A 71,673-nucleotide genomic window follows, 5' to 3' on the forward strand; every position below is an offset into this window, starting at 1 on the left:
AGGGGCTGGGTACATGGGGGCACTTGGTCTGGAGATTCACACCGAATGCCTGGTGTGAGGAGGTTTCTTTGCTTGGGACCATAGAAGCACGAGGAGCCATCAGAAGCCAGAAGAGGTTGTTCGTGTCTGTGGCCCTGGCCAGGATGGATTTCCAGCCTCTGTAAACCTAAGCCGTATCGTGAGAGTGGCCTCAAAGTGTTATCCCTCGTGGTGAGGAGGCTGTGCTTTTGGGCCCTTCAAGGGAGGATCAGAGAGACTTAGCCACAGGGTGACACAACAGAACTCCCCTGGGAGTTCTCCATGGGAACTGCGAGGGGCCCCGTGTTCCGGTATTCTTTGCAAATGCAAGGAGAGCCCCGAGTCTGGAGGTTCAGATATCTTGCAGCGAGCCACCTGTACCAGGCCGCCATAAATAATGGTGAGGTATGTTCCCCAGTGAAGGAGCAGGGTGCAATGCAAGAAAGATTCCGGCCATCACTACCTGGCCACAGCCCAGGTGCCATCAGGAACTGAAGGTCTTTGTCAAGGAAACCCGTCATTGCAAAGCTCCTTAAACTCTCTTTGGGCGGTGGGGGGGTCTCCGGGTGTCTACCTGGGTGGTACCCCCTATAAGAAAAGGGGACCACATGGGGCATGAATGTGACAAGAGGAGAAGCACACCCTTCCTCCAAATTGACCCCTTTAGAGATCCCAGGATGAGACACAAGGGCCCCGGGAGCCTCTCTGGGTCTGGTTCCTGGTGTGCATTTGCCAGACTCTTCGGCCTCAGAGCGCTGCTGGGGCGTGAAGAAGTGCTGTAGAAGTCATGATTTTCTCAGCGTCAAGAGCCCAATCGGGATCTGGAAGTGGTGGCGTGGCCTCGGAGTTCCAGGTACTCGAGAGGCTGAGGTGGGAGGATGGCTTGAGCCGAGTTCAAGGCTGTAGTGATCTATGTTTGCACCACTGCACTCCAGCCTGGGTGACAGAGCAAGATCTTATATCAAAAAAACAAAACCGAATCAGGCAATGCGTATATAAATGTTTTCTAAATCTTACAGCTCCATGTTGTGAAGTAAGAGTGCTATTACCAATTTTGTTTTTGCTGCCTAACTGTGGCGGCTGCTTCTATTAGTAACCGAGTTCTATTATTAAATGAAAACACTCAAAGGGGCCCAAGACAGCTGACTCGCCCCGGGGTGGAGAAGCAAGACCTGCCCAAAGGGCCATGCCAGTGCACTAGAGCGCGTGGCGTCTGTGAGAAATGAGGAGGTTCTGCCTTGGAGAATGAGTTTCTGCCAGGATACAACGATGGGAGACAATTCTTGGGTCTGTCAGGAGCCACTGAAGTTCTCCCCTGTACCTGTCAACTCTTGGGAGGAAACTGGCATTATGTACATTTGAAAGAAATAAGAAGGAAAAAAGCCCTCCTTCTTTTAATAAGAACTTTTGGCTTGCTGCATTTCCTCCAGGCGTCATTCTCTGGCTGTAGAAGCATTTTTTCACCCCACCCTCCAGGGCTCAGGCCCTGGGAAGTGAGGTCTGTCTTAATAAAGAACACTGGAGCCCGGCATGGCTGGAGATGTCAATGACGGCCCTCAAGGAGGCCCTGCTCACCTCAGTGACACTCTCATTGGCTGCTCCACTCTCTGTGTGTGTCTGGTTTTCTCCTCTTTCTGTGCTGTGTTTGGGGAGGGTCTATTTATGGGGAGTTAATATCACCTCAGATGATTAAAGAAGAGGTGGCAGCCATGCACACTGATACACACCTGTAATCCCAATCATTTGGGAGGCTGAGGCCGGAGGATGCTTGAGCCCAGGAGTTTGAGACCAGCCTGGGCAACATAATGAGACCTCGTCTCTACAAAGAATAAGAACATTAGCTGGCTGTGGTCGTGCAAGATTGTACTCCCAGCTACTGGGGTGGTTGAGGTGGGAGGATCTCTTGAGCCCAGGAGTTTGAGGCTGCAGTGAGCTACAATCATGCTACTATACTCCATCCTAGGTGACAGAAAAAAGAAAAGAAGGGGGAAAAAAAACCCTTCTTTTTATAAGAGTCTTTGGCTTACTGCTTTTTCTCTAGGCGTCCTTTCCTGGCTCTGGACACATTGTTTGACTCCAAGCTCCATGGCTCAGGCCCTGGGAAATGGGGTCTGTCTTAATAAAGGACAGTAGAGCCTGGCCTTGCATGGGGAGGGGAACGACAGCTTCTCTATTCTGTGTGTCTGTCAGATTCTCTGCTCTTTCTGTGTCCTGTTTTGGGAGTCTGCTTATGAGGGGTTAAAATTGTCCTGGGTTACAGTAGGGAAGACAAGTACGTCCCATTCCCTTGCTACTGTGGACTGATAAGACGGTGTGCAGAGGAGGAGTCGCAGGGAATGGTATGCAGAGAGCACAAACTCACTCAAGCCCCTCACACCCCACAAGCACGCTGGCTTATTTATTCTCTCTGACTGATCTGACGTTTGTCTTGCTTGTCCACCCTCTGGACTGGATAGTAAGGGGAAACAAACGCACTGGATTTTCGTCTAATCTGGTGTCATCTGATGCCGTCACGTAACCGGTCCATTTGTATAAATGCTCAATCTGTCTTGGTGAAAATGATGAGTCTCTTGGATTGCCACCCCACCTCCCTACTCTTGTCTAAGATGGGGAAGGGGCATATATGGCTTTTGAGTCTCCATGGTGATGGGGGAAGGGGGCCTATGACATTGTATGTTGACTGCAGTGTCCTCGGTGGTTTCTGAGGGAAGGCTCACTCTTGTCCCCAGGTCCTGCTGGCAATGCTGCCCTGCTCACCCATGTGTGAGGCTGGCATAACTTGCATTCTTGTCTCTCCCATCTTGATCAGGACCTTGTGCTCCCTGGCTGACTTGACCCCAGCCCACCTGTGGTGGCATCTGCAGACCCTTCTGAGTCTGGGCCTCATGCTCTCCCCAACCCCTGACCAGTGCTGTCCACTCCACAGCCTCCACAGCCTCAGCCCTAGCTCCTATCTGGCTTATGCTTGCTTCATGGTAGCACCGCTGGGTTTTGAATCAGCCACTTCCACATTCCCCTCTCAGAGAATGTAGAGCGCTGAGGTCTCCCAAAACAGCAGGAACCAAGATCAGCTCTACAAAGTGAAATTCCTCAACTCCAGACATCCCTCTGCCCAAAGAGGCTTCTGGGCCATTCTGCAAAACGAGCTCCAAATTTGCATGAGGTAAAACCCTCTTTTACTCGAAGCGTCTCTCCACTCCCTTGTCACACCTTCCTCCTCTGAGATGTCTGACTCTGTCACTGCCTCTGGGGACCTCCTACCCCCTGTGACCAGAACAGGACACTTTCTTTGGCTTGTCTTTCATGTTCACCTCAGACTTGCCCTATTATATCCAGGTCAAGAAGGTCACAGTTGGGAATTTGTACTTGGTTCAGAACAACAGTAGAATATGTTTCCAAGGGCCTGAGTCATGGAGCTTGGATTCAGAAAAATGTGTCCAGAGCCAGGAAAGGACGCCTAGGGAAAAAGCAGTAAGCCAAAGGTTTACTGCTTCTTACTTTTAAGAAGAAGGGAAGATTTTTCCCTCGTTTCTCTCTCTCTCTTTTTTTTTTTTTTTTTGAGACACCCTTTCGTTCCGTCACCAAGGCTGGACTATAGTGGCACGATCGTAGCTCACTGCAGCCTCAAAATCCTGGTTTCAAGAGATCCTCCCACCTCAGCCACCCCAAAATACAGATTAGGGACAAAAGCCCTATTGAAGCGAGTTGAGGAGGCCGTGGCCTCAGAACTCCAGGCAGTTTTTGTTGAAGGGCAGCACATTCTGTGCCAGCAGCTGCTGAAGGACATGTGGGGAGAGGGTGGGTTTTTCCTCCTTTGCTTGTGGAATGCTCCAACGTAGAGGGGGCAGTTGATGACTTTGAAGAGAGGAGGGATCATTGCAGGAGCAAAGCCCCTGAGAAGGTGGGAGGTATGGGATCCTGAGCTGAGGTGAGGAGCTGGCTTCAGTTAGGAGCACTGTATGCAGAAGGGCGGCAGAGAATGCCAGGGCAGGCACGGGTAGACCGGGCTTGGGAAGCTCTAAGAGTTCCCAGTGGATTGCTTCTGTCTTCTCGATGAATCCTTAGGGTAGGCCACTGAAATGGAAGAGGGTTCCTAGCATACTTGGGGAGTATGTTAGCAATGGATATAGGATGACAGTGAAAGTGAGAAGCAATCTCTCTTGGTCATGGAGAAAGACTTGCAGCGCTCAGTTGCTCAGACAGGCATGGGGCCCGTGCATTCCTACACATCGTAGAGGGGTGCGGTCTTTCTTGAGGCCCAGGGCATGACCGCTGGCAGAAGAGACTTAGGTGGGCAGGAGGAGACCCCTGAGGACATAGGGGTTCTGGCGGTGGCCTGGTCAGCCCCGGGGGAGGTGGGGGGGGGGGGGCGCTGAGATCGCCAGAGAGGATTTATAGAGTAAGGAATGCGGGGGGTATAGGGGGTGTGTCACGTGGGAAGTGTGTGCAAAGGCTGGCCTGGGCACTTTGGGAGGCCGATGCGTGGGGTCACAAGGTTAGGAGTTCGACACCAGCCTGGCCAATATGGTGAAACACCGCCTCTACGAAAGATACAAAAATTAGCTGGGCATGGTGGCGGGTGCCTGTAGTCCCAGCTATGCATGAGGCTGAGGCAAGAGAATCGCTTGAATCTGGGGAGCGGAGGTTGCAGTGAGCCGAGATCGCGCCACTGCACACCAGCCTGGGTGACAGAGCGAGACTCCATCTCAAAGAAAAAAAAAGCCTGGCTTGGTAGAAGGAGAATGGCCTGGGGACTGACACGGGTCTCGAACGTGGAGTGGCTGGGGCAGTCGCATCCCTCAGCCGTCAGCTCCCAACAGTAGGGAAGGAAACCCTGGCGGACCCCGGGAAGGAGACAGGAGCCGACCTCCCCGGGCGTCGAAGCGCAGGCCCAGAGCCCGTCAATCCTACGGCCGCAACGCCCCACGGGGTACGTTTTCCGGCGCTACAGGAACTTCCTGCGCGGTTGCTGTGGTTGCGAGGGCGGGACAAGTGGGGGTTACCGACGCCGCAAGGAGTTCCTGCTCGGCTGCTGTGGTTGCGGGGAGGGGACTAGCGCGGTTGCTGTGGTTGCGAGGGCGTGACTGGGGGGGGGTTCCGGCGCCGCAGGAACTTCCGGCGCGGTTGCTGTGATTGCGAGTGCGGGATTAGGAGAAGCTTTTGTGCAGGGGTGGGTCCCTCTTCCTTGTTCGCCGGAGCCATTGCAGCCTGTACCCTTCCCTTTCCGGGGTCGTAGTTCTCCTCCCGCTAGCCCGCCCCAGCCAGGCCCGAGGCCGAAAAGCAGAGATGGAATTTCCTCTGCAGTTGGAGGCGTTCGGTTTTTGTGGCCGGCAGGTGGCAATGTTGCGCCATGGAGCGGCCTTGCTCGCCTCCCGCCCCCCCCTTCGCGAGCGAAAAAACGTCGCCAAACCTTTTCCGAGACAAGAGGCTTTTTTTTTTCCCCTTTCCTGGGGTCTGCGCCCGTAGGTCCCGGAGGCTGAGATTCCGCCTTCTGAGGGGCCCCCTCGCTAAAACGCAGAGCCTGTGGGCAAAGCCTTTTTGGTTTTCAAGTCGGCCTGTCTCCCGCGAGGCTGCCCGCTTCCTTTAGCAACCGTCATTGTGCTGCGCTGAATGCTCTCGTCCTTTTTTTTTTTTTTTTTTTTGAGACAGAGTCTTGCTCTGTTGCCCAGGCTGGAGTGCAGTGGCGCGATCTCCGCTTACTGCAAGCTCCGCCTCCCCGGGTTCACGCCATTCTCCTGTCTCAGCCTCCCGAATAGCTGGGACTACAGGCGCCGGCGACCGCGTCCGGCTAATTTTTTGTGTTTTTAGTAGAGACGGGGTTTCGCTGTCTTAGCCAGGATGGTCTCGATCTCCTGACCTCGGGATCCCCCCGCGTCGGCCTCCCAAAGTGCTGGGATTACAGGCGTGAGCCACCGGGCCGGGCCTGGTATCATCCTTCTTTTCCCCCCACCGTCCTGGCGCCTGTGGATCTTCATCAATGTATTTTTTTTTTTTTTTGAGACGGAGTCTCGCTTTGTTGCCCAGGTTGGGGTGCAGTGTTGCGAGGTTCACTGCAACCTCTGCCTCCTGGGTTGAAGCGATTCTCCTGCCTCAGCCTCTTGAGTAGCTGAAATTACAGGCAGGCGCCACCACACCCGGCTAATTTTTGTATTTTTAAAAAGTACAGACGAGGTTTCACCATGTTGGCCAGGCCAGTCTCAAACTCCTGACCTCAGGTGATCCGCCCGCCTCAGCCTCCCAAAGTGCTGGGATTACAAGCGTGAGCCACCGCGCCTGGCCCATCAATGTATTCTTTCATTAGGGACTGTGTTCAGCCTCACTGGAGAACACTGGGAGGCGAGATAACGCAGAATAAAGAAAACGAATCTTAGCCACCGTCCCATCACGCAGCGGTGACCATTCATTATGCTTTGTGATATTTCCTTAAGAAGGTTTTTCATCCATAAAGGTGCATTTTCCTTATACTGAGATTCCTACTTCCGTCACGACTTCAACATCCTTCTTTTTAAACTCGGTTTCACATTTTTGAAAAAAATTCTTTTTGTAACTTTCATGGTGTTGATTGAAATAATAATGCAAACGTTTTCTGGAACGTTGAAAGTTCCTGTAAAACTTGAGTGCACAATTCATTAACTCTATCCAAAGACAGCTGTCACTGTTATGAGGTCAGGAGCTGTGGTATGTGTGTTTTCCAGTCTTTTGTCCTCAGCACCTGGAAAACTACTTAGAATTTACTAGGTGCCTAATAAACATTGTGAATTAAACTGATATTTACATTTCCAGTCAATTTTCCTTATATATGTAGAGTTAATCTTTTCATAGCCCTGGATTATAATATAGCACCGGTTTTCTATATGATTTTTTCGTTTCACATTTTGTAGTGAGCATTTGCCTTTGTCGTTAACATTTCTTAAATGTTTGTCTTGCATCGGTCAGGTCAATTCACTTACAGAAGATAATTTTACTTGTTTATGATATTTAGGAAAGAATTCAGGGCTTTGCATGTAAAACACTCTCCTTAATTCCATACAAATCTCACTGAAGCCGGCCAGCGCAGTGGCTCAGAGCGCCTGTAATCCCAGCACTTTGGGAGGCCAAGGCGGGCAGATCACCTGAGGTCGGGAGTTTCAGACCAGCCTAGCTAACATGTTGAAACCCCATCTCTACTAAAAATACAAAATTAGCTGGGCGTGGAGGTGCAGGACTGTAATCCCAGCTACTCAGGAGGCTGAGGCAGGAGAATCGCTTGAACCCAGGAGGTGGAGGTTGCAGTGAGCCAAGATCACACCACTGCACTCCTGCCTGGGCAAGAGTGAGACTCCGTCTCCAAAAATAATAATCTCACTGAAGCTTAATTAAGTTGTAGCCTAGAATTGCCTTGATAGAAACGGATCTTTTATTCTGTTTTAATCAGCTTTCAATATATTGGCTGTCTTCCACAGGACACTGCCCTAGATCAAGTCAATTCATAGAAGTGAGATTCTGGATGGCATGCTAAGGTTATCTGGCCCAGTGGTAAGAAGCAACAGTCAGTTTAGCTTGCTGCATTGATATAGTCATGTAATGACGTACTGGGGGCATAAAGAAAAATGCACTAAATATGAACTTAGGGGCCTAATTCCCAACATGTCATTGGAGTCAGGGACACCATCACTTGACTGGAAGCACCATATGTGAGCCAAGGCTCATCTGACTGCAGTGGTCTTTCTCCATGTCTAGCTAATACTTGTGAAGCTGCTTTAGGCATGCCTCAAATAACTGAAAAAAATCACATACTTCTTTCCAAAAAGGGGGAGGGGGCTCACTGTAAACAGTACTGTACACAAATAATCGGAGTTAATTTATGCAGACAGCTTCTTTACCATAAAGCTGCGGTTTGATTTGGACAAGAAGTTCTTCACTAATATTCACTTCCTCTCACAGGGCCTCATGCAGGGCCTTGGGCCAGGCCTCAAGAGAAGTTCCTTTCTATTAATAGTTCCTGCCCTGCCAGCCTTACCTACTTGACTGAGTCACTTTGCTTCTCTGGGCTTGCAGCAGCATCCAGGGAGGGGTGTGGTGAGAGTGCCCCTGTTCCCAGCACAACAGCTCCTCTTTTTTCTCTTATGCATTGGATTTTTTTTTTCAAGAAACGTGCTTTTAACAAAAACTGAAATCCACTGGTCTACATGATTTCTAAGATTTCCTCTGTGCTTAGTCACCCACACATGAAAGGAAGGAAGATTGGACAGAAATAAAGTTATGAAAATGAGTAAGTACAGCCATCCATAGGAGTAGCAGCCACTACCAAGCAATTGCTCTGCTTAGGTCTCCAGCACTGTCAAGTTACTCTACTGGCCCTTGTCTTAATCAAAAGACTATTTGAAGATAAACTTTTATCTTTTGTTAAAGCTAATATATTTCTGCTGCCTCATTAAATAGATTAGCCTGTTTCCTAACTAAATAGTTATATAAGGGCTGGGCACGGTGGCTCATGCCTGTAATCCTGGCAATTTGGGAGGCCGAGGCAGGTGGATCACATGGTCAGGAGTTCAAGACCAGCCTGGCCAAGATGGTGAAACCCCGTCTCAACTAAAACTACAAATAATTAGCCAGGCGCCGTGGCAGGCACCTGTAATCCCAGCTACTTGGGAGGCTGAAGCAGGAGAATCGCTTGAACTCGGGCGGCAGAGGTTGCAGTGAACCGAGATCGCACCACTGCACTCCAGCCTGGGTGACAGAGACTCTGTCTCAAAATAATAATAATAATAGGCATATAAGAGCATAGACTGTAGCATCACTGAAAACCAAACCCTATAGAAATTTGAGTCCTTTTTTTCAATTTAGTTTTTCAATATCTTTTCCAAATAGCAAAACACAGTGTTTCCTATATTTGTTTCCCAGTGGCATCTTAGGTTGTATTATTTTGGCACAGACACCCTTCGTTTGTATTTTAAAGATGTAGGGACCCCGTCTCTACAAAAAAGTTTTTTAAAATTAGCCAGATGTGGTTCCAGCTACTCAGGAGGCTGAAGTGGGAGGATTGCTTGAGCCCAGTAGTTTAAGGCTACAGTGAGCTGTGATCACACCATGGCACTCCAGCTTGGGCAACAGAGTGAGACCTTGTCTCGAAAAAAAAGATGTAAAGAAAGTCTTTACTCTCCCTAAAATTATGATTCCAGAGACTGTATTCTTATCTATTTCAAATCATGTGGATAAGATTTATTGAGCATATACTATGTGTTGGGTACTATACTGAGTCCTTTACATGTACTATTAGTCTCATTGATCATAGAAACCTTTGGAGTTTGTTATTGGTTACTATAATTATTCCTGTTTAACAGATGAGAAAACTGCTACTTAAAGAGACATCAATGCTCAGGTGTGTGATGCTAAAGATGTTTGTATAATGTGAACCCTATGATGACTCAAGGGACAGATTTCCTCATTTTTTTTTTTTTTTTGAGACGGAGTCTTACTCCGTCACCCAGGCTGGAGTGCAGTGGGGCGATCTCAGCTTACTGCAACCTCCGCCTCCTGGGTTCAAGCATTTCTCCTGCCTCAACCTCCCGAGTACTGGGATTACAGGCGCACGCTACCACGCCCAGCTAATCTTTTGTATTTTAGTAGAGACGGGGGACATGAGCCACTGCACCTGGCCTTTTTTTTTTTTTTTTTTTGGATACAGGGTCTCTATCACCCAGGCTGGAGTGCAGTGGTGCAGTAATGGTTCACTGCAGCCTCGACCTCCTGAGCTCAAGAGATCCTCCTACCTCAGCCTCCCAAGTAGCTGGAATCATACCTGGCTTTTTTTTTTTTTTTTTTTTTTGAGATGGAGTCTCACTCTGTCAGCAGGCTGCAGTGCAGTGACACGATCTCGGCTCACTGCAATCTCCGCCTCCCGGGTTCAAGCGATTCTACTCCGTCAGCCTCCCGAGTAGCTAGGATTACAGGTGCATGCCACCACACCCAGCTCATTTTTTCGTATTTTTAGTAGAGACAGGTTTTCACCATATTGGCCAGGATAGTCTCGATCTCCTAACCTTGTGATCCACCTGCCTCAGCCTCCCAAAGTGCTGGGATTACAGGCAGAGCCACTGCGCCTGGCCATACCTGGCTAATTTTTAAAAATTAAAAACAAATCCCAGCACTTTGGGAGGCCAAGGTGGGAGCATCACTTGAGGTCAGGAGTTCGAGACCAGCTGGGCCAACATGGTGAAACCCCATATCTACTAAAAATACAAAAGTTGGCCAGGCATGGTGGCACATGCCTGTAGTCCCAACTACTCCGGAGGCTGAGGCAGGAGAATTGCTTGAACCCAGGAGGCAGAGGTTGCAGTGAGCCGAGATTGCACCACTGCACTCCAGCCTGGGCAACAGAGTGAGACCCTATCTCAAAATAAATAATTTTTCCAGTCCCTCCTCTTAGACAAGATGAACTCCTTTCATTGCCAGCATATTCTTTTTTGGAGAGAAAACAAAATTATAAGGATATATCATATTCAGGAATTGAGCCAAGAAGGCCTCCATAATGGATCTGAGGAGCAGTTTGTTATTTGGTCTTCTGTTCCTTAGTCGTAGCATGGATCATCCATTTGATGGGAGAGTGCTGCTGGTCTTAACTAGATGTGATTGGATAGACTTCATGAGGAGTATTCCTATGAGAATAAAAAGACAAATTATCACTATATCTTGGAAAAGCAGTGCATCCCCAGGACTATATCCCTGTTGGGAATATTCAAGGGAAAAGGTCATATTCTCAGCCACCCAATGATAACCCAGAGGTCCCAGAGATCAGGACTAGGTGGCAATTCATCAAAAAGACATCAGAAAGGTGTTGGGGGATATATGTACAGCAGTCATCATTGACAACTGCACAAACGCATCCATCTCCTAGATCTGCCCGGATGATGGCTAATGCCAGTTGATGATGGACAACAGCCTCTGGAGTTCTTGCATTTCTTGAGTGATTATGTTAATATTTTTCGTGATATCACTGGTGACTTGGTTGGCTTCATGAATGAGAGCATGGAAAACTCGGGCATTGGGTTGAGCTTCTTCAGTAACCCACAGAGCTGGTTTGCCAGAAAAGCCCGCAACCTGAGACCTGTCTCTGTTGGGGGCGAACACATCTAAAACCATTCCAAGTCTTTTAGCTTCTTCAGACAGTTCCTGTTCATCTCCTGGAGAGAATGGCTGTTTTGCAGAGGGATGTTCTCACTCCTGACAATGGATTGTTCTGTCCAGGAGTGACAGTTTTACTCTACTTCTAAAAAAGTGATAAGTTGTCAAAACTCTATCCAAATGTATAATTAGAAAGGGAGAAAGAGATGGGTAAGATAACACGACTATCCAATTGGCTGGTTAAAAAAAAAAAAGGCAGTGAACCCACAACAAAGTATGAATCGCTTGGGTATTCTCCGGGGGGGAAAAAAACAATTGTCACAATTTATCATGTAACTTTCCTAGGTGCGGCTGGTGTTGGGGCTAAACTCAAGATACCCACTGCCTTCATTTGGGCTAATAACCTGGCCGGTTTCCTTTGCAGTAGCTTAGGCTCACAAATTTATGATTACAAACAAACACTTCCTTTGGATAAAAACAAGTTCATCTCCTTTGGTGCGTATCCTGGGTAGGGTGTGTTCATTTTGGAGAGTTGTCAGAGGTCCAGTTTGTATGGGAATGTGCCTCAAATGGCAGCCGTACTGGTGGAGAGATTTCTTCCAGGGTAGGAAATGGAGGAGTTGTAAAATACAATTGACAGGAAAAGGTGAGCAGAGCCAATAGGTGACATTAACTTCATAAGCCTGAGCAAGAAAATGAGAAAGATTTGAGGTATTGAGTAAGGGCAGAGGAGAAAGGGAGCAGGAAATGGGGAGAACAAGGAGAGGAAACAGAAATAGCAGAGTGAGGATACAAGTTGGTAGCGATAGTATAATTTTTGGCTAACAGGAAACACCTTACAAAGTTTCTTAGTTATAATTTCAGTAAAATGAGTAAGTAGAGATTCCCCAGATAGGAAGTACAAATTCTAATGTTCTTAAAAGTCATAGTAAGAGCTGTTGCCTTAGAGCAAGGGAATTAAGGAAATTAAATGTGTTGTGATGCAGGGAGTTGTATAAAGTCCATCTGTAAATCTTCAAAAGGTCCCAGGAGCTGTGGTTCCTGTCCATGTCCTACATTTACAGTTTGTCCAGGATTATAAAGTGTTGCAGGTGGAACATACCCTGGGGACATCATCTGCTACTCAAATAAAATTCCCCACCAGTGTTGGCCCAGAGTAGTTTTCAAGTTTGTTTACTGTGATGGATCATAGCCTACACATTTTTCATCAAGCTCCAATTCAGACTGGAGAGGCCAAACAGTCTTGGTATCTCCATTGCCCATCTGATAGGAGGGAACATTGGGTTTCTTCCAATATCTTATTTTACTGTGGTAAAATATACATAACATAAAATTTACTATTTTAACCATTTTTAAGTATACAGTTCAGTTCCATTGAATACATTCATATTGTTCTGCAGGCACCACCACCATCCATCTCCAGAACTCTTTTCATCTTGCAAAACTGAAACTGTGTCCCCACTGAACCATAGCTCCATATTCCCCTCTCCTTCCAGCCCCTGGCAACTACCATTCTACTCCCTGTCTCTATGAATATGACTACTATAAATACCTCATATAAGTGAAATTATATAATGTTTGTCTTTATGACTGTCTTATTTCACTTAGTATGTCTTCAAGGTTTTTTAATGTTGTAGCATGTGTCAGAATGCCATTCCTTTTTTAAGGCTGAATAATACTCCATTGTATTTATATACCACATTTTGTGTATCTATTCATTTGTTAATGGACACTTGGGTTGCTTCCACATTTTGGCTATTGAGAATAATGCTGCTATGAAAATGGGTGTACAAATATCTGGTCATGTCCCTGACTGCAGTTCTTTTGGGTATATACCAAGAAGTGGGATTGCTGGATTATATGGTAATTCTATGTTTAATTTTTTGAGGTACTGCCATTCTCCCTTATCTCTTTTATAGAATCGAATGCTTGTGACTGCAGTTTTCCCAAGGTTTCATAGAAGTGGTCTGGAGGCTCTTCAAGGAGAACTACAAACCACTGCTGAAGGAAATAAGAGAGGACACAAATGGAAAAACATTCCATGCTCATGGATAGGAAGAATCAATATCATGAAAATGGCCTTACGGCCCAAAGTAATTTATAGATTCAATGCTATCCTCATCAAGCTACCACTGACTTTCTTCACAGAATTGGAAAAAAACTACTTTCAACTTCATATGGAATCAAAACAGAGCCCGCATAGCCAAGACAATCCTGGGCAAGAAGAACAAAGCTGGAGGCATCAGGCTACCTGACTTGAAACTTTACTACAAGGCTACAGTAACCAAAACAGCATGGTACTGGTACCAGAACAGAGATATAGACCAATGGAACAGAACGGAGGCCTCAGAAATAATACCACACATCTACCACCTCTGATCTTTGACAAACCTGACACGCACAAGCGATAGGGAAAACATTCCCTGTTTAATAAATGATGTTGGGAAAACTGGCTAGCCATATGCAGAAAACTGAAACTGGACCCCTTCCTTACACCTTATACAAAAATTAACACAAGATAGATCAAAGACTTGAACGTAAGACCTAGGACCATAAAAATCCTAGAAGAAAATCTGGGCAATACCATTTAGGATGTAGGCATGGGCAAAGACTTCATGTCTAAAACATCAAAAGCGATGGCAACAGAAGCCAAAATTGACAAATGGGATCTAATTAAACTAAAGAGCTTCTGCACAGCAAAAGAAACTACCATCAGAGTGAACAGGCAACCTACAGAATGGGACAAAATTTCTGCAATCTACCCATCTGACAAAGGGCTAATATCCAGGATCTACAAAGAACTTAAATTTACAAGAAAAAAACAACCCCATAAAAAAATGGGCAAAGGGTATGAGCTGATACTTCTCAAAAGAAGACATTTATGCAGCCAACAGACATGAAAAAATGCTCATCATCACTGGTCATTAGAGAAATGCAAATCAAAACCACAATGAGATACCATCTCACACCAGTTAGAATAGCGATCATTAAAAAGTCAGGAAACAACAGATGCTGGAGAGGATGTGGAGAAACAGGAACGCTTTTACACTGTTGGTGGGAGTGTAAATTAGTTCAACCATTGTGGAAGACAGTGTGGCGATTCTTCAAGGATCTAGAGCTAGAAATACCATTTGACCCAGCAATCCCATTACTGGGCATATACCCGAAGGATTATAAATCATTCTACTATAAAGACACGTGCACACATGTTTATTGCGGCACTATACACAATAGCAAAGACTTGGAACAACCCAAATGTCCATCAATGATAGTCTTGATTAAGAAAACGTGGCTCATATACACCATGGAATACTATGCAGCCATCAAAAGGATGAGTTTGTGTCCTTTGCAGGGACATGGATGAAGCTGGAAACCATCATTCTCAGCAAACTATCACAAGATCAGAAAACCAAACACCGCATATTCTCACTCATAAGTGGGAGCTGAAGAATGAGAACACATGGACACAGGGAGGGGAACATCACACACCAGGGCCTGTGGGTGGTGGGGGGATAGAGGAGGGATAACTTTAGGAGAAATACCTAATGTAGGTGATGAGTTCATCACCTACCATGGCATGTGTATACCAATGTAACAAACCTGCACGTTCTGCACATATAACCCAGAACTTAAATTATAATAAATAATAAGTGGTCTGGAGGAACCAAACCATCATTAGTTTCACAGGTTTATTTCCTAGTAGGAGCTTTGACTACACTTACAGCCAATTCCTGGAGCAAGTTTTCTAGTAAAGCTCGACCTTGCTCACCATGTTTAATATAAGTACCAGCAGCAGGTAGGAAACCCTGTTGTTTCCGTAGAATACCAAAATTATAAACCACAGTATTGGCACACATGCTTGTCTAGCTGTGTTGTATTTGTAGAGGCCCTTGTGTTTCCCTTAGGTGAAGCTGAGGGCCATAAGACTGTGCGTGCAGTTTTCTCCTCATTTATCATACTTTCTTCAAAATACTGAGCTAAGTGTTGTAACTCGTGGATGGGTATGACCTGCCCACCTATTTTCTGCTTCTGAACAGCAGCTGATATTTTAGGCTTAGGGCCATTAACAAAAAAGGTGGAGAACTCCCTTGTGGTATCAGCATTAATGCCCAACCTCTAGCATTCCTGATGGTAGTATCTAATTGGTCTCTATAGTTAGAGACAGATTCATCCTACCTTTGTCAACAGGATTGGATTGTTCTCTAGTAATTGTAAGGGGGTTAACTTCAGGGATAGCCTTTAAAAGACACTATCCTATTTCTGGGGCTTTTGCATATGCAGAGCAGGTGTTATTTCTAGGAGCGTTACCTAAATCCTCATTTATGGTGGCCTTGTCAAACCAGGCTCAGGGATCTCCTGGTCTTACTAAAAGGTGTGCTAAACGATGTAGGTCAAGGAACTCAGGGTGGCCAGGTGCAGTGGCTCACGCCTGTAATCCCAGCATTTTGGGAGGCCGAGGCAGGTGGATCACCTGAGGTCAGGAATTCGAGACCAGCCTGGTCAACATGGTAAAATCCTGTCTCTACTAAAAATACAAAAATTAGCTGGGCGTGATGGTGGGCGCCTGTAATCCCAGGTACTCGGGAGGCTGAGGCAGGAGAATTGCTTGAACCCAGGAGGCAGAGGTTGCGGTGAGCCGAGATTGCGCCATTGCACTCCAGCCTGGGCAACAAGAGCGAAACTCCATAAATAATAATAATCAGAGATAGTGAAAAATATATATGTACAAAAATATTCTTTACATTTTATGGAGGGAATATCTTTGAGGAATGTATCAATATGCTTTCCTCCTACACATTTCCTTGCATGAATTTCCCTAGTGATTAGTAGAGCGCATTTTCTACCAGAAGGCAAAAATGGGAAATGAAAGAACATATAGCAGCTATAACTAAATTTCAAGACTAGATTTTACTACATGCGCTCTAAAAAAAATCTGGCTTAAAAATCTGGTTGGGCGCCGTGGCTCATGCCTGTAATCCTAACACTTCGGGAGGTTGAGGCAGGTGGATCGTTTGATGCCAGGAGTTCGAGACCAGCCTGGCCAACGTTGTGAAACCCTGTCTCTACTAAAAAGACAAAAATCAGCCAGGCGTGGTGGCCCATGCCTGTAATCCCAGCTACTCAGGAGGGTAAGGCACAAGAATCGCTTGAACCTGGGAGGCAGAGGTGCAGTGAGCCGAGATCGTGCCACTGCACTCCAGCCTGGGAGACAGAGTAAGACTCTGTCTTGAAAAAAAAAGAAAAAAAAAATCTGTACCTACTACACACGTAATAGAAAATATTGGACACAACAACAGTAGTATGACATCTACAACTGCCAGGACCCAAACCAAGAACCTGTTGGGCTGTTTATGATGACCACCACCCCCTGAAGCAGATGCTGTTACCACCCTTAATCTACACTTGTGGAAACAGGCACACAGAGGTGGAGTCAGTTGTCCCCGGTCTGTCAGACTCTATATTACACACTGGCTTGCAGAATGCTTTCCTGCCCCCAGTATAAGAATAAAAGACACACTGGGGAAGTGTGTAAAAGAGCCAGCAAAACATTTTTAAAAAATCATGGCAGTCACTGCTCACAGAAATAGTGCAAAATGGAAAGAAAAAACCATGTAGGAAATTGTTCAAAGAGTAGGATCTAAGTATTCTGAAATGATACTTTTTTTTTTTTTTTTTTTGAGACAAGGTCACTGTTCTGTTGCCCAGGTTGGAGTACAGTGGTGCAATCAAGGCTCACTGCAGCCTTGACCTCCTGGGCTCAGGCGACCCTCCCACTTCAGCTCCCTGTGGCTCCCAAAAGCTGGGACTATAGGTACACACCACCACAGCCTGCCAATTTTATTGTTTATGTTTTGTAGAGATAGGATCTCACTATGTTGCCCAGGCTGGCCTCCAACTTGATCCTGGGATCAAGCAATCCTCCTGCCTTGGCCTCCCAAAGTGCTGGGATTACAGGCCTGAGCCACGACGCCTGGCCTATTTTTTTTTAAAAAAATCACCTGGAAGAAATTAGGCACTTGTATTTGTATTCAACAAATGTCTATATTGACAAGACAAAGCTAGGCACTGTTCTGGTAATGTGCTGAAAATACATTGGTGAGCAAAAACAAAGCAAAACAAATATAGTTCCTGTCCTTATAATGATTACTTTCCGATATTAACCTTTGAAATAGGGAGTCAGGGGTTATTTCTGTTGTCCAGCTTAATTGTTAAATTTTTTTTTTGCTCTTCTATACTACATATTGTATTAGCAAAAGACATGAATAAAAAATTTTCAAGTCTTTTTGAAATAATTTGTGGGACACCTTAATGCTAAATAGAACAGTTTAAAAATTTTTGAAAGAAATGATGCAAACATCAATCTCAGTATGTTTAAAATGTACCTTTATAGATGAAAAACCGCTAAGGAAATAAAAAAATATGATTAGTGATGATGGCATGTTGATGGAACTGTGGATAGTTTTCTTCACTATATTTTATCTCAGTGCTATGAAAAGATTGTTTCTACACGTATAAAGAAAAATGACGGGAAATATAAATATTTTATTTCACAATGTTTATTAGGCACCCAGTAAATTCTAAGTGCCCTTGCAGGTACTGAGGACAAAAGACTGAAACACACACACACAGACCACAGCTCCTGCCCTCATAAAAGAACATGGTGACAGCTGTCTTTGGATCACGAGTTAATGAATTGTGCACTGGAGTTTTACAGGAACACTGAACATTCCAGAAAACGTTTGCATTATTTCAATCAAAACGACGAAAATCACAAAAACCATTTTTCAAAAATGTGAAACCGAGTTTTAAAATAAGGATGTTGAAGTCGTGACGCAAGTAGGAATGTCAGTATGTGGAAAATGCACCTTTATGGATGAAAAACCCTCTAAGGAAGAAATTTCACAAAGCATAATGAATGGCCAACGCTGAGTGATAGGACAGTGGCTAAGATTTGTTTTCTTTATTCTGCGTTATCTCGCCTCGCATGTTCTCCAGCAAGGCTGAACGCCCTACCTAATGAAAGAATACAATGATGAAGGCCCACGGATTCCAGGACGACGTTGGGGAAAGACCATTCAGAGCAGCAGAATAAGAGTTACTAAGGGACGCCGGCAGGCCCGCGGGAGACAGGCCGATTTGAAAAGCAAAAAGGCTTTGTCCACCAGTGCTGAGTTTCAGCGAGGGAACCCCCAGAAGGCGGCAACTCAGGCTCCAGGACCAGCCGGTTCACACGCCAGGGAAGGAGAAAAAAAAAAAAAAAAGCCTCTCCCCTCGGAAAAGGAAGGGCAGCGTTTTTTCGCTCGCGAAGGGCGGGGGCGAAGGCGAACAGGGCAGCTCCATGGCGCAACATTGCCACCTGCCGGCCACAGAAACCGAACGCCACCAACCGCAAAGGAAATTCCATCTTCTCCGCTGCTTCTCGGCACCAAGCCCGGAGAGCTCCACTGGGGTAGGAAAGGAGAGCGACGAACAGAGAAGGGACTGGAACGGTCCGCAATGGCTCCTGCGAACAGGGAAGAGGGACTCACCCCTGCACAAAACCCTGCCCTAGTACCGCCCTCGCAACCATAGCAACTGTGCAGTAAGTAACTGCGGCGCCAGACACACCCACTAGTCCCGCCCTCGGAACCACAGCATCCGCGCAGGAAGTTCCTGCGCCGCCGGAAAAACGCAGTCCGGAGGGCGGGGCTGGCCTAGGATTGACGGGCTCTGGGCCTGCGCTTCGACGCCCGGGGAGGTCGGCTCCTGTCTCCTTCCCGGGGTCCGCCAGGGTTTCCTTCCCTACTGTTGGGAGCTGACGGCTGAGGGACGCGACTGCCCCAGCCACTCCACGTTCGAGACCCGTGTCAGTCCCCAGGCCATTCTCCTTCTACCAAGCCAGGCTTTTTTTTTCTTTGAGATGGAGTCTCGCTCTGTCACCCAGGCTGGTGTGCAGTGGCGCGATCTCGGCTCACTGCAACCTCCGCTCCCCAGATTCAAGCGATTCTCTTGCCTCAGCCTCATGCATAGCTGGGACTACAGGCACCCGCCACCATGCCCAGCTAATTTTTGTATCTTTCGTAGAGGCGGTGTTTCACCATATTGGCCAGGCTGGTGTCGAACTCCTAACCTTGTGACCCCACGCATCGGCCTCCCAAAGTGCCCAGGCCAGCCTTTGCACACACTTCCCACGTGACACACCCCCTATACCCCCCGCATTCCTTACTCTATAAATCCTCTCTGGCGATCTCAGCGCCCCCCCCCCCCCACCTCCCCCGGGGCTGACCAGGCCACCGCCAGAACCCCTATGTCCTCAGGGGTCTCCTCCTGCCCACCTAAGTCTCTTCTGCCAGCGGTCATGCCCTGGGCCTCAAGAAAGACCGCACCCCTCTACGATGTGTAGGAATGCACGGGCCCCATGCCTGTCTGAGCAACTGAGCGCTGCAAGTCTTTCTCCATGACCAAGAGAGATTGCTTCTCACTTTCACTGTCATCCTATATCCATTGCTAACATACTCCCCAAGTATGCTAGGAACCCTCTTCCATTTCAGTGGCCTACCCTAAGGATTCATCGAGAAGACAGAAGCAATCCACTGGGAACTCTTAGAGCTTCCCAAGCCCGGTCTACCCGTGCCTGCCCTGGCATTCTCTGCCGCCCTTCTGCATACAGTGCTCCTAACTGAAGCCAGCTCCTCACCTCAGCTCAGGATCCCATACCTCCCACCTTCTCAGGGGCTTTGCTCCTGCAATGATCCCTCCTCTCTTCAAAGTCATCAACTGCCCCCTCTACGTTGGAGCATTCCACAAGCAAAGGAGGAAAAACCCACCCTCTCCCCACATGTCCTTCAGCAGCTGCTGGCACAGAATGTGCTGCCCTTCAACAAAAACTGCCTGGAGTTCTGAGGCCACGGCCTCCTCAACTCGCTTCAATAGGGCTTTTGTCCCTAATCTGTATTTTGGGGTGGCTGAGGTGGGAGGATCTCTTGAAACCAGGATTTTGAGGCTGCAGTGAGCTACGATCGTGCCACTATAGTCCAGCCTTGGTGACGGAACGAAAGGGTGTCTCAAAAAAAAAAAAAAAAAAGAGAGAGAGAGAAACGAGGGAAAAATCTTCCCTTCTTCTTAAAAGTAAGAAGCAGTAAACCTTTGGCTTACTGCTTTTTCCCTAGGCGTCCTTTCCTGGCTCTGGACACATTTTTCTGAATCCAAGCTCCATGACTCAGGCCCTTGGAAACATATTCTACTGTTGTTCTGAACCAAGTACAAATTCCCAACTGTGACCTTCTTGACCTGGATATAATAGGGCAAGTCTGAGGTGAACATGAAAGACAAGCCAAAGAAAGTGTCCTGTTCTGGTCACAGGGGGTAGGAGGTCCCCAGAGGCAGTGACAGAGTCAGACATCTCAGAGGAGGAAGGTGTGACAAGGGAGTGGAGAGACGCTTCGAGTAAAAGAGGGTTTTACCTCATGCAAATTTGGAGCTCGTTTTGCAGAATGGCCCAGAAGCCTCTTTGGGCAGAGGGATGTCTGGAGTTGAGGAATTTCACTTTGTAGAGCTGATCTTGGTTCCTGCTGTTTTGGGAGACCTCAGCGCTCTACATTCTCTGAGAGGGGAATGTGGAAGTGGCTGATTCAAAACCCAGCGGTGCTACCATGAAGCAAGCATAAGCCAGATAGGAGCTAGGGCTGAGGCTGTGGAGGCTGTGGAGTGGACAGCACTGGTCAGGGGTTGGGGAGAGCATGAGGCCCAGACTCAGAAGGGTCTGCAGATGCCACCACAGGTGGGCTGGGGTCAAGTCAGCCAGGGAGCACAAGGTCCTGATCAAGATGGGAGAGACAAGAATGCAAGTTATGCCAGCCTCACACATGGGTGAGCAGGGCAGCATTGCCAGCAGGACCTGGGGACAAGAGTGAGCCTTCCCTCAGAAACCACCGAGGACACTGCAGTCAACATACAATGTCATAGGCCCCCTTCCCCCATCACCATGGAGACTCAAAAGCCATATATGCCCCTTCCCCATCTTAGACAAGAGTAGGGAGGTGGGGTGGCAATCCAAGAGACTCATCATTTTCACCAAGACAGATTGAGCATTTATACAAATGGACCGGTTACGTGACGGCATCAGATGACACCAGATTAGACGAAAATCCAGTGCGTTTGTTTCCCCTTACTATCCAGTCCAGAGGGTGGACAAGCAAGACAAACGTCAGATCAGTCAGAGAGAATAAATAAGCCAGCGTGCTTGTGGGGTGTGAGGGGCTTGAGTGAGTTTGTGCTCTCTGCATACCATTCCCTGCGACTCCTCCTCTGCACACCGTCTTATCAGTCCACAGTAGCAAGGGAATGGGACGTACTTGTCTTCCCTACTGTAACCCAGGACAATTTTAACCCCTCATAAGCAGACTCCCAAAACAGGACACAGAAAGAGCAGAGAATCTGACAGACACACAGAATAGAGAAGCTGTCGTTCCCCTCCCCATGCAAGGCCAGGCTCTACTGTCCTTTATTAAGACAGACCCCATTTCCCAGGGCCTGAGCCATGGAGCTTGGAGTCAAACAATGTGTCCAGAGCCAGGAAAGGACGCCTAGAGAAAAAGCAGTAAGCCAAAGACTCTTATAAAAAGAAGGGTTTTTTTTCCCCCTTCTTTTCTTTTTTCTGTCACCTAGGATGGAGTATAGTAGCATGATTGTAGCTCACTGCAGCCTCAAACTCCTGGGCTCAAGAGATCCTCCCACCTCAACCACCCCAGTAGCTGGGAGTACAATCTTGCACGACCACAGCCAGCTAATGTTCTTATTCTTTGTAGAGACGAGGTCTCATTATGTTGCCCAGGCTGGTCTCAAACTCCTGGGCTCAAGCATCCTCCGGCCTCAGCCTCCCAAATGATTGGGATTACAGGTGTGTATCAGTGTGCATGGCTGCCACCTCTTCTTTAATCATCTGAGGTGATATTAACTCCCCATAAATAGACCCTCCCCAAACACAGCACAGAAAGAGGAGAAAACCAGACACACACAGAGAGTGGAGCAGCCAATGAGAGTGTCACTGAGGTGAGCAGGGCCTCCTTGAGGGCCGTCATTGACATCTCCAGCCATGCCGGGCTCCAGTGTTCTTTATTAAGACAGACCTCACTTCCCAGGGCCTGAGCCCTGGAGGGTGGGGTGAAAAAATGCTTCTACAGCCAGAGAATGACGCCTGGAGGAAATGCAGCAAGCCAAAAGTTCTTATTAAAAGAAGGAGGGCTTTTTTCCTTCTTATTTCTTTCAAATGTACATAATGCCAGTTTCCTCCCAAGAGTTGACAGGTACAGGGGAGAACTTCAGTGGCTCCTGACAGACCCAAGAATTGTCTCCCATCGTTGTATCCTGGCAGAAACTCATTCTCCAAGGCAGAACCTCCTCATTTCTCACAGACGCCACGCGCTCTAGTGCACTGGCATGGCCCTTTGGGCAGGTCTTGCTTCTCCACCCCGGGGCGAGTCAGCTGTCTTGGGCCCCTTTGAGTGTTTTCATTTAATAATAGAACTCGGTTACTAATAGAAGCAGCCGCCACAGTTAGGCAGCAAAAACAAAATTGGTAATAGCACTCTTACTTCACAACATGGAGCTGTAAGATTTAGAAAACATTTATATACGCATTGCCTGATTCGGTTTTGTTTTTTTGATATAAGATCTTGCTCTGTCACCCAGGCTGGAGTGCAGTGGTGCAAACATAGATCACTACAGCCTTGAACTCGGCTCAAGCCATCCTCCCACCTCAGCCTCTCGAGTACCTGGAACTCCGAGGCCACGCCACCACTTCCAGATCCCGATTGGGCTCTTGACGCTGAGAAAATCATGACTTCTACAGCACTTCTTCACGCCCCAGCAGCGCTCTGAGGCCGAAGAGTCTGGCAAATGCACACCAGGAACCAGACCCAGAGAGGCTCCCGGGGCCCTTGTGTCTCATCCTGGGATCTCTAAAGGGGTCAATTTGGAGGAAGGGTGTGCTTCTCCTCTTGTCACATTCATGCCCCATGTGGTCCCCTTTTCTTATAGGGGGTACCACCCAGGTAGACACCCGGAGACCCCCCCACCGCCCAAAGAGAGTTTAAGGAGCTTTGCAATGACGGGTTTCCTTGACAAAGACCTTCAGTTCCTGATGGCACCTGGGCTGTGGCCAGGTAGTGATGGCCGGAATCTTTCTTGCATTGCACCCTGCTCCTTCACTGGGGAACATACCTCACCATTATTTATGGCGGCCTGGTACAGGTGGCTCGCTGCAAGATATCTGAACCTCCAGACTCGGGGCTCTCCTTGCATTTGCAAAGAATACCGGAACACGGGGCCCCTCGCAGTTCCCATGGAGAACTCCCAGGGGAGTTCTGTTGTGTCACCCTGTGGCTAAGTCTCTCTGATCCTCCCTTGAAGGGCCCAAAAGCACAGCCTCCTCACCACGAGGGATAACACTTTGAGGCCACTCTCACGATACGGCTTAGGTTTACAGAGGCTGGAAATCCATCCTGGCCAGGGCCACAGACACGAACAACCTCTTCTGGCTTCTGATGGCTCCTCGTGCTTCTATGGTCCCAAGCAAAGAAACCTCCTCACACCAGGCATTCGGTGTGAATCTCCAGACCAAGTGCCCCCATGTACCCAGCCCCTTCCATCACGCCAACTCCAAGCCCCGTAGGTCCACCACTCTCATCACAAGACTGCTCTGTGCTCCCCCAGCGGGACTCCCCGTCCCTCTGATGCCACCTTTCACACATTCCCAACTCCTGCCCGCCCAACTGCACACTCTACCGACTTAAGTACTCTTGCAATCTCTGTGGACACCATCCACTTAGGCCGTTTTCATGGAAGATGAGGTATCTCACGGGCCACACCACCACGGGTAATGGCGATAAGAGGAAGGAGAGTGGTGGTAGAAGCCTTCCTGCAACCCCACCGCTGCTTTGAAACCACTGCTCCTCTATCCTCAACTTCAGAGAAACACCACGAGGCTCATATCCCTCTGTCTGCCTGGGCCATCTATTACCGGGCCTCGAGATTGTCACGGATTTCTGGCACCTGCACCTCACAATTTTCCTCTCATGTGTTTGGGGAGGAGAAGATAACACACCCTGACAAGTCCTCAGCCCTCTGCTTCTCCTAGCCCGGGTCTCTGAACCCTTTCAAGCCAAGCTTCTTGAACCCATAGACTACGGCAGCAGAGTTACCAGTTACCCCTTCTCGCTTCCTCCTCAGTGAGCCCCACAGCCACGCGACGTTCCCCAGCTGAAATCTCCAACTAGTTCTGCAATGCCAAATCAAAGTACCCAATGCTGTCCTGGCCACAGTTCACGTTCCTTTTTCCAATACACTCTGTTCCTCAGCATCTGTGAAGCCACCCCTGGCTTTCCTCCTACCCCGAGGCCATTACTTCTGAGTCTCCTCGTTGGTCTTTTTACTTTGATCATCTCAGAAATGTTATTTCCTGGCTTGCGACCTTTTCCCTGGACAATCCTCATTCTGTAGGTGACCCTGGGTGCCCACATGGCCACCCAGACTTGGTTCCGTCCTTCTCCGCTTGTGTGCTGATGGATTCCTGCATCACGAACTCCACCAGGAAAATCCCAGCTGAGCCCCAGAGCCCCCACAGGGCATGGTTTAAGGAGCATGTCCACTCAGATATCCCACAAGCCCAACAAATCAGCAGGTGACCCCCAGCTGTGTCCCTTGTCTCATGGGTTGGCACCGCCATCCACTCAGTTCCTGAACCCCAGAACCTAGGAATACTGCCAGGTTGGCTGCAGATCACCCCGTGACTCTGCTGCCAGGCTCTGGAAAAAGCCAACCATGACCTCCACATTGCCACAGATGAGCAAAGAGTCTCCCGTGAAGGCTTTGTATTGGCAGAGACTCTCTACAGGCATCCGAGTGGAGGCCCAGACCCTGGCTTGGGTGGTCCCCACAGGGAAGGCCAAAGAGCAGACCTGGGCCCTGTAATGTATCTCAGAGACCGAAATGCTCATCTCCTCCGAGAACTCAACAGATAACCTCCAAATCCCTAAATCGGGACATAGCCGTAGGAGCCCATCATTTAGAGACACAGAGGTTAATATTCAGAAGAAACAGCTGAAGAAAAAAAAGAGAAGTATGCGGAGGTGGGTCTCCACGGGTGCACATGAAACAAGGGACTGCTGAATTGTATTTTTCATCGTACATTTCCTAGTCCTATATGGCCCTTTAAGCAGAAGGATTCATCTGATATCACTAATTATAATAACATGTGAAAAATGCATCTCAACACAACAAGTAAGCCTGGGAGCTGATTCATCTACATCAGCTAATACAAATCTGAGCCATCTCTAGATTCAAGGAATGACTGTGCAATGTCTCGTGAACGTATCTATGCAGTGTTTTACTCACCTTGAAAATAAGTACCATATGATCCAGTAACCTCACTTCTGGGTATTTATAGTCCAGATACTCCCCATGTTCTTTGCAGCACTATTCATAATAACCAAGATATAAAAATAACCTAAGTGTTCACTGATGGATGAATAAAGAAAATGTGGTATATGAATACAATGGAATATTATTCAGCCTTAAAAAGAAGGAAATTCTGACATTTGTGACAACATGGATGGACCTTGAGAACATTATGCTAAGTGAATATGCCAGACACATACTGTGCGACCTCACTTATATGTGGAATCTAAAATAGTTAAACTTATATAAACAGAGAGTAGAATGGTGGTTGCCAGGGGCTGGTTGGGGCAGGGAGTGGAGGGTTGATGGTCAAAGTTGCAAAGTTTCAGTTATGCAAGATAAAGAAGTTCTAGAGATCTACTATATAGCATAATGCCTATAGCTAAAAACACTGTATTGTATACTTCAAATTTACTAAAAGAGTAGATCTTTGGCTAAGTGTTCTTATCACACACACACACTAATAATAATAATAATAATAATAATAATAGTAGTAGTAGTAGTAGTAGTAGTAGTAGTAATAAAAAAAGAGGGTGTGTGGAAAGTTAAAAAAAAAAAAAAAAAAGAAAATAACTCGAGCATAGGAGACCCTCACCAGAAACAACAATAAATTTCACTGGCAAATGCGGCATGTTAACGTGAACATTTTGATTTCAGGAATATAGAGGAAGGCGAGCACAGTGTCAGCTGTAAAACACACACTCACATTACTTTGAATGTTTTTGACCTTTCCTTAGCCCAGGAAATCTATTAGCCCTAGAAATGCTCCCTAGCCAGCATAGCAGGGAGCAAAGACGTCCTGCTTTCCCTTTGGTGAGGGACCTTGTGTTTCAGATATGCTTTACTTCCTATGAGGATGGTTCCGTTTCTGCAGCTGCCACCTCGTCTTTCGTAAGAGGAGTTATAAAATGATACTCATGCTGGGGCCACATTCCAGACCTGCTAAGTCAGACTCTCTGGGGATGGGGTCCGGCATCTGCTCTTGGACAGATGCTCCACGAGAGACCTGATGCACAGCTGACATTGAGAGACATAAGCACACACTCCCTTTCACCTGCCCTGATTTTTAAATATAACCTTGGACTTCATAGCCTTGTTTGTAGTTAATGAATTGGAAAAAAAAAAAAAGTAGGGGTTGCCTTCTCTTTCAAGAGCATCTTTTGACATATTTATTCTACAGCCACGTCTAGAGCAATTTCAAGGACTTAGGAGGGTGGTTATGCCACAGCTTTCCCTTTCCGACCTGATGCTCGGCAGGCCCAGGAGAGGGAGAAGAGCCTTGCAGGTGGAAAGGGGTCGAGAGTTCTGTTGTCTTGGTAACCGTGCTGCCACTCATCCCATTGGGGTGCTCAGCTCCGGCAGGGGCCCTGTGGGTGAGACCCCCCCCCCCGCCCCGCCACTCTGGCTGTCTTCCTGTGCTCAGAGGTTGAAGCTAAGGGCTGAGGTTGGTTACCAGGGAAACTGAAGCCAGGTCCTTGAGATTGGTGAACAGAAAAACCGGCAGTGGAATTCAGGACGTAGCATGGATTATGGCAGCCAGCCCACAGACAGAGGATTGACAGTCACTAGTGCATGCACCCACAGGGTGCCTGCGCAGGAACGCGCGCACACCGCACACAGACACACACGTAGACATGTGCACTCACCAGCACTCCCTCTGCCCAGGTGTGCACCGTCTATCTGGCTGGAGCATCAAGTGCACGTGGAGGAGCCAGGCGACCAGGCAGGACATGTAGGCAGGATGTGGAACAGGGAAAGAGAGGGGATGTTGCTTACTGTTGTAGAAAAAATGACTGCATACCCTTTCCTCCATGACTTACGGTCACATTTGCACTACATTTTTTAAATGGCTTTACTAAGGTATAATTTGCTTGCCACAAACTTCACGTACCTAAAGGGAATAACACAGTGAGTTTTAGTAAATTTACACAGTTTTGCAGCCCTCACCACTATCCAGTTTCAGAATACTTCCATCACCCCAGAAAGATCGCTGGTACCCACTAGCAGCAGTCAATCCCCATTACTTTACCTCCAGGCCCGCCCAGGCAACTAGTAAGCTCCTTTCTCTCTCTTTAGAGCTGCCTCTCTGGGCATTTCCTATAAACTGACTTGTGCAATAAGTGGTCTTCTGTGTCTGACATCTGTCAATTAGCATAATGTCTTGGAGGCTCAAACGTGCATCAGTAGTGTGTTCTTTGTCATGGCTTAGTAACATTCGGCTGTACGGATATACCACTTCTTTATCCCTTTACTGATCGGTAGACATTTGGCTTGTTTCCACCCTGGGGCCTTCCTGCAAAATGCTGCAGTGAACATCTGAGCACGTGTCTTTGTGTAGACATGATTTTATCACTAATGGGTGTCAGATATTGTCAAATACTTTTCTCTGTCTATGAAGATGATGATATAGTTCCTGTCCTCTATTATATTAACGGGGTGGATTACCTTAAGCGAAATTTGAATGTTAAGCCAATCTTGCATTCCTAGAATAAACGTCACTTGGTCATGTTGCATAACCCACTGTATGTGTCGCTGGATTGGGGTTTGTTAATATTTTGTTGGGGATTTTTGCACGCATATTCATGATGGATATTGGTTTATGGTATTCTTCTGCTGTCTCTGGCACTGTTATTATTATTTTATTATTGTTTTTGAGACAAGTCTTGCTCTGTCACCCAGGCTGGAGTGCAGTGGTGCGATCTGGGCTCACTGCAACCTCTGCCTCCCAGGTTCATGCAATTCTCCTGCCTCCACCTCCTGAGTAGCTGGGAATACAGGTGCCCACCAGTATACTCGGCTAATTTTTATATTTTTAGTAGAGTCGGGGTTTCACCATGTTGGCCAGGCTGGTCACAAACTCCTGACCTCAGGTGGTCCGCCCACCTCAGACTCCCAACGTGTTGGGATTACAGGCGTGAGCCACCACGCCCAGCCTCTATCTGCCTTTAGTAGCAGGGTAACACAATTTTCAAAGGATAAGTTGGGAAATGTTCCCTCCTCTATAGTCTGAAAGAATCTGTGAAGGGTTGGCATTATGTATTTTGTAAATGTTGGATAGACTTCACCAGTGAGGCAGTGGCGCCTAGACTGTCCCTAGTGGGAAGATTTTTAATGTAGTCTTTCTATTTCCTTACATTCTCCAGGTCTACTCAGATGTCCCATGTGATCACTGCATTTGTACCTTTCTCTGTCCCAATCCTCTCTTGCCTGCTGGTGCCTTTGGTTTGGTCTCTACTCTAAAATGTCACATGCTGGACACCTGTGGACATCACAGGACTGCAGATCCTAGTCTGTAACTTGGGATAGTATGGTGTCTCAGACACGCCCCCAATCCCATCCACCCCCCATACACAGGTACGGAGACAAAGACCTGGAGGTGAGGATGTGGAGGGTGTGCCGAGTGCCTCAGTTACCTCCACCCACCCATTTTCCATGCCTGTTCCTGGAGACCCTGTGGCATTGTGCATCTGTGACCTCCCTGAGCAAGCCCCTGATGTCTGCTTTTTCCAGCTCAGATCCTTCTCACTCCTTTCATCTCCTGAGACTGGGACCACATGGGATCAACCACCTGTTCTCTGACACGACGATGCGTATCTGCTAGCGTTTCAATATTTGTGTTCCCTCCAAAACTCACAGTGAAATTAATCCCCACTGCAACAGTGTTGGGAGGTGTGGAATAACAGCAGGTGTTTAGGCCATCACGGCAGAGCCCCCGTGAGTGAATGAATGCTGCTATGAAAAGAGCTTGCAGAAGTGGGTTTGCTCTCTCTTTTCCTCTTCTGCTATGTGAGGACATAACATTCTCCCCGGCTTGTCCTTCCACCTTTTGCCACGTGAGGAAATACCAAGAAGACTCTCGCCAGATACCAGATACTGGTACCTTCGTTTTGGACTTCCCAGCATCCAGGGTCACGAGAAATAAATTTGTTTCCATTACAAATTGCCAGCTGTCTTGGTCCATTTTGCTTTGCTATAACGGAATACCTGAGGCTCAGTAATTTCTAAAGAAAATTGGAGGCCAGGTACAGTGGCTCAAGCCTGTTAATCCCAGCATTCTGGGAGGCCAAGGTAGGAGGATCACCTTCAGGCCTGAAGTTTGAGATCTGCCTGGGCAACACGGCCAGACACTATCTCTACAAAACATTTAAAAATTAGCCTGGCATGGCAGTACATCCTTGAGCTACTTGGGAGGCTCAGGTGGGAGGATCCCACCTGAGTTCAAGGCTGTAGTGAGCCATGATCGTGTCACTCCACTCTCGTCGGCAACAGAGCATCACCCTGTCTCTTAAAAAAAAATTAAAATAAATAAATCTTTTAAAAAGAAAAAGTTGGTTTATCTGGCTCACAATTCTGGTGGCTGAAACATTCATTTTTGGGCAATTGCATCTGGTGAGGGCCTCGGGCGGCTTCAACTCATGGTGCAAAGTGGAAGGGGAGCCGGCATGTGCAACGACATCACATGGAAAGAAGGAAGGGAGAGAGAATCCAGGGAGGCCAGAATCCTGTGAACAATCCACTCTCCTGCGAACTAATCCATACCTGTGAGAGTAAGAACTCAGCCCAGCAGGATGGCATCACAGGACACTGACTCATTCATGAGGGATCCCCACCACGACCCAAACACCTCCCACTAGGACCCACCTCCCAACACTGCAGCACTGAGGATTCAACTTCAACCTGACTCTTGGTGGGAATAAACACACCGTATCCAATCCAGAGCACCCAGCCTGTTGTATTTCACGATATAGTGGAAGGACACAGACTAAGATGGGGTCGGATCTCTCTCCCTGATGAATCGCTCAATCCCCCGGAGCAGGGCTACCTCTGCAACTCCTCCTCACCTCCCCACCACGACAGTCGAAGTAGCCCAGGAGGGAGAGAGGCAAGGTGAGAAAATGGAAACCCTGATGATTGCTGAAATGATGACTGTCACTGGCAGCACGGACCTGGTGTGCTTGCTGGGCTGACTGAGAAGGTCCGCAGAGAGCATTTGAGTGGTTGGGGAGTGAGACAAAGGCATGCATCTCTGGCCACCACTTTAGGACCTGCACAAACTCTCCGCAAGGTGGGGATGATTGTACCTGGCCCATGGCACTGTGTGGAGGATTCAGCAATGGATCTCACCAAGACTTGGTGCTACCAGCTATGAAATGAGCACCAAAGCCCGGCTCTAGGCACTTCACCCACAGCCTTCACAGAGGTGAACTGCTGAAGGGGGGCCAGCTCCGATCCCAGCCTGCCTAGGTTCGGGTGCTAGTTCTACCTCTTACTGCCTGTGCCACCGTGGGCTAGTTCCCTAACTTCTCTGGTGTTCTGCTTTCGAAATTCATAAAGCGGAACTGAAAATGTTGCTAGAGGATGGGTGTGTGGGAGTGGAGGAAGGCAGCTGACATATGGAAATGGGGAAAATACCATCAGAAGAACCCTAGGAAACATCAGCCAAAGGGCAACGCCTCGAACCCCTTTGAAACCCGAACCCCTCTGAAACCCTCCCGGATTCACTGGTCTCCATTTAGGCCTTTGTGTTTCAAGAAGGAATAGCCCTCCTTTTTTTTTCCCTTCTCCCCTGGAGCTAGGTCAGTTCAACTGTCGACTCTCTCATGAGATCTCAGCATCAGAATCTAAGACACTTACCTGTTTTCAAGCCACTTCTGTCGGCAGGAGATGCGTAGACTTTTGCAGCAAGACAGCTCTGGGGACTACCTAAAACAGACTGACACAAAGCAGAATTTGTTTTCAGTTCAGAGGAGTCACACGGGTACTGGCTGGGTTCACATCTCAGGATTCTGCAGAGGTTTAAAAAAAAAAAGGTAGATTTAGTCATTTGTGCCTCCTGAAATTAAAAGACACACATGTCTAAATCCCAGTAAAATGTTGGAAGAACCCAAGGATGCTCTGGTTCTCACAAAGCAGGTGCAAACTGCTGCTCAGGTTCACCCACCCGGGCCCACCACACAACAAGCAATGGCGCCGCAGCCCCTAAGCCAGGGCACCAGCACCAACACGCAGGGCTCTCACCGTGGGCGGCAGACTCTGCTTCCACGTCTCCTGTGCACAGGAAGCCTCTCTTCGAAGCCACGGCCCTGCCTCGCTGATCTGGATGCTGGTCCCGCTGCAGGGCTCAAACAGTGACTGGGCTGTGTTCTCTGGTGCCCTCCCTCCCCCATTCCCAGTCTCCACAGCGTAGAGCTTCCCTCAATAAACCCGGATCCCCTGCTGGGAGAGTTCAAGGTAGCCAGCTCAGATCTATTGAGAAACAAACCAATACTGAGGAACAAACCTGAATTCTACACCCATTTTCCATTCCTACATCTATTTATTTGGTATTGATGATAAGGAACCCCGTCAAAAATTCCTGTAAGGGAGAATACTACTCGACTGTTAGGGGTATTGCAACATTTACATACATGTAGCTTATCACATACATAAACATTTACGCAAATAGTACAGCGGTGAACCACCAAGTTCTCATTCCACATTCCTTTCCCACACTGTGTTTAGCTGCCCATTCTTGAAACTGGATCTCAGGGCAGCACATTGCATTTCAACAGGCCTAGTGCTGCTTCTCAGAGGCAGTCGACCCAATGGTGCAAAAGCACGGGACAGCGACAAGGCATTCACACTACACAGACATGTGATCTCTTACTGACAGCAGGAAGGGAAGAGAGATGGAGATCCCGGGTGGGAAAGCGACAACATGCATCACAGGAGCCATGTGAGATGCGGCAAGGACCGCTGGTACGCAGCGTCCCTTGCCAAGGAATGTCTCACAGCCATCCGAGAATGACAGGCACGAAAGATGAGGACCTTCCTCGGGTCGGTCAAGCATCATCATGCTGGGAGGATTCCCACGTGTCCCGCTACACAGGTCCTGGCACTCATCCGACCACAGCTTGCTGTTTGGTCCCCAAAATGGGCCCACACCCAGGCGCTGCCAACACGGCGGCTCCGTCTGAGTCCCTTTGGGTCTCCATCCCATGTGGGTGCACGTCTCAGTTTTCCTCTAACCACTGCTTGAGCAGCCTCTGAAACATTATTTTGCTCTCCTGCTGCCTCTCTCGCTGGCGCTTCTCCTCTGTCTCCTGTGGTTGGAGTGCCGCTTCAGGCAGAGGCCCAGGCTGGTTGGTGCCTAGGCTGAGAGTCAAGCCACTGAGGCCCTGCACCAGTGTCTCCCAGGAGGAGGGATGTGGGGCCCTGTTACTCTCCCCAGGGATCCCAGAAAGATTCGGCCTGTGGCTCTGGCAGTATCGACATTCACATCGGAATCGATTCTGACTTCTGTCACCTAACGGGGAGATTCTGGCTTCCCTCCCAACAGCATAGGGGGCCATGTGATCGCGGTGTCTCCTCCTCACATGCCGCAGGAATGCTTTCTTCCTCTGAAGGAACTCCAGCCTCTCCCACCGCCGCGCTTCCCGCGTCTTCTCCTCTCTGTACCGCTGGCGGAGCAGCCCCTCTGGGAGAGGCACGGCCTGGCTGGGGCCAGGACCGGGGCTCAGGTTACTGAGGCCCATCATCGGCTGTTCTGAGTACGAAGGCTGAGAGGGCGCTGGACCTTCCTGGGAAGTCTCTGCAGCTGTCATCAGGGAAGATTTGGAAGGCGATGCTGGATTCCGTTTCTGGAGTGGATCCATGGAGGTCTGGTCCCAGCTGGAAGCTCCGCCAGGCCCTCGGGTCCAGAAAAGGAGATGAAGCTGGAGGTTCTCAGACACCAAGAAGGTAGCGAGGAATGTGTGCGGGCAGAACCCAGACTGCAACACAAGGTGATAAGAAAACACAGGATTATTCATCTTACTCAACCTCTCTGTCCCTCCACTTCCTGTGTGTAGAATGGGCATTACACAGAGACCCTGTCCTAGGCTTCTTCTGAGGATGACGTGAGATCATACATCTCGCCAGCTTAGAATATTAATGCCATCTAATAAAGGATTTAGAAATGATACCAATTAATGCATCCACGTGACACGGGGTGCAAAAGGATGTGATGCAGTTCGACGACGTCAATTCCCTGCTGACATTTTCCAACCCCTTCCCAAGCATCATTTGTAGAATAATCAATGTGTGACTCACAGGTGCTCTGCCCATGAGCGTTCATTTTCATCCATTCACAAGGGAGACTTTTACTCGACTGTAAGCGCTTGCATCATGGGGACACACCCTTTTGTATGTTCGCCTTCCCGACCACTGGGTTTGCATCTAGTCGAAAAGGCTGCTCATGCCTATGGAAATCGTTTCCAAATTCCTAGTGTGGATAAGAATTTATTTTGCTAAACAACAGAATTATGCATAAACCCCCAGGAGACTTCAAACAGAAAAACACATAGATGAATTCAATTAATCCAGAAGAAAAAAAAAAAAAAAAAAGCTGGTTCTTTGAAGTGATCAATGAAATTGATACACCCGTGGCAGGACTGGCTGGGAAAAAAGAGGGCAAAGAAACAAGTTACCAATATCAGGAATGCAAGAAGAGATTTCACTCCAGACCCAGAAAACATAAAAGGGTCAATATGGTAAGAATACATGCAACTCTACAGATTCACATTCTACAGGTCAGAGGAAATGTAGCACATACTTGAAAACCACAAGCTACGGAAATTCCCACAGGATGGGTTTCAAACACTGAACTGTGTGCACAGTCCTATATGTTTTAAAGAGGTTGAATTCACAGGCAAACACATTTGCAAAAAGATCTCTGGGCCAAGACAGTTTCACTGGCCAAGTCTACCAAACATTTAATGAAGAAATACCACCAACTTACACAACTTCTTCTAGGAAACAAAGCAGAGGGAATGCGCCCCACTGATTTTATGAGGCCAGCACCGCAGGGATACCAAGAAAAGGACAGACCAGTATTCTTCCCTAATACAGGCACCAAAGTATTCAACAAAACCTAGCAGTTTGAATTGAGCAATATGTGAGAAGAATAATAAGCCACGATCAAGTGGGTTTTATAGCGGGAATGCAAGGGTTGTTCTTCCCACACCTGAAAATCAATCAGTGTAACCCACAGATTGAGAGATCAGATGAAGAACAAAAATGACAGGATCACATCAAGCTATGCAGAAAAACCATTTGGTAAGATTCAAAGTCCACTGGTGATATAAAAGCTCTGGCACACTAGGAACACAAGACAACTTCCTCAACCTGAAAAAGGGCGTGTACAGTCAAACCTACAACTAACAAGCTACTTAATGGTCAACGACTGGATGCTTTCTGCCTAAGGACGCGAAACAGGCAAGGACGTCCACTCTCACCACAGCTATTCAACATCACGCTGAGGCCTAGTCAGTGCTATAATGCCTGAAGAGTCATGGCACACACCGGAGAAAGCAAGAAACCAAAGTACTCCTTTTCATAGGTCCTGTGATCGTCTACATGAAACAACCAATGTATCTCCCCCAGACTCTCAGAGCTAATAATAACTTAGTGCTCATTAATGAGAGCTTAGCAGCGATACAGGAGAGAAACTCAACACAGGGAAAACAATCCTATGAGTAACTGGAAACCTAAATTTAAGAAATAATACTGTTTTACAAAAGCTGCAAACACAATGAAATGCTTATGTATAAAGCTAAAATACGTGGACGGGGTCTGTATGCCCAAAACTATTAAACGGTAATGAAAAAAATCAAAGAAGATTTAGTTAAATGGAGAGAAACAATGTGTTCCCATATTTAAAGACCCAAAAAGGTTAAAAGTCCATTGTCCCCAACTTGATCTGTAGAATGAATGCAGTGCCTGCCAATCAGAATCCTTGAGGGACATTTGCATGCATAAACAAGCAGATTCTACAATTCACGTGGAATATCTGATGTTTCAAAAAAAGCAGAAGGGATTTTAGAGAGATGATATTATCAGATTTTCAGATTTGCTCTAAAGCTGTAATAATCGAGATTGCTGGCTTACAGGGGTAGACGAGTAGATCCATGGAATAAAATAGAGACCATGAATCCATCCATAGAAATGTGTCCAGTGAGTTTTGACATGGGTGTGAGAGGGAATCCAATGGAGAAGGGATAAGCTTTTCAGTACATGAGGTGGCCTATCCTTATGCAAAAAGATGCACCTCAACCTCAACCTTTACACACAATTAAGGAAAAAGGGTTCAGAGACCTACACGCCAAAGTTCAATACTAAGACTTTTGGTAGAAACCGTAGGAGGACATCTTTGTGAGGGGAGGCTAGGACATGACCTGAGATGCATGATCCGTGGAAAGGAAAGATGGATGAATAGGAATTTGGCAAAATTTAAAACTCTGGCTCTGGCCGGGCGTGGTGGCTCCTGCCTGTAATCCCGACACTTCGGGAGGCCAAGGCGGGCAGATCACTAGAGTTCAGTTGTTCAAGACCAGCCTGGCCAACATGGTGAAACCCTGTCTCTACCAAAAAATACAAAAATTAGCTGGCATGGTGGCACATGCCTGTAGTCCCCAGCTACTGGGGAGGCTGAGGCAGGAGAATTGCTCGACTCAGGAGGCAGAGGCTGCAGTGAGCTGAGATCGAGCCACTGCCCTCCAGCGACATAGCGAGCCCCTGTCTCTAAATAAATAAACAGAACAGAACAGAATACAATACAATACAACACAACAAACACAACACAACACAACACAACACAACTTTGGCTGTGTAAGGGCCAGTGTGTTCAGAGAATGAAAATCAAAGCTGCACCACTAGGAGGAAATGTTTGAGAATCACCGACCTGACAGATCTTATATCCAAAATACATGGTGCATTTTCAAAACTCCACAATAAGAAAACCAACACCCCAAATAGAAAATGGGGGAAGGACTTGAATGGGAACGCAAGAAACCATATTTAACATTATTCAGCATTAGGGGAATGCAAATTAACACCATGGAGACTGGCAAGGCCAAGCGAGGAGAACATGTTGGGCGACTGGAACTCTCACACTTTGCAGCTGGGAGGGCGAAATAGCACAGCAACTTTGAGAAGCAGTTTGGCAGTTTCTTGTAAGTCAAACAGATGTTTACCATAGGACCCAGCCATCCCACTCCTGGGTATCTACCCTAGAGAAATGAAAACTTAGGTTCACAAAAAAGCCCGCACTGAATTGTAAAAGCAGCTCGATGCGAAACTGCCCCGCACTGGACAGAGGAAAATGAACACTTGTGGTCTTCCACACAGTGAAACTGCCTTCGTGAAAAAACAACAGCCTATGACAGAGGCATCTGACACTCATCCGAGATGTTCATCGGGCCAAAAGAAGGAAGCCCGCCTCACAAGGCCACAAACTGTATGGTGTCATTGACATAACACTCTCCCCAAGACAAAACTAGAGGGAAGGAAACAGATCACTTTACACCAAGGATGATGGATGAAGAAGGGGTAACCGCAATGGGGCAGTTCCAGGGAGTGTCCTGGGGTGATGGGACTGTTCTGGATCCCAACTGTGGTGGTGGTGACAAGAATGTATGCCCGTGTCAAAGCTCACAGAACTGTACTCCCGAGGGAAAAAAAGTCAACCTTGCTGTAGGTTAAGTGAAAAAACCCAATGGCATATTTTGCAATATGAATATCTCTCTGTATTGTTTTGATAAATACATCTTGGATGAATGCACCAAAAATTGACATTAAATGCTAAATGGAAACTTTAGATCAGCCTCCCAGGCTCTATTCTTTTGACAAACGTGGGAACCAAGAATTCACTAGTTTTCTTCAGAGGATACTGGTCCTTTGAATGTTTATTCACCAAATCGTGGCTATCAGCACACACTGGGGCAAGAAAGACAGAACCGTATCAGGAACAGTTTGAATACGTACTGAACACAAACATATATAAACACACACACACATCCCAGAAAGAGTTCTTAACTTTTCAGAAATTGCAATCTATCTTTCCTACGAGTTAGTTCCCTGACATCCTTTGGGCCACCACTATCTGACACAAACAGTTATGTGTGAAACGTTTGGAAAATGATCTTAACCCAATTATCTCCCAGCCAATTCTCATGTGTCACAAGGACTCTCTCAGGATCTATTTCTACAGGTAGAAAGCCAATTCTCAGAGAGAGAAAAGACCTTACAACCCCCACCCCCCACGTTTCTTTTGTTGTTTTGTTTGTTTGTTGTTTGAGGCAGGGACTCGCTCTGTTACCCAGTCTGGTGTGCAGTGGCAAAATCTTGGCTCACTGAAACCTCTGCTTCCTGGGCTCAAGGGATCCTCCAGCCTCGGACGCCGGAGCAGCTTGCACTACAGGCGTGGGCCACCATGCCCGGCTAAGTTTTGTATTTTTTGTAGAGACGGGATTTCGCCATGTTGCCTAGGCTGGTCTGGAACTCCTGAGCTCCACATGATCTGCATGCCTCAGCCTCCCAGAGTGCTGGGATTACAGGCGTGAGCCACTGTTCCCAGCCACAAACACTTTTATGAGAAGAAATGTGTGCCGGGTGTGGTGGCTCATGCCTGTAATCCCAGCACTTTGGGACGCCGAGGCAGGCAGATCACCTGAGGTCAGGGGTTTGAGACCAGCCTGGCCAACATGGCGAAACGCCATCTCTACTGAAAATACAAAAAAATTAGCTGGGTGTGGTGGCGGGCACCTGTAATCCCAGGTAATAGAGAGGTTGAGGCAGGAGAATCACTTGAACCCAGGAGGCGGAGGTTGCAGTAAGCCGAGATTGCACCACTGCACTCCAGTCTGCGCAACGGAGCAAGACTCTGTCTCAAAAAAAAAAAAAAAAAAGAAAAAGAAAAAAAAGAAATAGTAAGATTCTGGAGACATCAACTGACAACCGGCCCACATAGTCATCGCTGTCTTTTCTCTCTTTTTCCCTCCAGCAATTTTGTGAAATGAAACATTTTACCATCCTGTGTGTAGGTTCATCCAGAGATTCTCAAACCACACCCATGGAGTTGCTCATGATCCCTGACAGAGGCATTAAGGACAGTGAGGCCTAGAGAAGTCCGTTGTGTGTGCGGAGGGGAGAAGCTGCAGCAATACATGGGACTTCCCTTCCTTCATCATCTCACCAATGTCATTTCTTCAACAGGCACTTGCCCCCAGGTAAAAGACCTTGTATCAAAAATCTCTGCATGAAACACCACAGCCTCAAGTTTCCTGCATCATGTCATGCAGCTACTGAAGAGAGAGAAGGACGACTGGAGACAGGGAACCCAGACAGTTTACCGGTCAGACCTTCAGCATGAGAGGTGATGTCTCTGGGCACCAATACCTCACTGTGATGGTTTTATCGGTCAACTCGGCCAGGTTTGGTGCCTGGTCCCTTTTGGTCAAATGCTACTCTAGTTGTTGCTGGGAAGGTATCTGTGGACATGATTAACATTTACAGTCACGCTGGGCACAGTGACTCACGCCTGTAATCCCTGCTTCGGGAGGCTGAGGCGGGTGGATCACTTGAGGTCAGCAGTTCCAGACCAGCCTGGCCACCGGGGTGAAACCCCACCTCTACTAAAAATAAAAATTAGCCGGGTATAGTGATGGGTGCCTGCAGTTTGGAACTGCCATGGCCCTTGGCAAGACCTTCACCTCTCATTCACCCTGCGTGACTCAGCTGAGATAGCACTTCTCCCAGGAAGCCTTCTCCAAGCTCCTAAAACGCCCTGTATTTCCCCTGTCCCAGCCCCAATCCCACTCGGCTGTCAACAGATGGTTATTTCTCTGTCAACCCACTAGCCCAGGAGCTGACAGAGGCCAGGGACTTTGTCTTGTTCACCCATCACAGAGCCTTGAGTGAGCCCAGTGGACATTCACAAGTATCTATCAAATGAAACAAGAAGGATGTGGGGCCCGTGATAAACATCTCACTGAGTATGTCAAGTCAACCCTGCAGAATCCATATTTTCCCATGTTGCAAAGGCAGAAATTCCTGCATGGAGAGGTCAAGTAACTTCCCTCAGATCACACAACCACTCAGGGACAGAATTCCCTCCCAGGTCTCCCTGACTGCAGATGAACACACCCTTGGTGGCATTGCCTCTCTGGGTGTTCAGCCTCCCCTGACACCTAAGCGAGAAAGTAATCCTGAAGGAAGAGTTCAGACAGCAGAGTCCTAGGGGCTGGCCCGCATGTCCACAGCTGCCCCGGGATCGGGTGCAATGCTGCGAATCCTTACCGTCACTTCCTCCTGGCCAGTTCTGTTCCCATGCCAGAAATGCTGCACCGAACGCACCTCTCACACTCCCCACTCTCATTCGCTTCAATTCTCCTGTGCGGAAGGAGAAAGAGAACAGCTAAGCAAGTGAGTCCAGACTACGCCCTGGAGATGAGCACCAGGAAGAGCTTTGTGTTTCTTTTGAAAATTAAGCCAGTCCCATGCGATGCTTTTTTCAATCTTCCACAAAGATATGAGATACCCTTATAAAGTGCATTTATTTCAGTTTAAAGACACAGATTTCATTTAATAATCCCAATTAAATATGGACTTTTTTCTAGAAATGGCAAAATCCTACAGCAAAATGACTAAGATCCGTGCAAGGTTGCTGGGTGCTGAAAACTGTGCTCCTAGTCTCATGCCATGTCATGGCAAAGGAATCTAACTCCTAGCCACGCAACGCCACACAGATTGAGGAAAGAGTCTGTCCTACACACGGCTTGGAGACGTTCTATATTTTTGATATCTACACAGATCATCTCTATCCTACTGGGTCTGGAGTGGAGGAAATACAATTTTTAGCAGCTTTGTAACAAAAGAACAGGTAGTCAGTAAAGCCAGCAATGCCCACTTCTAAGAAAGAAAGAAGAAAATGAAGACAGCAGTGAAGCGTGGTGCTGGCATCAGGGGTCTCCCAGCAGGTGAGTACACAGAAAAGCAGCGGGAGTACAATTGGGAGTCCAGGGAGGGGAACAGGGGCGGGACCAAGAAGAGTGGCCAGAGCAGCAAGAGGAAGACAAGGAGCAAGTCCGCTCTGGCGAGAATGGAGCTTGCCTAGACTCACCCAAGGCAGTCAGGTCGCTGGATTCACGAGGTCGATGCTGTGGGTATAGGCCGAGTGACTGCTACACCTTTCACCTACAAAAGAAAATAACCTCACTGGCCAGGTCACATTCCTCCAGGTATTTACTGAGGGCCCACTCCATTCAGCGGTGCCTTCAGTGAATTATCCAATGCAGCCCCATCCCAAGGAGACATCTCAGTCTGAGGAATAAAATATTGTCCAAGGAGCCAGGAATGGTGGCTCACGCCTCTAATCCAAGCACTTTTGGAGGCTGAGGCGGGAGGACTGTTTGAGCCCAGGAGTTTGAGACCAGCCTGAACAACAGGGCGAGATCACCGTCTCCACAAAAAATTGTTAAAATTTAGCCAGGCATGATGCTGCATACCTGGGGTACCAGCTACTAGGGAGGCTGAGGTAGGACGATCACTTGAACTCAGGAGGTTGAGGCCAGTGCAATCCGGCCTGGGTGACAGGTGAGACCATCCCCCAAAACAAAACAAAACAAAAAGACAACTATGGCAGGCATGAGACGGGGGTACTTCTGACACAGAAGAAGTCAAAACCACCATAGCCCAGGTGGCCAGGAACAGCTTCTCCCAGGGCTTGCTATGATATATATTCTCATCCCCAGTTGCAGATGAGGTAATAGGATCAGAGAGGTTAAGCAACTCACTCAAGGTCACACACCTAGGGAGTGGTGGTGACCAATTCTCACTGAGGTCTGCTGAAATACAAAAGCCACTTCACTATTTGTGACACCAATCTCTCTTTATATTGTCACCCGTTTTAATTCGCATTCACAGACATATACTTACCTGTGGCTCTCCTTACCTTCATATTCTCATAAGCGGCTAAATATGGTTTAGATTTCATTTTAGCACATCAGGCCTTTCCCTTAAAGAACCTAAATTTCCCGTGCCCGGCACGATTGCCCAGCCCAGAACTGAACACTTATCTCAAATTAATCTTCCAACCACACACTAAGGAAAGGAAATGAATTACTGCCATGTAGATATTTAATTTGGGTACTTCAGGAATTCTGAACTACGATTTGAAATATAACCACTGTCCAACCAGAAACGGTAAAAACAGTGCTTCCCTATGGAAAGTATTCACAGGACATTTTATTAAATGCCAAAGCATTCTAGGTCAAGACACACTGCCCGTTTTACAGGGAGGTGTTAAGATTCTGCTCCTAAGAATACAGTAGTCCTTTCTCTCACCACTGCTAGCGCCCTGATAAGCTCAGCCAAGGAAGGCCATTCACTTTTCCTTTTGCGAGCAAACATACCAAACTACCCTCACACCCACGCACATATCCAACGCACCCAACAGGGATATGTTAATAGAGGGAAATGGTACTGGAGATGCAAATGGAAATCTGTGCCTACTCAGAGCACCACATTTCTGATGGCGCAGAGGGCTACCGCCCAGGGTCGCCTGTACTCCAGCAAGGTGGACGGCGGAGAGGCCCTCCTTCTCTAAACATGAGACCCTGTAGCTTGTGCGGCTACTGGACACAAATGGCCTGGACCATTCATTGAGCACGAATGCAGGAATCACAGCGCCCATTAAACGCACGTCTACTCATATGTCACATCATGACCGTCTCTCTGTCACACGTCCAAGAAAGGGTTTGTCGGACGGTTTGTTTCAATAGAGGCAATGCAGTCCTCCTTGAAAACCCTCCAGTCACTGTGTCTCCTGCTGTGCGGTGGGAGAGGAGGTGGGGAGGGAGGTGATGCCAAGGACACGGTGATTTCTGAACCCGTTGAACATGATCCTAGCCCAAGTGCAGCCCGGCCGGCTACGAATGCCCGCGGCGTCTCGGGATCCTCTTTCTCCGCTGAAAAAGAGCCACCCCCAAGCAGAGAAAGAGAACAACGCCACCCCCAGAGTGCACGACCGCCATTCTCATACTGGCGAGATATGGACGACGGGGAAAACCACCCGCTTCCTCCCAAAGCCCCGCTCCCAGCCGGCCCAACCCAGGGATTCGAGTCCCAAGACACCCCAGCCTGTGCTAGGGACAGCCTCGGTCTCGGCCTCTCGCTCTGTCTCTCTGAAAGTCTCTCCCACCCACTCCTCCTCCCCCCCCGCTCTCAGTCTCTCCCGCGCGCTCGCTCGCTCGCTCTCCGTCTCTCTCGGGCTCTCTCACGCGCGTTCTCGCTCCGGAGCCGGTTCCAGCCGTCCAGGCGCCAGCGCGGCGCCTCGTTTCCTCTGCCCTGGAAACGCAGCGCGGCCAGCTCTGAATTGAAGGGTTAAGACAACCGGGAGGAGCCGCCCACCGACAGGCTAGAAGGGCCGCAGCGCGGAAGCTGGCGTCGGCGGGGTTGAGCTGGCGTCACAGGGATGCGACGCAGGCCAGAAACTGGATCTTCGATTGGCTGCCGCGAGCCGCCGGAGCTGGGAGAGGGAGCGAGTGGGCGTCTATGTGAGAGCGGCTGGGTGTTTTGTCGCGAACCACGCCGCCCAGCTCGGCTGAGACAGAGAAGGTGTGGAGGCCGCACTTTCCGGAAGTGCGCCGCGGCGTTCCTGGAGCGGCCCTTTCGGGAGCGTGTCTCATGAGCTGGACGAATGCTTCCGGAGGCTATGGGAGAGACTCCAGGAAGCGGATGTGACTTCATGGGCGAGGGACGAGGGAACTGGGCTGGAGACACGGGAGGAGGCCGATTTCTCCTATGATTGGCTGGGAGATTTGCCTTAGGTTGCGCCTCTGAGAACCGATACCTGGCGTTTCATTTTCGTTATTTACTGTGTTTGCATGAGCGGTACAGGCACCCTTTAAAGACAAAAACCAAACAATTCAAGACATTGAAATTATTCAGGCTACTGCCGTAGGGAGAGCGCCCCAGAAGGGGAAACCACACTGTCGGGGTAAGCGTGGAGCCGGGGGGTGTCTTTCACTTTCACAGGAAGGAGTAGACCGGTTTTAGTGGGGAGATTTATGGGGCAGGGGTTGTTTTTGTAATCAGCGGAAGTCTCAGCCAGCTGAACAGGGAATGTTTCTCTCTGTGCCTAGCTGCTTTCAGGAGGACAGACCTCTCGTCTAGGTGAATCATTTCTGAGACAAAAGAACAGGGAGTGGCTGGGTCGGCCATCTGGGAGCCATGGCACAGAGTGGACAGGCAGCATCCCTTATATAAGTCCCATGGATAATATTGGTCCTTTGTGGTCAACGATTTCCCAGAACACGAAAGTGTGCAGAGATTTCTTTACCGTGGCGTATGTCAGGAGTCAAGCGACATGCAACGTTTGTCCTAGCAGATACATGAATAATAGATTCCTTTTTAACCCTGGAAGAAGACACCCCGTGAACAGAGTTTATAGTTCTCAAAAAGTAATATTTTCGTGGTTTAGGTGAAGGAAGGAAACATGAACTATTATCCCAGAATATTATCATCATTTCATTATACAAATGAAGTAACTGAGCCACAGAGAGGTTAAGTAACCTTCCCAAAGTCACAGAAGATATTTAAAAAATGGTGGAGTCTCAATTTAAATCCAGGTGTCTGTGACTTCATCCCCTTCGTGCTGTGCAGCCATACACTGTCATTTCCAAATCCATACATGTGGCTTGATCCTCTCCCTGAATCTACAGATTTCCTGCGCCAACTGACAACCCCACAGGCTCGTTGCACTCACCTCCTCCCATCCAGCATCCTAGGCAGTTGGAGATGACTTCCCAGAAAAGAGTGTTAGAGTCCCAAAGGCCCTACCCCATCCCCTGGAAGGAGAGGTGGGCTTCAAGAGGAAGATTAGAGGATTTGAAGGGAGAGTATGTTTGTCTGCGAGACAGGCTGATAGGCCATTATGGCACACACGTGATAATAAACACCAGTTACTTTGAATTTATGTTTTTTTTGTTTGTTTGTTTTGTTTTTTAGTATTGGCAATACATGCTGAATGGTGGTGATACCAAAAGCAGATAGGTAAAATCAAGCCACTGTATGGGCAAGTTGAGACATTCCCATTTTACCTGGGAGGACCTGACAAGAAAATACCACTCTGCGGTATAAAAGGAGAACTGTCTCCTAGACTCAACAAATGAAACAAATCAGTAATTTTTTCTAATTATTCTTATTCTCCTATTACAGATGAGGCACGGTAGGCACAGAGAGATTAGATCAGCTCTGCGAAGTCATTCAAGTCATAAGTTGCTGAGTCCCATAGCAAGTACTACTCTGCATGTCCCAAAGTGAACCCACCCATCCCCACTCTCGGCATGCCTGCCCCTCCTCCTGTGCTGCTGGACTCAGTGACAGGCACCACGTTCCACCCAGCAGCTTGGGCCAAAGATCTTGAAAGCCATCCTTGATTGCTGCCTCTCTGTCACCACCCCCACAGTGACTAAACCTGGCCAGTTCGACCTCCCAATTCTTTCTAAGTGAGCTCTTTTATTTTTTTTGAAACTTTTTAAAAAAAATTTATTTATTTTACTTAAAGTTCTGGGATACACTTGCAGAACGTTCAGGTTTGTTATATAGGTATACATGTGCCATGGTAGTTTGCTGCACCCATCAACCCATCATGTAGATTTTAAGCCCCACTTGCATTAGGTATTTGTCATAATGCTCTCCCTCCTCTTTCTCCCCACCCCCCGACAGGCCCTGCTGTGTGATGTTCCCCTCCCTGTGTCCGTGTGTTCTCATTGTTCAACTCCCACTTATGAGTGAGAACATGTGGTGTTTGGTTTTCTGTTCCTGTGTTAGTTTGCTGAGAATGAACATGAACTCATTCTTTTTTTATGGCTGCATAGTATTCCATGGTGTGTATGTGCCACATTTTCTTTATCCAGTCTATCATTGATGGGCATTTGGGTTGGTTCCCAGTCTTTGCTATTGTAAATAGTGCTGCAGTAAACATATGTGTGCATGTGTCCTTATAGTAGAATGATTTATAATCCTTTGGGTATATGCCACCAACAAGTCATAGCTCATCCTCTTGCCACCAGTCTTGACCCCGTCCTATGCATTCTCAGTGCCAGTGTGTGAGGCAACTTTCTTAACTCCTTATCTGGTCATATCAAACCTTTTCAAATTCTACTAGGGCTACCTGCTGCCCTTAGGATAAAGTCCAGCCTCCCGGACTGGGGACATCAGACCCTGGCTATCCCCAAATGCATCCTCCATAGCAGATGCCTCCTCCTGCTGCACCCACCCTCAGTATTCCACATTCTAGACCTCTTTCTGTTCATCAGTCGACCAATGCTTGTGGACTCTCTAGCACGCGCACTCACTCTCTTGCTCTCTCTCTCATGTCCACCGCCTCACACCTGCCCTTCCGTCTGTCTGGCCTGCACTTGCTCCCTCCCACTCTGCATGATTCCTCCTTACCTTCAGCTCTCAGGTGAAGGGGAGCAAATTATACTTTACCTAAGGAGCACGTAATCAAAAGGCACGCTTAGTGGGTTTGATATTTTTACTCCATAGCACATGATGGGAATTCATGAAAATTCCCCCAATGGGCCACCCAGTTGGAATGTCACCTGAGAGTAGGGTTTTTGGGAAAAGTTTACTTGCAAAGAATAGGATGGAGGAAGGTAACTGAGGAAGGTGACAGGTTCATTTACCTGACTATAGCAATTATTTCACTGTGTGTGTGTATAACAACATGTTTTATACCTTAAATATATACAATAAAAAAATAAATGATAAAGATATGCAACATAGATCTCTCCTTCATTCCTATAGACTCATCATGTGTGAACATGGAGTTTGGAATTGTGGCCCCAGGTTCAGTACCATGAAGTGATGTGGGCTGAGGACCTGCCTCACAGCTGGTTCTTCCTGCCATAGAGTGAACTGTGAGGCTTAGCTTCATTCACTACAGCCTGTTATTTCAGCTCCCAGCATTGCACACCTGAATATGAACGGAAGTGTCTGCTTTGGACATATGGACAATAAAAGAGAAAAGATGGAAATGGCCCTAATCCTGCCACCATCAGCCCAAGCCCAAACCCTGGCTGGAGGGTACACTGGACTCCCACTGTCCTGGCACGCTGGCCTGCACACTGATGTGCCTCTAACATGGCATAGTGTGAATGGCTCTCCCTGGAGCCTGGTTGTTGATGACCTACTGTGTGCTACTCATGTACAGTGTTGATTTCCCAAAGACCCAGAAAGGTAGGTATCAAACTCCCATCTACAGATAAGGAACCAAGCTGAAAGAGGTCAGGGCACTGAGGCAGAAAAGGCTGGATCTGGGACTCACATGCGGGTTCTGTCAGACTCCAAAGCCAGGCCTCTTTAAACTCACGACAACGTACTTTGCTTATGCTCCCCATGCTGAGCTGCAGATATTATTCCATGATGGGACAGTCAGCCTTGTCCCAACACGACGTCCCCCTGTGAGATCCAAGCCCCTGGCAGGGCAAAGCCACCCTGAAAAGTTCTAACACAGTCCACAGGAGCTCCTGTGTCCCTTGTCTTTACAGCCACCAGTCAAGTTTAGCTTCTAGGCCTCTTTGCCCTATCACAGAGGTGCTTTGCCCTATCACAGAGACACTTGCAATCCACCCCCGCCCTAAATTACATCTCCATCAGCCTCACTTTATTTAACAGATATGAAGAATCTAGAGGCAAACAGCAGAGGCAGCGTTAGCGGCTGCAACACAGCTGTGGAGTTGATCAGACTCCAAATGTGATGTGGAAATCAACAGACTGGGAATGGGAATCTGGTTGCTCCTGTGCTTCGGCTCTCTGGACTGTAAGCTGTGCAGAATCAAAGTGTCTGCCGCACAAACCTCCCCTCTTCTGAAGAGTCTGCCCTGACCCAACCCTTGCGCACACACATCCCTCAGGTGAGGGTAGGGTGGTCTCCTGTGTGCTCCTAGGGGACCGTGGGTTGAATTCTGCCATGGCTCTCCTTACCCCCAGTGTGGGGGTCATCTGCCAGCAAGGATACAGCCGAAACCTCCCCCTGTCCCCAGAGTGTCCAGTCAGCACTCAGAACAAGTTTATTCGGTTAATAAAGGAATTTCACTCAGAGTACTTGGTCAGTAATGGCTATGATGGTAGCAGCTCTGTGTGCATTAGAAATGCTCCAGGAGAATCGAGTGAACAGAGGACATCTGTGCAATGAGATTCTTTTCCCCTGGAGTTGGGGAGGCGGGTTGTAACTTTCCCCTCTTCCCTAATTCCAGAAATCCTAGTAAAAGAGGCTACAAAATGACTTATTTATTTTAGATGGAGACTAGCTCTGTCACCCAGGCTGGAGTGCAGTGGCACAATCTCAGCTCACTGCATCCTCCACCTCCTGGGATCAAGTGATTCTCGTGCCTCAGCCACCCAATTAGCTGGGATTACAGGTGTGCGTCACTGCACCCAGGATTTTTTTTTTTTTGTATTTTTAGTAGAAATGGGGCTTCACCATATTGGCCAGGCTGTTCTTGAACTCCTGACCTCAAGTGATCTGCCCGCCTTGCCCTCCCAAAGTCCTGGGATTACAGGCGTGAACGACCGCACCCTGCCAGAATTTTTAAATATGTCTTGGCCAGTATGTTATTCCATGTGGCCTCCCAGTGGGACTGCAGTGATGGGTTCACCAAAATGTCAGAGTACCCTAGGGCAAGTGCATGTGGGCCTCCCCCAGGGTCTGTAGGGAAAAATGACTATTGATTGGGTTCAAGCGTCCTAATTGAGTATGTGGTTCTGTGGCTGCAACACAGATGTCCACAGCGACAAAGACATGAACACCTGGATGAATGCGTCTGTCAAGTCCCGGTGGGCTGCATCAGTGCCTTGCCTGTCCTATCTCTTGCCTAAGCCCTCCTGGTTCTGACTGCTCCTGCCTGGGTCCCTCCTTCGCCTGAACTCTGCAGGCTGCACAGACATGCTTTCTGCATATGTGGCCCTTCATTGTCCCTTTCCGTGTCACTGGCAGAGCAGAAGCTTACCTGGCCTGACAGGATCCCGTCCTTGTCACCGTGGCACCTCCAGCCTTCTGTTCAGCTTCCTGCTGGTGTGCTAGTGTCCTTGTGGCATCTGCGCCATGTTGGAACGACTCAGCCTCTGACTTTTTTCCAGCTGTTCCCTCTGTCTGGAAGGCCTTCACCACAGATACCTGCTTGACTGACTCCTCCCCCTTCACATCTTTGTCAAATTGTCACCTTCTCAACCCAGCCTACCCTGGTCACTCTGTCATAATTTACCTGCAGCTAACCCAGTTCCTTCCCCAATTCCCAATCCCTGTACCGTGATCTGTATATTTTTTCTTTTTTAGTACAGCCCCCATCATCTTTGTAAACTAAAAATGAAATTCTAAGCCCCACTCCCCAACCATCTGAATGGACCCTTCCTCTCAGCCAAGGCTATTCCAAAGTTAGCCTGAAAAAGTAGTTCATGCCATGATGGGAAGGGTGGGTCAGACATGTGTCATTACACCCTTCTCCCTATGGAATTCAGGCACAATTGGCCAGCATTTATGTTAAGACAGAGATCTTAAGACTGTGGCAATAAGACACCAAGTTCCAGCCTGACTAGTATAGCATCACATGACAAATAGGCCCTGAAAGAAGTCAAAGTGTTTCACCCAACAATATATTTCTTTGACACATTTTGAAATAGGCCTACAAAGCCATCTCTTATGAGGAAGTCTACATTCTGTAGAGGATCCCTTTCCCTTTCCAGATCTTTTCCTGATCTGGGAGAGAATTAGCTAAGAGTCCAGCAACTTTTAAGGTCTGATAAGAAATATTTACAGTCTATTCTCTCTGAAGCTTGCTACCTCAGGACTTCATTGACATAATAAGAACCTTGATCTCCACAACCCCTCATCTTAACCCAGACACTCCCTCCTATGGATTGGAAGTCTTTCGATAAACCCAAGCAATTGCCAATCAGAAAATCTTTGAATCCACTTATGACCTGTAAGACTCCACCGCCCCCCAACCACCCGCAAACTTGTAGTTGTCCCGCCTTTTCAGAACGAACTGATGTATGTTGTACATGCATTGATTGATGTCTTATGTCTCCCTAAAGTGTATAAAGTGAAGCTGTACCCTGACGACCTTGGGGATGTTTCGTCAGGACCTCCTGAGGTTGTGTCAGGGGCACGTTCTTAACCTCGACAAAATAAACTTCTAAATTGATTGAGACCTGTCTCGGGTACGTTTTGGTTCATAACTTCTAACGTTTCCTAGATTTCCTTGTGGAGGGTTTGCTGTCTGCCACCTACCACGTCCTCTTCGGGGAATGTCAGATCCAGGGCAGGGATTTCTGTTGATTTGGTTCCCTGAGGTATCCCCAGACCTCAAGCAGTGCCTGGCACGTAGAAGACTTTCATACATATTTGTTGCCTGAAGGAACACATATGCCTCCCCCACTAGACTGTGAGACCATTCAGGGTCTCGTTCTCCCTCATGTGACGGAGCCCTCTATGCATGCTTGTGTCATGGTGCAAAGAGCCTCACAAAATAACAGAATTAAACCCTGCATGTCTTAGAGATGGAGGAGATACTCTGGAGGTAGTTTCTACTTTCTTCAGCCCAACACACATTTCTCTTGAATGGTCTGTGCCCATTACTCCTACATTTCACTGAGACGGTCTCAGGCCCACACCTCCCCCTGACCACAGATGGCATCTACCTGTGTCCCCTCCCTTCCCTAGCCCCAAATTCTGCATTCAGAAGCACTGTGTGTTTGCAGGAAAGGGCTGAGATGCCGCTCTATAGATCTTCATCATGTAAAGGTGAAGTTAAGGTTTGGGAAGATGATCCAAACAGCTAGAGACTCCTGCCATCCCACCAGGGCACGGGGGATCCCGGGTTTGATGCATGTGTTCTGGAGAGCTGCAAGAGGGATGTTGTGTCCAGGTTATTTTCTGGGTGTCAGTGACGTCTAGCAGGAGACAGACCACACGACCCAGGAGCACATGGGCTGGTCCTGTTCATCGCTGAGAGAGAGGGTCCCTGCCCTGTGTCTTTTGTCAGAGACACAGAAGAAACTCCTCCCCACAGTGAGATCTCCACAAGTGGTGCTGAGGGGGACCCGTGACTCTCAAAGCAGTCGCATGACTCCAACCCCAGGGGCAGCTGTGAAGGAAGCTGGCCGTGTAACCTCAGGGGTCTAGATAAGTAAGCCCGGCTGTGGCAGGCTGGAGTGGACGAGTTTGGGAAAGTCAATTCAAGACAACCTCTCACTGACTGTACAGGGTGAGACCCAAATATCAGGAGAAGGTCACAAACAACTCATGTCTGAACTTTGCTTTGTGACAGTGTCTCTCATGCTTGAGATGATCTCCCAAACAGCTCAGACGTTTCAATCCCTGGAACACGGAACCAAAGACAGTACAGGCCTCCCTCCAAAACAAACATCTCCTACCAGCTCTGAAACGTCCTATCCTGGACACACACACTCTCAGATACCTCAGGGACCTCACAGGCTGGGTCACAAAGCCCAAGAGACCCCAACGACATAGAAAACCCAGAAAACAACCCAGCAACAAGCAGCTCAGAGACCTCAACCCTGGACACACAACACTGAATGGTTCGCAGAACTCAGACCCCTCCGAGAACTCAGTGAAGGAGGACACAGACACTAAACCTGCTCAGAGACGTCAGATTCTGAAATTCAGACCCACGTGCATGTGAGCAACTTTAGAACCTGTGATGTAGAAACAGGATTACCTCACAGACCTCACACCCCGGACCCAGAAGCCCACAAAACCACAGTGCACACACCCTGAGATGCGGACACAGAAACAGTTGAGGGGACCGGGACAGGGAACACAGAGGCCTTGGGCACAATGTTCCCTGCAACAAACACCTAGGAGACCTCAGAGTGTGGGACACACCATTCCCACACAGCACAGAGTTTCCAACCTGAGACACAGCAACTCCTCAACATGTCAGCAGCCTCAACCCCTGCGGTGCAGACTCATAACCGGGTAGGGAGGACACACTCAGGACGCAGGACCCCAAAAGGATGAGACATCTTTCGTGAGTTTGGAATAACCTCAGTGTTCTCACAACCTAGTATATGGAGCCCCAAGGGGCGCTATTGTGTCCTATCATTGACACAGACACTCGGGAGAGCTCAAACCCTACTTCCTGAAATCAGAACTGCTCCCACGCCTTGCATTCTAGACACAATATCTAAAGCAGATCAGACACCTCACACGCTGGGAGAGAACCCTAATCAGCCCAGAGGACTGTCACCCCAGACACAAGCCCTCCACAGCTCAGAGACCTGCTGACCTGGGACGCTACCTCCAAATTGGTCAGAGACCTCAGAATCTGGGCACAGAGCCTGAAAAAGCTCAGCGGAATGACATCTTGCATTGGAGACACCTAAAAAGTCACTTGGTACAGGACACGTGTCAGATGCAGTCACAGGAAGAGATCACCCAGGCTCATGAGGCAGACACGGAGACACAGGGAGACAGAGACAGACAGAGTCAAAGGGAGCAATGAGATGGGAGAGGGACTGAGGATTAGGGAGAGCATTTCTGGACACCTTCTGTCCTCACGGAGTTAGCCTCGATCTCAGGACCCGGGCCCAGGCAGCCGAGTAACCTCTTGTTTTCCAGGGGAAGGGAGACCCCGGTTTCTGCCCTCAGAGGCTGTTTCTGGGCCTGGGCCACATCCAGGAGGGCAGGAGCTGGCCCGGACACACAGCGGAGCCCTTTACCCATCAAAATGGGGATCCATTCTAGGTTTGGAGGGTTCATGCCATCATGAGGTGGAACCCTGTGCTCCTAAGGCCCCAGCTGCCCTCCTGCTGAGGTGCTGCTGTCCTGGTGTGGGGAAGGGGTGTCTGTGCCCCGGTGGAATAAGAGCATGGTATGGCAGAGGGGCCCAGTGCCCAAGAGCGTCTCACGTGCTATGGAGACAGATCTTCATCTTAGGTGGCAAGGGGGCCAGGTGACAGGTAAGGACTCTCCCAGCTGAGTTCTGGACTAGAGCTGAAGCCCAGACAGAGCAGCCCTGGGGTGAGGGTATGAGGCCTGGAGCCCCGAGCCAGCCTGAACCCTGGGGTCCATCTCAGGAGCAGCCTGAGGTGCCCTGACAGCACCCATGCCCCAAGCTGCACACAGCCCTAACTCTGGGTTCAGCAACCTATTGGTGTTTCCTCAATGTCAGACTAGGTGGGCCACTAGAGACTCCCAAAACTCCAAGGGTCCAGGTTCATGGGGGCCAGCCCTGCAAGGGACAAATGGGCTTGGTGGAGAAGTGGACCAAATCTGCTTTCCTTTCAGCCAAGCCCGCAAAAATCCCTAGGAAGTTTCTGGGCCAGGAGCGAGTGTCCCTGGCACCCAGGCCTCTGCAGGCGTCCCTCAGCATGGAGACCCTCCCCAAGGGGGATGGGCTGGCCCTCTGTGGCCCACCAGCCCAGCTCCAGAAGTCCAGAAGCTGACCCTGAGGCCAAGGCCCAGCAGCACGAGGGGACCTCTGCAGAGCCCCGGGCAGGAGGACACTCTGGGGGCTCAGTGGCCAGAGTGCAGCAAGTCTGTTCCTGCCTCAGGACAGACCCCGGGATTTTGGGCGATTTCTCTGTTGGTATTCTCTCCCAAAACTCCCCATGTACCTGGACATCCAGGGCTCATGGTTTCTACAGTGCAACTTTGAGCAGGCATGCTGAACTCCTATTCCTTCCACATCTGCCCTGGACACCACCAGGACCAATGGACAGGCCCATCCTGCAACCCCAACAGGGCTCCAACAACCAGACCTTGCCCAGCCCACTAAAAACCAGAGGTAGGACCACAGAAACTCCCCTTGCATGGTGGCATCTGGACCTGACGTTTCTCTGAGAATAGTGACCTGCACAGCCCCAAAGCAGCCAGTACTACTGCTAGGCCATATGGGATCAATATCAATGGGGAAGTTGGGCCCTCAGAGGCTGCTGGAAGGGAGAGTGACTGTGGCAACTACACAGCCCCAGGCAGCCAGCAGCATGTCACATGTCTTGTCTGCCCATTCGTGTGACAGAGCCTCTCTCACATGGCAAGCGTCCTAGAGCCATGGGGCTACGATCCAGCCCAAGCCCTCCCCAACCAAAGCCCTAAGAGAAAAAGGACCCAGGGGAGCCATGGGTGCCCCAGAAACAGCTAAGATGAACACACAGATGACTGAGTTCCTGGGACACTGGCCAGAACTAGACTGTGGCCCAAGGCAGGGCAAGCCCCTTAAAGCAGTGTGTGGGTATGCAGGGCCTGTGCATGCCTGGCAGAGCCAAGCCAGTGATGTTACCAGCCTCAAAGAGCAACTATCCATGACGGCCGTGGTGGGGCGGGAGCAGGTGGACCAGCCCCCTGCCTCATCAACTCAAAGAATCAGGGATGGCTGGGTTCCCAGGCCCTGAGTGCCCACCACCTGACCATTAGTGAGGCAGAGACATGAGGCCAATCACATGATCCTGGGGCCCTGCTTCCACCTTACAAGAACTCCTTCAGCCCACAGCACCAAGAAAATCCTGGGCAAGTGAGGGTCCAGGAGGCCAGGTTCTTACGTCTATTCTCCTTGTCAGGTGCATTTTGCCATTGGGAAAAGTCAGAAAAGGTGGCCTCAGTCCATGTAAGCAGGCTCCAAAGTGGGCACCATAGCTGCAGGGGGAGAAGGAGCTCCTGGCGGCACTGGAATAGGCTCTGGCAGGATCCCAGATTCTGTGGTTCTGTCCCCCGCAACCTTTTTTTTTCCCTTGAGTGCTTGGAATCGTCCCCATTTTATATGGAAGCTGCAGCCATTGACAATTGGTTTATTAGAGGACTTTTCAGCACCCACTTCTGTAGCCACCCTGTGGAAAGCTGGATGAAAGGCACACTGCTATCTCTGCACAACAGTGACCATCTGGATCTTACCAACAGGCAGAGACAATTTCTTAAGTCTGTCTGAGTAATGGTATCTGCCAGATCACTAACATACACTGTGGTGGAATCCTTCTCTGCTGGTGAGTCAAGATGAAGCGTGGTTGAAGCCTGCTTTAGAAGCTTATCTGCTACAGGGTCATTGTTTCCACAATATCGATCTTTAATATTCTGACCAGCAAGGGGGGTCATCTGGATCTGCAGGCTTCTCATGTCTTTGCAGACAGTCCTCTCCTTTCACCTGGAAAGAGCAAATGTAAGGCTTATTCCTCAGCCAGTACAGTGTGGTCCGGGCCAGTCTGAGCAGCATCTCACTATTGGATGTGGCTTTCCCCAGCAGAACAACTGGCCATGTTCTATCCTCTGTCCATATCTGCAGTCACCTTTAAAGGCAAGTCTGTGTCAGGAACCTGTATGGGCAGTCATACTCCAGGTCTAAGAGGCAAGTCTGACAGACATTTCCTGCAGGCTTGGCCCCCTTCAATCTTCTTGGTATGCATGTACTCCCCCAGGCACCAGCCAAACACTGAATGGCCTGACAGAGTTTGCATTATTTCTCATAGTTCTCCTTGGTCATGTTTCTCTGAGACATATCTGGCACAGAATGGAGAAATCGACGCCCTCCCAGTTTTGCCTGTTTTAGGTGCTGGAACCCAGAGAGGTCGCCATCTTGAGAGAGTCGGCAGGCAGCAGTAGATTTTCAGATGGGAGAGAGGACCCCCACAATCCCACCAGACCCAGTTCTCCTTCCTGGTGCTGTTCTTGAGGCCCTGGACCATTGCCTTTCACCGTACATGAGTCATCTTTCTTGAGTCAAGGTGAACCTCACTTTCAAGGAATCCCTATTCTTGTAGGACACTCTGTGCTTCCTGGTCTCTCCAGGAGCTGGCTAAAATTCCATGCTTTTTCATTGGAATACTGAGATAGACAACCTTGAAGTGCAGTTTTTTTACAAGTGTCTTTATCCAGGCATGGCATTAATTTCCCATTTGGTAGGAGGACAATAGTCTTATTTTCATCGGTATGTGTAGCGCATGTTAGTGCACAGCGTGAACCTTAGAGGAAGACTTTTACCTTGAGATGTGAAATGCATCAGGAGCTTTTGTGGAGTTAATAAACTTGCTCTACCTCCACGAGTGTCCGTTTCCTCACCCATAAAATGGGAATCACACAAGGACTTCTTCAAGTTGTTGCCAGAGTTACATTCACCCAGATATTTAAAAGTACCTAACTACAAGGGTCCACATCATTAATAAAACTGCATCAGACGTCAATGCACACAAAAGGAATAAAGTACATGTGTCCAAAGACGAGATGAGCAGCTTTCTAAGCAGCCTGATGAGCATCAGAATGAGATCGATATTTAAGTAGAATTATTCACAGCTCCACTGAAGAGGACACACATGGGGGCTCCAAGAAGATAAGCACATGGCCATTGCTCAGTAACTGGTGTAGTGTGGATGGAATCCCTGAAGACCCTCTGAAATATCATTACACAACTGGCTCTCAGGGAACACTGGAACAAATCAGGAAACTCAGCAGATGCTACCAGGAACTGGGTGAGCAGAGTGGGGTCACATCCACAAATTTAAGCAGAAGACACCAAACGGCAAGGAGCTCCTGGCTCTGCAACAGCAGCTGTGGTGGCATCGGGGCCAATCTTCTGAGACAGCTGCTGTGGGATTGCTGAGACCATGTGTTTTTGCAGCCACACACCCAAAAGCAGTGCCTTTGAAAACGGATCACAAAACTCTCCTCTCCATTCATCTTTATTTTAAGATGATGGATACCCTCACATTGCAACATCCCCACCAACACTTGTGGACAATCATATTTAGAAAATCCCACCTAAAGAGTAAACAGTCAGGAGTAGGATGAGGATATTGAGGGATGGGGGAGAGATGCGGGTACTTCACCCCAGACTCTGTTTGAAACAAGAGCCATTGTGCTGTGGTCTCCATATACTTCCTCATTTTGCCACATTCGTAGATGCCACCTGGTTTTTGTCCCTTTATTTACAAAGGTGCTGATGAGCCCATGGGTAATTAATCCTGAAGGAGGAAATCCTTCACAAAATACAATAACAGAGTCTAATTTCAATGACCAGGTTTTTTAGTTTTTTTTTTTTTCATAGTATCCCACATTAAAAATCACAAATGAAACCTGTTGGAATGTGTGATATGAACAAAGTCTTATTTTCATGTGGATTAACAACTTGGCTTTTACGGATTCCACATAAAAGCATAAAAGCTGGTACCGTCCCAGTATCAAAGGAACAGTCCCTGAGGACATACGGAATTTAGTGACATCAATTATCAAGAGGCTACACGAAACTGGAAGTGCTCCCAGAAGTTTTCATTGTCTAGACAGAAAAATTCAAGACATCAGCCCCAGCGAGTAAAGGTACGTCCCTGGCTGCTGTGGGTGATGAACTTTTCATTCAAAGCAGAGATATGAAGTCTGAGGTGTCTCAAAGGCACCCCAAGTGCTCCACAACTTGAAAGTCACTCCCACAAGGCTGGAACACCATCTGTTCCTGAAGGATCAGGTCATGAACTGTATCTTTGAGACACTGGGCAGTCAGGCCTCAGTTGAGATGAAGCCAATGATTTCAAGTGTAAAATGCCTAAAACCAAATCTTTAGGTAGCTGTTAGGAGCCCCGTCCACTTAAATGGGTTGGTGAACATGGTCCAGCAGACAGACACACACCTGAGCACTGGGGGTTTTCTCCTCTGTTCTTAGCATCCCCTGGATAAACCAGTAATTACCCTCCCTCATGCCTCAACGTTCACATCCGTGAAAAAGGTGATGGTGAGAGTGGCCTTTCCAGGAAAGCAGAGCACATGTCAACAGCTGCTAAGCTCTGAATTTGTGCGTGGGCCCAGGCGACGGATTTCTCCAGAAAGCAGCTGAACTGGGACTCTGGCTGAGGTCAGCAGCACAATGCACAGACCCTGGGACCTCAGGCCAGTTCCATAGCAGCTTAGGAAAGCAGTTGGGTCCCTAGGCGGGAGGAGGCCCGATGCTCTGGAAAGATCCAGGGTGCGGGTGGAGTGGAAACGGAGCTGAGCAGTGAGAGGTGGGGTGAGCACCACGTCCATCCGGTTTGGGCAAAGGCAAGGCGTCCTTTGCAGTGTCACATCCTCCTCACTGCTGAGCCCAGAACTGCCTCTCATGGCCCTCTCCAGACTCACTTCCCATGGCCAGGAGGTGGCACATGATCAGTAGCCAGCATCATTCTTCTATACAGTTAAATTCTTATTGACTACCGTCTCTCAGTTGTGCTATCAGATACATCTTATTCAGTCTTTCTAACTATGTTTTTGGTACCCATTAACCATCCCCATATCCCCCAAGCTCCCCACTACCCTTCCCAGCCTCTGGTAACCATCCTTCTACTCTCTATGTCCATGGGTTGAATTGTTTGGATTTTTAGATCCCACAAACAAGTGAGAACATTTGATGTTTGTCTTTCTGTGAATGGATTATTTCACTTAACATATTGATCTCCAGTTCCATTCATGGTTTTGCAAATGAGTGGCTCTCATTTTTTTTTAATGGCTGAAGAGTACTCCCTTGTGTGTATGTGCCACATTTTCTTCATTCCTCTGTTGCTGGACTCTTAGGTTGCTTCCAAATCTTAGCTATTGTGAACAGTGCTGCAACACACATGGGAGTGCAGATATCTCTTCGATATACTAGTTTCATTTCTTTGGGGCATAAACCCAGCAATAGCATTGCTTGATCATATGGAAGCTCTATTTTTAGTTTGTAGAGAAACCTCCAAACTGTTCTCCATAGTTGTTGTATATTACATGCCCATCAACAGTGTATGGGGGTTCCCTTTTCTCCACATCCTCACCAGCATTTCATATTGCGTGACTGTTGGTTAAAAGCCATTTGAACTGGGGTGAGATGACATCTCATTGTAGTTTTGATTTGCATTTCTCCGAAGATCAGCGATGCTGAGCACTTTATCACATGCCTGTTTTCCATTTGTATGTCTTCCTTTGAGAAATGTCCACTCAAATTTTTTGGCCATTTCTTGATCTTATATTAGATTTTTTCCTATAGAAATGTTTGTGCTTCCTATATATTCTGGTCATTAATCCCTTGTGAGATAGGTAGTTTGCAAATATTTTGTCCCATTCTGTGTGCTGTCACTTCAATTTGTTGATTGTAGCCTCTGCTGTGCAGAAGCTTTTTAACTTGATGTGATCTCATTTGCCCGTGTTTGCTTTGGATGCCTATGCTTGTGGGGCATTACTCAAGAGATTTTTACCCAGGGAAATCTACAATCTAAATGTCTTGTAGATTTTCCTCAGTATTGTATTGTAGTAGTTTCATAGTTTGAAAGCTTAGATTTCTTTAATCCATTCTGATTTTATTTTTGTATATGGTGAGAGATAGGGGTCTAGATTCATTCTTCTGCATATGGATATCCAGGTTTCCCAGTACCATTTATTGATGAGACTGTCTGTCCCCAGTGCACGTTCTTGACACCTTTGTGGAAAGTGAGCTCACTAAGTGTGTGGGTTTGTTTCTGGTTTCTGTATTCTGTTCAATGGGTCTGTATGTCTGTTTTAATGTCAGTACCGTGCTGTTTGGGTTACTATCTCTCTGTAGTACTATTTGAAGTCAGGTAATGTGATTCCTCCAGATTTGTTCTTTTTGTTTAGAATAGCTTGGGTATTCTGGGTCATTTGTTGTTCCATATGAACTTTATGATTCCTTCATCCATTTCGGTGAGAAATGTCACCGTCTCTTTTTTTTAGGGATTTCATTAAATCGGTAGATTGCTTGCTTGTATATGTTTTAGAATGAGTTTTGCTAGCTAGTGCCCTTCAAATAATTTTTCAGTCAATATAAATATAAGTTTCTGGTAACGTTTCTTGTAAGGTTCCCTGTTGTACATTTAATATCTGAAGGATCTGCACTGACGTAACGAACCTCTGGGTTTACTGATATTGGTAATTTGTAGTCTCTGTGTCTCCCTCTCTCATCAGTCTGGATAAAGGTTTATTAATTTGAGTTGGCTTCTCAAAGAAACAATGTCTGAGTTTCACTGATATTTTCTATAGATTTTTATCAATTCTATGTAATTCATTTTTCCTCATGCCTTTTAATTTTTTTTCCTTCTTTTTATTCTCCTTTGCTTTTTTTTTTTTTAACAGAATCGCGCTCTGTCACCCAGGCTGGAGTGCAGTGGCGTGATCTCGGCTCACTGCAGCCTCCACCTCCCAGGTTGAAGCCATTCTCCGGCCTTAGCCTCCCAAGTATCTGAAACTATAGGCGTGCACCACCGGCCCAGCCAGCTTTTGTATTTTCAGTAGAGACGGGGTTTCACCATGTTGGCCCGGCTGGTCTCGAACTCCAGACCCCAGGGGATCCACCATCTCAGCCTCCAAGAGTGCTAGGATTACAGGCGTGAGCCACTGTGCACGGCCTAACAGTTTTCCTTCTTACTTTGGGTATAATTTGATTTTATTTTTCTAGTTTCTTAATGTGGAAACTTAGATAATTGATTTGAGACTTTTCTTCCTTTCAGACATAAGTATTGAAGGATATAAATTTCCCTCTATGCTTTAATTTCATCTTGCAAAGTTTGATAAGTTCAGTTTTCATTTTAAAATCTTTTCCTGCAATTTCTTCTTTGATCTCTGAGTTACTTAAATGTGACGTTTAATTTCTAAGATTTCATGAGTCGCAGACATCTTCCTACAACTAATTTCCATTTCAATTTTTTTTTTTTGGTCATAGAACATGTTTTATAACATTTCATTCCTTTTGAATTTGTTGAGATTTGTTTTTTGGCCCACAATATGGTCTATCCTGGTGATCATTCTATGGAATGAGACCACCACTTCTCCTGTTGTCCTTCCCAGCTTCTCCCCCACCTCCCCTTTTCCCTAGTTTATAAGACAGGAGAAAAGGGAGAAAGCAAAAAGTTGGAAAGAAACAGAAGTAAGATAAATAGCTAGATGACCTTGGCGCCACCACCTGGCCCTGGTGGTTAAAATAATAATAATAATATTAACACCTGACCAAAACTACTGGTGTTATCTTTAAATTCCAGACATTGTATGAGAAAGCACTGTAAAACTTTTTGTTCTGTTAGTTGATGTTTGTAGCCCCCAGTCCTGTTCCTCACGCTTACTTGATCTATCATGACCCTTTCACGTGGACCCCTTAGAGTTGTAAGCCTTAAAAGGGCTAGGAATTTCTTTTTCGGAGAGCTCGGCTCTTAAGAGTCTGCTGACGCTCCCGGCCGAATAAAAACCTCTTCCTTCTTTAATCCGGTGTCTGAGGAGTTTTGCCTGCGGCTTGTCCTGCTACAATTCCATGAGCACTTGAGAAGAATGTGCATTCTGCTGTTGCTCTTTGAATATCAATTAAGCCATGTTGTTTGATAGTGTTGTTCAAGCCTTCTGCATTTATGTATCCTGATTTTTTGACACTTTTTCTACCAAATGCTGGGAGTAATGGGGAAGTCTTCTACTAAATGCACATGCGTTTATTTCTTCTTTGTGATGTATCAGTTTTCCCTCAAGTATTTTGAAGGTGCCTACATACTCATGGTGTTTCAGTCTTCTGAATCAATGCACCTCCCTATGATTATTATGTAACGTCCCACTTTGTCCCTTGTAATAATCTCCACCATAAAATGTGCTTTGTGAGGTATTAATTTGACACTTCGAGTTTATGTGATTAATATTTGCAGGAAATATCTTCTTCCATCCTTTATTTGTATCTCATTTACTTTTAGAGTGCAGTTCTTTTTTTTCAAGATACAGATTACTGATAAATATACTGTGAAAAGCAAGATCTTCTTACAACTGTGCAACAACAATAAAAATACCAAAAAATTAGATGCAGAAGTTAATATACAACTAAAATATTACGCAGAAATCCACAGAATACTTTGCTAGGTTCTTCAAAAGAACCTCAATCAAACTCTTTGACAGCCTTCCTAGAAAGATATCTTGACACCATAGTGATATAATTATATGAAAAATATAATTTTATCCCTGTATTTTCTACAGTAGGGTTTTGGATAAAATTTCATTTCACGAAGGTGTTCTTTTACTAAAAATTCTTTGAAAAACAACTATATAAAATGATCTCTCAGAGCTCTCTTAGCTTTGAAATTTGGGGATTCAAATATCCCTCTGTAGATTGAGGAGGAGATGTAAAAAAAAAAAAATCACGGGGGAGGAAATGTTGGTCTCCTGCACTTTTTTTTTCTTTTTCTTCCTAGACTAACCAGTCTGTGTTGGTCCTCAGCTGGGCTGTTAATCCAGGGAAGAGTTGCCCTTCTGAAGAATACATGGATTTAATGGAGACCAAGGCAGATTTGAATCGCTCAGAAACAACAGCCAGAATAACTTTTGAAGGGGTGTAAATGAAGATGATTAAAATCCTCTGATTTATGTTACTTTTCACTCAAGTTTCTAAAAGTGCCTTCCCATCAAGAGCTGTTTGGCTAGGGACAGAAACGTTTGTTCAGCCCTATTTTTCTCTCTCTCGTTCGTTCGTTCGTTCCTTCCTTCCTTCCTTCCTTCCTTCCATCCTTCCTTCCTTCCTTCCTTCTTGCCTTCCTCCCTTCCTCCCTCCCTTCCTCCCTCCTTCTTTCCACCCTCCCTCCCTCGCTCCATTTGTCCTTATTTTCTCCCTTCCTCCCTTGCTCCCTTCATGCCTCACTCCCTTCCTTCTTTCCTTCCTTTTATAAGAATAAATGAACTGATATTTGTAAAGTAGAAAGATGAGAAGAGTTCACAAGTTTTCGAGTTTTCTTTTAACTTTTATTTTGGGTTCGGGGGTGCATGTGCAGGTTTGTAATATAGGTAAACTCATGTCATGGGGTTTGTTGTACAGATTATTTCATCACCCAGGTCGTAAGGCCAGTGCCCATTAGCTATTTTGTTGATCCTCTCCCTCCTCCCACCCTCTACCCTCCAATAGGCCCTGTCATGTTGGCCCTTTCTGGGTGTCCATGTGTTCTCAGCAATTAGCTCCCATTTATAAGTGACTTCATGTGGTACTGGGTTTTCTGTTCCTGCATTAGTTTGCTAAGGATAATGGCCTCCAGCTCCATCCGTGTTCCTGGAAAGGACATGATCTGACTGTTTTTTATGGCTGCATAGTACTCCATGGTGTATATGTACCACATTTGAAAAAGTGCAGTCTATTATTGATGGGCATTTAGATTGATTCCATGTCCTTGCTATTGTGAGTAGTGCTACAATGACCATACATGTGCATGTGTCTCTTATAATAGAAAGATTTATGTACCTTTGGGTATAGTCCCAGCAATGGGATTGCAGGGCCAAATGGTATTTCTGTTCTTAAGTCCGTGAGGAATTGCCACACTCCTTTCCACAACGGTTGAACTGATTTATACTCCAACCAACAGGGTGTAAGCGTTGCCTTTTCTACACAAACTAACCAGCGTCTGTTATTTTTGTTCTTGTTTTTATCCAGTCTTATAGACTCTGACTCTGTTTTTTGAGACAGGATGTCTTTCTGTCTGTGAATGTGAATTCCACTGGTGTCTGAGACTTCCCAGGATTCCAGCTCTCTCAAATGCCTGTGTTTGAATTTTATGCATTTGTTACATTTTCAGTGGTTTTCTTCTCACCCCCTGTTATGGCTGTCACTTCTTCCACACATGCTCTGCCAGAGGTGGTGCAGTTTGTGTGTCTCATCCCTCCTCAGAGGGACTAGTCACCCTTTTGGATCAGTTCCCATGGCTGCCTTGTTACCTCGGGTCTCTCATGATCTAAAAACAAAGCAAAACAAAAGATAACCTTATAGATTATCAGGCTTTTTCTCATTTTCAGGGCTAAAGTGACTTTCTCTTGAGGCTTTCTAAATCTTACCTGGTGGTAGAACTCTCCTTTGTTAATCTTTTGACTACTGGTACAGAAATACAGCATTCAAATACGTGAAGTAAAAGATAGTCCAGGGGCTAGTTGACTATGGCTTGAGATCTAAATACAGCCCGTGGCTTGTTTTGCATAGCCATTGAGATAAGGATTTTTTTCCATTTAAAAGTATTATTGCTAAAAAGCAGAACACTATGCCACAGAAACTACATGACTCACAAAGACTGAAACAATTACGATCAGATCTGTTAAAGCAAAATTTGGTGATGCCGTATTAATCAAATACCTGTTATTCTGCTTTGCATTATTGCATACATCTTTTCATCCATTAATTAAGTTATTTACACACGAATTGAAAATATGGATGTTATTCTATCCCCTCAAGAAAGCATCCAGCTTTATGATACCATGATTTCAGTCTGGGAAGCTTGTCCCAGGGATCAGGTCAATACACAAACATATATTTGAGGTAGGAGACCGGCAGGACTTGTTTTCTGGTCATAACTGAGCCTAGAGCCTACAGTCAGAATCTATGGCTATTTCTGAAACACACACTGTTTGAATGACTTACAGGTATATTCAGGGAAATCAGTTACTAGCCCAGAGATTTAAATGTGAAGTAACACAACCTGAAAAGAAAAAAGTAAACAGGCGTGAATGTATTTAGTCTACAGAAGACTTTATTCAATTACGTTTATTGGAAGCATGGCAGAAAACCCAGAACCAGAGAACAAAGTGATTAATAAAAGCATTTATAAAACTAGCCAAGGTGAGAGGATGGCTTGAGTCCAGTAGAATGAGACCAGCATGGGCAACACAGTGAGACCACTATCTGACACTATCTAAAAAATAAATAAACCAATTACCCAGGCGTGGGTCTGCATCTGTGGTAGCAGGGACTGGGGAGGCTACATTGGGAGGATTGTTTGAGCCCAGGAGATGGAGGCTTCAGTGAGGTATGGTCATGCCACTGCCCTCCAGCCTGAGCAACAGAGTGACACTCTGCCTGGAAAAAATAAAAATAAAAAAGGCTTCATAAATAAAGATATGAAAATAATTTATTTCTTCCACAAATCCATTTCTTTTGAGACACATCCTCCAGTAAGGTAAGGGACTGTCTGTTCTCAACGTTTCTGAATGCATGAGATTAGACAAAGAGAGACGAAAGCTCTCAAGTCCCTTTTTCTAGTACAAACGCCCTGGGGATGCGGGTCTGAGGACAGCGGAAAACCCTACCCTGCCCTGCAAAGTCCCTGGCTCAATGTGCATGTCCCTTTCTATGAAAGTTCCTTGCTGCCTGTGCGCCTTGCTCTCTGCCTTCTGTCCCTTCACAACTGTGAAAGGAGACGTCGTGACTTCCTTCTTTCGTGCTGACTACGACTTAGCCAGTAGGTCTGCAGATCAGTCCTCCCAGAGAGTGAAGTGTGACTGAGTGTGAGGGCGAGCGTGGGGGCTTCCTGTGGGTTGTGCCACTTGGTCCATGGCCTCTGAGGTCGTCATCTTTCTACTAAAACTCAGCGATACTGCCATGGCCTTGCTGTTGTGGGGTCCCGGCATGGGACGAAGGAGGGCCATAGAGGGGAGGAGGGTCGGTGAACATGGAGTGAATTTTTTTTTTCATGGAGTCTTGTTCTGTCACCAGGCTGGAGTGCAGTGGTGCAATCTCGGCTCACTGCAACCTCTGCCTCCCGGGTTCAAGCGCCTCTCCTGCCTCAGCCTCCTGAGTAGCTGGCAGTACAGGCGCGTGCTACCACACCCAGCTAATATTTGTATTTTTCAGTAGAGATGGGTTTCACCATGTTGGCGAGGATGGTCTCGATCTCTTGGCCTCATGATGCACCCGCCTCGGCCCCCCAAAGTGCTGGGATTACAGGCGTGAGCCACAGCACCCCGCCATCGAGTGAGTTTTGAAGGCTGACATTATTTGAGGTATTTGAGTCCTGGTAGGCGGGAACCCACACACAGAGAGGAGGGATTCCAAAGTCGTTAATGGAGACCTGGGAAGGAGCATAGGACAGGGAAAGGCGGGATAAGGAGGGGCACCACAGCCCTCAAGGCACGAGGGAACCTCACTGCTCATGCTCCTTTGGTGCCCACCTCAGTGCGCATGTTCACTGGGCGTCTTCCCATCGGCCCCTTTGCCAGTGTGGGGAACGCGGCGGAGCTGTGAGCCGGCAACTCGGGTCCCCGAGGACTGGATTCTTTCTCTGATACTGAGACACAGCGGGTAGGTCCACAGGCAGATCCAACTGGGAGTTGAAGTGTGAGTGAGAGTGAGGAGGAACCAGCGGGCTTCTGGAGGGTGGCGTGGTCAGTGACTCAGAGTGAGAAGGGCCTCGAAGTCATCATCCCTCTCATGCGGCACGGCACCCATGGACCTTCTTGTCTTGTCACGGCCATAACTAGGGAGGAAGGAGGGCCGAGGAGTGGAGGGGCTCAGGTGAAGCTGGGGCGATGCTGGGGTGCTGTTGGGGGTATCCGAGTCCCAGAAGCACCTGGAAGCCCGACACAAGATTCTAGACTCCCCAGAAAGGACCAGGGGAGGGACGGCATGAGCGGTATGGGAGGGTCCTGGAGACGGGAAACGCTGCGGGCTAGTGACTGCAGCCCCAAGATCTGTAGAGTGCCTGGCATAGGTGTCCTGTGAGGAGTGCCCACTGCTGTGTAGCAAATTCTCAACTCCACTGTGGAGTTTCCAATGGGCAGGGCTCTGAGTTCCTAAAAAAGTGATTTTGGTTGTGGGGGGGTGGGAAGTGGGCCTAGCAAATCATTATGTTTTAATTCTCTAGCTGTAATTTCCTACTTGTCTCCCTGATGGAGTGTCCAGTTGTGAAACCAACCTCATGGGAAATACCCTGTGTTTTTTGCCGGGAGCCTTAAGACATTGCTCAGCTAGCTAGACCTACGTAAGCGGCTTTGCAAGCATTCGATTCAAAAGTGGCACACATTTATACTGGCCCTGGGACTTTCAGAGTATTTCTAAATTAAAAAAAAAAAAGAGCAAGTTAACATTTGACCGTGAAAGTGGTCAAATCTAGTTGTCCTGTCAAGTGCATTTTCCCAATCACAGTATTCTGCTTGCAGAGTGAAATATATGTTGATGAGGAAGATCAACATATAGGCCTATACCAAAAAGAAGTTCACAACCTCCTGAGCTCATTGTGCCTCTGCTTGTGAAAGTCTTAACATTCGACGTTTTCTCTCAGCAGAAAGTTATTTTTCTGATAGTGTTGTTGGACTAGTATAGATACACTGATAATGGTCTCCCATGCTGATAAAAAATGATTATGGCATCCCATGAAGGAAAGATTAGTCCAGAGGATTATATTTGGGTTTTGTGTGGATGGATGATCGTGTGTGCCCAGATTTTGTCCCTAACTTCCTCCTCGTGCTTATTCAGAACAGATTACACACATTCATCCCAACATAGATTAAAACGGCTTCCAAAGTCCTTGAGGATATCTGTTTTTGAGTAACCTCTCTGAGGAAAGAATAATGTTATGAAGAATAGGTATATGGGGTAGTGTTGGAGAAATGTCTCTAGAGGTACTTATGATAAGAAATATCTATGTATTTTGTATATTTATGTTATTGACATGTATTAACAAATCTTTTTATGTGCACACACACACACACTCACACACACACACAGCCAGTCCCAGGAGCCCAGTAATGGAGAGCCCCAAGAAGAAGAACCAGCAGCTGAAAGTCAGGATCCTGCACCTGTTCAGGAGACAGAAGAAGATCAGGATACAGCTGAGATCCCAGGTGCTGGGAAGGGAAAGAAAGCATGTCTATGGGGCGGGAGAAGGTCTATGTGTGCATCGTGGCCTATGCCATGAGCAGTAACAGGAGGAAAGAGAACATTAGGAAAAGATACCAAACATTTGCTGAAAGTTGGCTGGAAAGGGGAGAGTATAGTTTGCAGCTTCATGCTGTCCCTGGATATAATGAATCTTCTCTTGTTCTTCAAGATGGATTTTGTATGCTTGAAAATACAGTCCTTACTTGAAACCATTTAATTTGGTGTATAAAAATGTACATGATTTCACTAGTTTAATTTGATCTTCTTAGAATGTTGCTGTATGATCTTCTCAGCCATGGTGTCCACAGTGTTGTAAGCACCCGTTCATTGCATGTAGAATGCCAAGTCACTGGACCTTATAACGCTGTGAATAAGGCCTATTTGCAAAGGGATGTTAGCCCCATTGTATAAATAAGAAAACCGAGGCTCAGAGATTGAGGCTTCCAAGAACATTTGACTCACGGAGAAGGAATTCATATTTTGTTCAAAGGTTTGCGCTCTTCCTACAATCCATGTTGTAATAATAAAAAGTGAGCAGTTTGCCTAAGATGCGTAACACTCGATTGTGTCTGTACTGTAAGGTACTTCAGTATTGGCTCAGGACAAAACAGTTCAGTGAAGCAGGATAGTAACTCCAGAAAAGAGCTCAATGAATGACAGCCACTGTTTCCTTTGATCAGTCTTTTTGATGGTGTGTTTGATAAAAGTTAGATAATTCAGGACAGTGGTATACAGGGAGCTGTATTAGTGTGATTTTAAGGGGGTTTTAACAGTTGTTTAAAAACTTTCATAATTAGAAAACTCAAAGTAGGATAAGATTATCCTGAAACAGAAAATGTATCCTCAACAGATAGCATTTTGAAGCTAAACATTGACAGAATTTGGGCCATTGATTATTTTAGCAATTCACTGTTAAGATGTTTCCAGATATGACTGTCAACAATGCCCATTAATTTCTTTGCACTCAACTTTCTGTACTCTCACTGCAAGACAATGATTTTCCTGTTATTTTTGCTACATTGTTCTAAATGGGATTCTTTTATGTAAAGTTAACATACAGGGTTCTTGGACCTAAGTATAGCATCACGTTAATTAACTATCCAAACAATTTCCAAGTTACCTCAATAAGGGATGGGTGTCACAACTGTAGGATTTGTCAGAAGCCCACCAATACATTGATGTAATTCTTCAGAAAATTACATTTCATTTATGATTAAAGTGGTATTCATGCAGCTGACTTCAGATTTCATAGACAGTTGATACTCGCTGTTCATAATACGCAATGGTAAAGTGTGGGAAATTTATGTGTACTGTGATTTATCCTTAGATTGTAATTCAAGATAAGACATTGGGCCAGGAGCTCATGACTGTAATCCCAAAATTTTGGGAGGCTGAGTTGGGCAAATCTCTTGATCCCAGGAGTTGAAGACCAGCCTGGACAACATTGAGAAATCCTTTCTCAAACAAAACAAACAAACAGAAATTAGCCTTGGTGGTGGGGTGCACTGGTAGGCTCAGCTACTCCGGAGGCTGAGACAGGAGGTTCTGTTGAGCCTGAGAGGTTGGGCACACACTGGGCCTTGATTGTGCCACAGCACTCCAGCCTAGACGAGAGAGTGAGACCCTGACTCAAAAAGCAATAAAATAAAATAAAATATCATAAAACAGGAAAACAAAGGTGTACCATCTTTGCACGACATTCATTACCACAGTAACTGACAGAGTTTTTTCTTTTTCTTTTCCTTTCTTTTCTTTTATTCTCATTTTTTTTTTTTCCATGTGGCAGAGTCTCATCTGTCATTCAGCCCGGATTGCTGTGGCATGATCTTGGCTCACACCCACCTCCAGCTCTTGGGTTCAAGTGACCTCGGCCTCCCAAAGTGCTGAGATTACAGGCATGAGCCACTACACCTGGCTCAGGATTTATTTCATAACGCGAAGGAAAAGAATATTATCATTTCCTTATTTATATTTCATGTTGGAATGCTTAAATCGATAACCTTTGTATATTGAAGTGCGTGACATGGAAGGTGATCTCCAAGAGGTGCGTCAGTCAAAGACCGGGGATAAATCTGGATTTGGGTTCTGGCATCAAGATGAAGATTATACCTAAAGTAGAACACTGTAAAATGCCAGAAGCAGGTGTGTTATCCATCAAGATGCAAAGTTATGTGCTTTCTCATTTACACAATATTATCCTTTTGATAATAGAGGGATAACATTACTGCTACTTTAAAAACACAGTGCAAATGCAAATTTTCTTTGAAACGTCATTCAGACCCAAATGCCAGATTGCAAGACTTAAACACTATCAGATACAGAAACAAATTGGGTCAAAGCCATATTGAATCATCAAATATGGCAGCATTTTCTTAGTTTGGTGTATAACCAACAGCTAACAATTTTCAGATTCTTTTCTAATTTCTGCTTTTAACAAATACATAATGCATTTGTAATACCAGTTTGTGTGAAGTATGCTGAGCCCTGAAGCAGATTCTAGTACCAGCTCTACCATAATTTGTGAGAGTCTGGATGAATCGTATAAATTCCACACGCATCCTTGCTCTTAGTGAAAAGAGTGGATGCACATCAGATAGATTAAAATCCATTTCGTTGCTGATTTCCGCATGCTCTGGTTCTGCTGGATAGAAGACCAAGATATTCTGATTTTCATGATTTGTTTATCATAACAATCAGCTTCAGGCCAATTATAATGTCTGAGTTGAGATTTCATGGTTCCTAAGAAAATGAGTGGGCACTCTGCTTGATATTTGTTTTCCTGTATGGAGCCCAGTATGAGTGTTCTTGGATTTTGTCAAATTCCGAATTCTCTGGCTCTTAAAGAATAATTGCATTTTAAAGCCCTCCTGCAGTGAAGCCTTGAATGACTGAATGATAAAATGGCAAGAGATCATCAGGTTTCTGTGGCCAGGAGAATGCATGTAGGTCAGTGATGCTCAAGATGGGTGTAATATGCTTCTGCTAAGCATGCTCCCTGCCCTCCTGTCAGTCTTCATGAGCTACTTCGTGTAATTAGATTGAAGATTCATATAGTAGAGTCACCTCTAACCATACCATAGGTTACATATTACAGGTTTCTGCCTTGACACATTAGATGATAGGGTTTGAAGTTCAACAATAGCAGTGTGCTAATTCCTGAGTAGTTGACATAAGTATGTTTTACACATATTTTCCAAATTGGTGACTGTTAATTACAATACCTCTTGAAGTTAAAGGAAGCACCCCATGTTTAAGGGAGGAACTACCTAAAGGTTTTTACTCTACTCTGCTGAACCATTCCATTACACTATTTACATTAAAAGATAGTTCTCAGACGATTTCCAGGAGCCCACTGAACAAGCCTCAGCTGTATTCTCAGGAAGATCATAGCTTTAAATGCACGTCTTATTAAAATAAATAGCACATTATATGATAAAGGAAAAGAATACTATGAAATAACAATAAAGAATAAACTTAAGGAAAAAGAAAGAGGTGGTGAATAAAAGACAAGTATGAGTCATTAGTAAAAGGAAAAGTAGTTCAAATGTCATAAATTTAAAAGATTGGTGTTTTGAAAATTAGCTATGAATAGAGTATTCAGTAGTTTACACAATCTTGAAGAAAATAGAAAAAGCACAACATGGAATATGAAGAAGACAGAATGATTTAACCTAGGGCATTATCGAAAGTGAATACAATCTTGAACGCTAATATTTTCAGAGCATGGATGAAATGCTTGATAAGCTAGGAAGGCATCCATTATTTATTTCTGTAATACCTGATTATCTAAGCATCAAAAAACCTGTGGAAGAAACTGTGAAATTTTCCAGTTGTCCCTCAAAAACATTGACTTTTAGAAACAAATTTTGGCTTTTTCAGCTGTCCTACTCTTGCTTTCCATTTCCGTATCCCTCCATGTGTTCATGTGTGACACAGTTCATAATGCTATCACATAATGATGACAAAACTGATAGTGAAGCTTAAGAGTAATGGACCATATACTTAATTATACAAATGGGAATACTTTCAAGTGTAAAAAGAGGCATGATTCATGTTGACATCACGGTAGGAGAAAACTGGGTACAAACGGTTACTGTACCTTAAAAACCACCGAAGGGTAAACGAGCCCAAATAAATATTTTTGCCCTTCTGCACAACAGAGTAAAAACAAATGCAATGCTGGCCTTTCTATTCACTTCCCTTGTGCAGTTCCTAAGGTGACATTAACCGCTTTCTTCCAAGATATATTCAGACCATTTCCAGGAGCCCATTTGACATCCAGACCACAGATTCAAGCCAGAACATAAAAGAGTGTTTGCCAAAAATTATACATTTTTTGTAAATTCCTTTTCTGTTTCTCAGTATTGTTGTGTGGTGCTGGTATTTTGAGTAAAACTATGCACAATGTTTGCTTTCTCCTTTAAACCCCTTTTTAGTAGGTTCACTTCATTTAATGTGTTTGGACCTCGGACTGTCTTGCTTCCTTGTAGCACTAGAATGCAGGGTGTGTTTGAAAAATATCTTTAATGCGTACGCTTGGACGACTATTGTCAAAGTCTCTACAGAGGTCTACCTGAATGTAAGCTAAAGGGTGGCTCTTAGGCTTCTGGTTTTGTCCACTGTGGAAAACTAAGACTTTACTGTCTTTTCCATATCCTTAATGTCATCTAAACACACTTCTGCTAGTGATGTTCCCACCCGT

The 71,673-nt window shown here is 46.9% G+C and overlaps 2 protein-coding genes and 1 long non-coding RNA gene across 6 annotated transcripts; 1 reads left to right on the forward strand and 2 right to left on the reverse strand.

The window, feature by feature from the left end:
* Positions 1-10,352: 10,352 nt before the first annotated feature.
* On the reverse strand, positions 10,353-31,565 carry LOC115834055. Its single transcript, XR_004029182.1, has 3 exons — positions 31,192-31,565; positions 27,204-27,448; positions 10,353-11,804 (listed from the first exon to the last, which is right to left on the reverse strand). It is a non-coding gene; the product is annotated as an uncharacterized LOC115834055 (long non-coding RNA).
* A 288-nt stretch (positions 31,566-31,853) lies between these two features.
* LOC100596408 (protein FAM156A/FAM156B) lies at positions 31,854-43,025 on the reverse strand. 4 transcript variants are annotated; one of them, XM_003282160.3, is made up of 4 exons: positions 42,633-43,025; positions 40,475-40,548; positions 39,652-39,744; positions 31,854-33,308 (listed from the first exon to the last, which is right to left on the reverse strand). In XM_003282160.3, exon 4 carries the CDS (start codon positions 33,189-33,191, stop codon positions 32,550-32,552), a length of 642 nt encoding a protein of 213 aa, XP_003282208.4. In that variant the 5' UTR covers positions 33,192-33,308; positions 39,652-39,744; positions 40,475-40,548; positions 42,633-43,025; the 3' UTR covers positions 31,854-32,549. The 4 variants fall into 4 exon arrangements, with proteins under 4 accessions (XP_003282208.4, XP_030664696.1, XP_030664695.1 ...); XM_030808836.1 differs by lacking the exon at positions 42,633-43,025 and adding an exon at positions 41,803-42,567; XM_030808835.1 differs by lacking the exon at positions 42,633-43,025 and adding an exon at positions 40,860-42,567.
* A 23,813-nt stretch (positions 43,026-66,838) lies between these two features.
* XAGE1B (X antigen family member 1B) lies at positions 66,839-69,084 on the forward strand. The gene is made up of 2 exons (XM_030808837.1): positions 66,839-66,950; positions 68,987-69,084. The coding sequence occupies exons 1-2, from the start codon at positions 66,839-66,841 to the stop codon at positions 69,082-69,084; spliced, it is 210 nt and encodes a 69-aa protein (XP_030664697.1).
* Positions 69,085-71,673: the final 2,589 nt, after the last annotated feature.

Source organism: Nomascus leucogenys, unplaced genomic scaffold (assembly GCF_006542625.1).
Source record: "Nomascus leucogenys isolate Asia unplaced genomic scaffold, Asia_NLE_v1 000196F_5129131_qpdss5027280sc, whole genome shotgun sequence".
NCBI classification, from domain to species: Eukaryota; Metazoa; Chordata; class Mammalia; order Primates; family Hylobatidae; genus Nomascus; species Nomascus leucogenys.

Coding starts and splice junctions, on each gene's coding strand:
- XAGE1B (XM_030808837.1), top strand. CDS start 66,839: ATGGAGAGCCCCAAGAAGAAGAACCAGCAGCTGAAAGTCAGGATCCTG. Junction 66,951..68,986: donor CCAGGTGCTGGGAAGGGAAA/GAAAGCATGTCT, acceptor TGTATATTGAAG/TGCGTGACATGGAAGGTGAT.